At 37.6% G+C, this 72,089-nt stretch overlaps 1 protein-coding gene across 1 annotated transcript; it reads left to right on the plus strand.

Annotated features, from left to right (window-relative positions):
- The first annotated feature begins 4,462 nt into the window (after nucleotides 1-4,462).
- LOC139740394 (ATP-binding cassette sub-family C member 5-like) lies at nucleotides 4,463-44,203 on the plus strand. Its single transcript, XM_071650986.1, has 28 exons — nucleotides 4,463-4,790; nucleotides 6,936-7,005; nucleotides 7,700-7,883; nucleotides 9,497-9,655; nucleotides 11,090-11,237; nucleotides 16,197-16,430; nucleotides 17,234-17,410; nucleotides 18,045-18,192; nucleotides 18,932-19,080; nucleotides 19,876-19,983; nucleotides 21,498-21,711; nucleotides 22,336-22,463; nucleotides 22,790-23,059; nucleotides 23,645-23,848; nucleotides 24,325-24,524; nucleotides 25,729-25,817; nucleotides 27,444-27,637; nucleotides 28,982-29,116; nucleotides 30,537-30,666; nucleotides 31,404-31,686; nucleotides 33,825-34,011; nucleotides 35,676-35,765; nucleotides 36,735-36,924; nucleotides 38,077-38,236; nucleotides 39,379-39,457; nucleotides 40,209-40,322; nucleotides 40,849-41,013; nucleotides 41,820-44,203. Exons 2-28 carry the CDS (start codon nucleotides 6,945-6,947, stop codon nucleotides 41,916-41,918), a joined length of 4,299 nt encoding a protein of 1,432 aa, XP_071507087.1. The 5' UTR covers nucleotides 4,463-4,790; nucleotides 6,936-6,944; the 3' UTR covers nucleotides 41,919-44,203.
- The last annotated feature ends 27,886 nt before the right edge of the window (nucleotides 44,204-72,089 follow it).

A 72,089-nucleotide genomic window follows, 5' to 3' on the forward strand; every position in this document is an offset into this window, starting at 1 on the left:
CATATCCCCTCCCACACGAAGGTGATTTTGCGTTTTCAGACCTGAAATTCAGCGATCTCTTGCAAATTTTTGGTGCAATACTTTTTCATCGAAGTGATAAAATCACGGAATGTAGCTCTTATTCCGAATGTGCACCACCTGTGTGTATGTATAAAGTCTAGTGAGGTAGAGCTTAGAGGAAGGGGGATTCCTCCTCCCGCTCGCGGAGCTTTTGCGTTTTTAGAATTGAAATAAAGCGATCTGGGTATAGCCACAGTCTACTTCTATGCATGGCGGAGGGGGGGGGGGGGGAGGGGCGGGCGAGCAGGAAGAAGGCATGGGCGAGTGTTATCTCCACCCTTCCCTTCCGATGGAGCTTTTGCCTTTTTAAGGTTGAAATTGAGATATCTCGTCCACGCATATTTGATGGAATCAACATTTGGGAAATCACACACACACAAAAAAAAAATGATTGGGGGGGGGGGGGGGACTGAGGGAGGAAAGGGTCGATTAAAAGGGAAAATTCCCTTTATACATGAGGGAACCTTGAGTTTTCGGAATATAAGAGATAAGTCTTGTGCACTCAGAATTATTCATAATTTTTTGTAAATCTAAAAAGTGTACTAAGCTAGGGAAAGAGGCACAGAGGGGGAGGGTTTGGGAGGGGGTATCCCCCTCCGAAGCACGAGAGATTTTGCATATTTTGAATTGAAATTCAACGATCTGGTGCACACTTTGAGTGAAATATTAAAAAAAAATCTTATTTGATGAAAGGTTGCAAAGGAGACCCGCTTCATGTGCATGCATACAGTATACACGCATTTTTTTTTCCGCCTCCAAAATCCCCGGTCCAAATCTTAGGGGGGGGGGGGCGATCGCCCCCATCGCCCCCCCTGGCTACGCCAGTGTGTGTGTGTGTGTGTGTGTGTGTGTGTGTGTGCGTGTGTGTGTGTGTGTGTGTGTGTGTGTGTGTGTGTCAGTGTGTGCTTTATATCATTGAAGTCGATGACCGGATAAGCAGCGATCACGAGGTCAACCTAGACGGTCTGCTGCATCATTCTTCGGTCAAGCCCCCGACTGCCCTAAGCTGTGGTTTCTGACCAGTATTAAATCATGGAGGTAGAAACAACCTCCATGGTTAAATCATGCGTGGCGCAACCGCTAAGGTGGTTGTAATGCATGCACAAAATAATTTCTCTCTAAACACTTTACACACACTTACGTGCATGTAAGATACAAACAAATAAACCTGTACATTATTATGATCATTAATTACCGCATTATATTCCTGTTCACATAATATTCTCTCTGCATTCATGACATTATCTTTCAAAACCACAGGAACATGATCAGCAGGCAGGTGATGTTTGGGCAACTTCAACTTAACCTTCATCATTGATATCACTTGCATGCATGATCTTGCAGGGAAATTTGAATGCGTTAATGTATCTAGCCATTCCTTAGTTTTTACCTCAGGATTATTTCTATCAATATTTTGGATTTCAAATTGGGAATCCATACTTGTAGCATTATCATTCAATCTTTTTTCATTGATAACAAAGTAATTCGATGAGTGATTTGACTCTCTCTAATAATTGAAGTTCGATTTGCTAGTACTCTTCGTTGAAGATTTCAAAGATTTCATCATCTATATTAAGATTCGCTGTGCTATTTTTATCGTGCTTGATATTAAACAATTCCGAGTTTCCAGGTTCAGTATTCTGCGCGGAGCCGCATGTTACAGTTTGGTAAAGAGATAAGGAAGAAGAAGAAGAAGAAGAAGAAGAAGAAGATGATGATGAAGAAGAAGAAGAAGAAAAGAAGGAGAAGGAGAAGAAGACAAATAAGAAAAGAAGAGAAAAAAAGGAATTATTGAATGATACGGCCGATCCCATGAATGAATGAAAATCATTTTCAAGAACATGATGAACTTCTTCTCTTATTGATAAGGTCTGTAAAGGGTCTCAAGCAGAGGAAGAAGAGAAAAAAAGGTCTTTCGACCCTACTTCTTTCGTCATATTGATTCGTGATTGCGACGAAGCACGCGAATTCAAAGGTCAATTCGCGGGAATGAAACCAAACAAAAACAGACCATGCTTTTGTTTGATCAAATTGAATTACACAAGGACCCAGAGTACACAGGGGACAAGTGCGAACAAGCGAGGCGGTTAGGACGATTTCGATAAAGGAACAAGGTTAACAATATCATACTGTGATGTCATGATTACTCTTTCAGATGTACAAGCAGGCAGGTGGGACTTCTGTCGAGCTGTTATTCTTATGGTTAGCTTAAGGAGGCGGTGCAGAAATCGGCCTGTTTCCCTGCATGCTTTGTTAGGCATTTGAGTCATTTCATGCGGTTTCATTCTGTTTATATCCTTTCATTTTATTTTATGTTATCTTACTTTATTTATTCTATTCTTTTTCATTTCATTACATTTTGTTCTTCATCTAGTTTTATTTCAGTTCATTTTACTTTATCTTATTTACTTTATTTCATTTCATTTCTTTTCATTTCATTTCTTTGCTTTTCTATTCTTTTCATTCCATATCTTTCATTTCATTTCATTTTCAACAAAAGTTTCAAGTATATACAATTTAACGTTTGCATGTATATACATAATTATGAAATCAATGCAGCTATTTTTTTTTTGACAAGGAAAATACAGTCAAAGAAAGAGAGAAGGTCACTCAAAACTTCCGGTAGTCAGCTTCTCCATTTCAGAAGTAGCAGGATTTATAGGGGAAATCTGGTCCAAATATAAGTTAGTTTGATAAAAAAAAGTAAAATCTTACGAGTTCAACGGTAAATATTTGACTGAAATCGGATGAAAAATAAGGAAGTTATGACATTTCGAAGTTTTGCTAATTTCTGCGAAACAGTTCTTGTACAATGGATATGAATACGCAAATGAGTGAACTAGTCATGTCATACCCTCACAATCTTCCATTGATCATGTACAAAAAATGACGAAAATTCAATGTTTCTTTCATCGAAGCCTGAAACATGACATTATTCTAGGTTGAATAACTTCAGAATAGTGATCAGTTAGATATACGAGGATTTGAGCCTCGCGCATAATTGCGTTTGAATGAAAAACTCAAAATTTCAAAATTTGTGCAAACTCTTTGGTAAGTTGTGAGGGAATGACATGCTCACTTTGCCATTTGCATATTCATATTGACTGTTCAAGAACTGTTTCCCCCCCAAAAAAAAAACAAAAAAAAAACACACACAAAAAAAACGATACTTCAAAATGTCATACCTTTCTTATTTTTCATCCAATTTCTATCAAAATTGTACTGCTGGAACTCGTATTTTTTTTCTCTTTCTTATCAGACTAACTAATATTTGGACTAGATTTCCCTTTTAAAGAATGATTGGGTCTCTCCTATCAATGAGAAAGTGATTTTATTTTATTTTATTTTATTTTATTTATTTATTTTTTTTTTAACTTATTTTTATTATTATTATTATTTTTTTTTTTTTTTTGGGGGGGGGGGGGGTGTTTTTTTTTCTTCCTTCCCGCCGTACAATGGAACTGATGAAAGCAATCATCTTTCACAGATGCGGAACGATTGCTTGAATTGTATGCTACAATGTACACAGCTTCTTCCCTTTTACGACATAATTCATAGTTTTCCATAGACATACGACAACTCAAGAGATTGAAGAGAAAGTCAAACCCCTCCTAACCCCCTTCAAACAAGCACAAGCACACACACACACACACACACACACACACAAACTGATAATCTTTTACATCAGTTGGCACAGAGAGACCCAGAGTTCTTCACCAATACGAAGTATATCACTTAATGATCTATCAAATATTAATTCATACAACTTTGCTACTTATAGGTGCTTTTCTTCAACCTTCTGCATGGTTGCTGTGATTCATTTATCTTGATTGACTGAGTGATTGTTTAATTGATTGATTAATAGATTGATTGATTGAGTTGAATTTATTGACTATGAACGATATTTCTATATTTAGCTACAATTAAGGTCTGTTTGAAATGGACGTCATAAACGTTTTCAAACCTTTAAAAACAGGAACAAAAAACTTTCAAAATTTTTAAGGACCTTTTGGGCGTTATAGACATCGGAAAACCTTTTAAGAATATTCAAAAGTTCTGTGGACGTTCTGTGGATGTTCATGGGAAACGTTAAAAAATCGTCTCAAAACATTCAAACAATGCTTCAAGACTGTGAAAAAAATTGTGGACGTTTATAAATGGCGAAGACAATAGCCGACCTGATAAAAACGTTTTGTGAACGTTTATTCAGACGAAACGTACGTTTCGTGAACGTTCTGAAAACGTTAATTGCGCTTGCTGGGCTTGTAGGAGCCTTTTTGTTTGTGTGTGTCGAGTATACATACGCATCCACAGTGAACTTCCGAGCGCACGCCCGAAACGTCACTGGGTGATATTATCTTTAAAAGGAACCCTTCCACCAGTCATGCGATCTGCAGTGGACTGATCGGGCCACCACTGTGTTGCATCAGACTAACTGTTGATAGCAGAACATAACTGGGAATCCTTTTTGCTGACTCATTGGGGACATGAAATATGGTGTGATGTTTACAGTTTGAGGGAGGGTCTATGGATGCTAGGATATAAAATCGAGTTTCTGGAAAGGTGATTTCACTCATTTCTGTGGGTATTTACGTCGTGAGTACCACGTTTTTTTCAGGAGTTCGCACGAATTACACTTTTTGGACGGCCTAGTCTGTGATACTTCCTTGCCGATTTTTAGTCCCTTGCGGAGAGATTCTGAGCACTACGTTTACTCATTCAATCAGCAGGTAGGACTGAAGGCGCCTTGCTTTCTTGCTACATATAAGTAGTCTTAACACATGTGGGCAAGCATAGTAGTGAATTAACTAGATCTGTGTTGTTTATGAATGAAGTTACTATAGATATAGTGATGATATCATTTCAGTTTATTTCGTTAGCAGTTCCCTCGATTTCCAACAACTTTGATTCGGTGTATGTCAAACAAGGTATTGATCGTATTTCAGTTCGGGGTATTTTGCTCGGTAACGTTGTTGCACTGATTTTGAGTCATTATGGACGTTCAGATGTGTTTATGGGAATAACAATTTAGTTGAAAGTGAAATAATCAAAATGAAATTGAATAAGATGAAATAATATTCTTTTTTATATATAATTTCATAAGTTAAAGCCAATCTTCTTATATTTGCTGTTGAGAAACCATCACGATCACTGAATGAAGAATAGACTGTTGTAGATGTTTCCTTGTTATATTGTCCATCGATAGCAAGATGTATCATGTATACTTAATGAATCATGATGACTGTATGCAAATTCTTCGACAAATTTCACACAATCATCTTTCCAAACTGCTTAACATGATTTTCGACCTCAATGGATCACCATGCATTCTGCGCATCTGTTTCATTTTTTTCCCTTCTTCTGTTGAATACATAGGATTCTTGTAGACGATAATTCAAACATCAACGGTTTAGATACTGTGACATTTGTTTCTGGTTAAACATGCAAAGTACAAACAATAAAGTCATTTTTGTACTGGTCATAATGCCTGGATAAGACAGTTAAAGATAAAAGTATGCATTTCAATCAAATTTTTAGGTATGATTCTTGACAGTAAATCATTACAGAATTGCACATCGACTTAATGTGTTGCATTATTTAAAAAATTACACGTGTTATTGATGTATTTTTTTACAAATGTTTTTGTAATGTTACACTTATCTTTCAATTTCTTCTATTTTAACTGTGGCACACTCGCCTTGGGAAACATACATTCCTCGTAAGAATATTATTACCAGTACTGCAGATAAAAAACTCTTCATTTTGTTTGTAATGTTATACCGATGTTTTATTTCAGGAATAATGCAATTCTATAGAATAATGATTTGTATCCTTTTCATTTAGGACAATTCGTGTACGTAATTACCAACAATTCCCTCCCTCTTTTTAAGACAACCTACCTCAGTTTCGTACGATTAGTATAATATTATATAGTGATAGTGATTGTTCATGAGGGGACTGCAAATTTTATACATGTCAAGCGCTTCAGCAGTCCTCTCCATTTTCAACAACTTTTCTTTCGTTCAGTGAATTAAAATTGTATGATTGTACTTCCTTACACTATTATATTAAAATATTGTATTCTCTAATGAACAAGAAATGAGCCTCTTTAACATCGCATAAATATGTTTTGCTGTCATCATACTTTGCTGGATATGAAATGAAATGAAACAAGAAAATGAAGAGATTCCAGATAGAGAAAATATTTTTTAGTCATCATTTCTGACCAAAACAGTAAAGAATGAACAATGAATTGTTCTGATAACGTTCTTGATTACAAATGATAATAATTATGAAAGTTATTCCTTCCGTGGGTGGTAATTAGCAATACTGCTAATTTTCATCATGGCCCTTCCTCTTAAAATGGTTGGTTAAAGGGGATGGCTAGTAGCTGATCAGTGGGAATCAGTAGGAATGCTGGGGGATGGTTGTTCCAATCCTACTGGGATTCATTTAAGAGTATATTATATATCTATTTTTGTATGAAAATCATTTGCTTCAGAATGGTCTCATGCATATTCAAGTAATGTGCAGTTTAAATATGTTTCCGATCGCCCCGTCACTGTACAGGCATGCTAACCTGGAAACATTATAGTGCACATTACTTGAATATGAGACCATTCTGAAGCAAATAATTTTCACACAACAATAAATATGCAATGTACTCTTAAATAATCTCACAAAGATTGGAACAATCATCCCTCAGCATTCCCACTGATTCACACTGATCAGTTACTCGCCATCGCCTTTAACTTTGTGATTAACTAGTGCTAATCAAAGGCATTTCGTGAACCCATTGGCAGTATGTAGGTAATATTCACAAATTCACGTGTCTGTTTATCGCAGTTTGTCCCTTTCTTGTTGTTTTCATGCAGATTGAGCCAATGGCGAGGAAAAGAGCGTCGCACAGCCTTGAGGGAAGCAATGGAAAGACTCCTGTTAATGGTATGGAGATACGTCATTACAACCATGACCATGAAAGATAGAAATAGAAGTTGTATTGTATAGAACTATAGAACTTTAGAACTACACAAATCAGAGTTATTCTATACTATCAACACCACCCCCCTTAAAAAAAGAAAGCAAATGTTATAAGCATTCCCATTTTATGGATCATGTTACAGTTTGGTAGATTCAGACACGCATTGGAAATAAGAAAATATGTTGTTATTATTATAATGATTAAAGACATCATATAGGAAAGCCTTATTTAGTTTACATTACATTCGACCACGATATATTGTTGTTTATTTTGCCATTTATTTATATATAAATGTAAAAGATTTTTTATACGCAAACAGAAAAACACCATTTTCATTTTTTTAAAGTGAAGTCATCATTAAATAGAGAGAGTATAAATTTTAATGAACAGCACTTGTTACAAAACCTATTTTTGAAGCTATTGAAATTATCACGTAAATTCTGGCTATTTTTTTCGCAAGTTAAATCTGAAATATTTCAAATAAAAAAAATGAATATATCTGTTTTGCAGTTACTAACCCTTCATTTACATAAAGGCCTACATAATTTCTTTGATGATTTGTCAATGAATTCCCTCTTTCATGTACATGAATATGCATATGTTTACTCGTCATGTAGCTATCATGCACTTCTGTTTATCGTTATGTAATTTCTACAGGCGACTTGGATAAGGTCACAGCAGTGGCTTTAGCATCAATAGGGGAAACGACCACCAATGTGGGGTCCGCCGGGGATGAGGAGAGAGATACCCAGGTGTACAGCCCCAAGAAGTATGGAGAAGAGACTGGTTTTAAGTACAAGCAGAGCTTGAAACTCCTCATTCCTTTCAGATTAAAACCAACGTGAGTAACATACTTAACTCAACACGATCTTGGACAAAAATTAATTACATAAATAACCATAAACATCAACACAACACAACACACAAGATACGAAACTATATAATGTTTACATGCTGACTGCATAAGCATCGAAATCTTTTACCAAATTTTGAAAATGATATTCCTGTACAATATTCCATTTAAGACTACACTTTAAAGAAACCAACTATTCCAAGACAAAATGGTTGAGATAGGTACTTGAACTTCGTTTGAATTCTTTGTTTTCTGACATTATGATTTAGCAAAATTCATATGAAGACAACACTACAACGACTATGGTGCATCTCATATTCTCCAGTAGTGGACTATAGTGGTCTTGTAAGAAATCGTTCCTGACTAGAATGTTTACACTTAAGGAGTTTTACTGCTATTTTACTATTACCACGACTTCAAAATACGAACGTTGTAAAGATATAGGGTTAACCAATAATCTTTAACGAGAAGATCGGTTATACTTCACGGACATTAACCTGAATCAAATACAGCTGACACTGATCAATACTTAATATCTTAACTTAGACCTGCAGGGAATTTGATTCGTAAATATTTCGACTGATGACGCATATCAAAAATATCACGCAATTGTTCTTTTGTGAGTAACATTTAATGACGAAATTTTCGTATAAGAATATCAAATGACATAAGGATGATAATATATCTTTAAAACTTGTTCATTATGTCCCTCTTGTCATACTCTTGTCATTATTGCCGTCATCAGTAGGTAACAGAAACATTCTTTCTCGTATATTGCGGGAATTTCAAAGCGTAAGAAGAAACAATGAGTGACAAACCCAAGTTCTCCTTGTCACTAATTTCACTTTATTTATGTTTGGTGTGACTCGTTTACTGGTTATGTTTTGATTGGGTTTTTGAAAATAGTAATTTTTGTTATTTTGAATGATCTCCATTTCTTGGAAATTTACACTTCAATGTATTAGCAATATAGTCATTTGCCTGGACCTATATTTTGATTGTGATATCTTTTATATGAGCAAAAGAAGGCAAAACACAAACAACATAGATAAGTTCATTAGCTGATTGGTTACAGTAGTAACAGCACAATATAAATAACCCATATCAGGACATATTTCCATAATATGTAATAGAGATATAGCAAAGATTGGGGTGAGGGTTATGGTTAGTGTTAGGGTTAGGGTCATTGCAGGGTTAGGTTCAGGATTAAGATTGGGGTTATGGTAACGGGGAGGGTGTGGTTAATATTGTCCTATAGATAGAAAGCTAACAGCCTAATACAAAACCAGACATACAGTAATGGAGAGCCTTGATCGATGATCGAAGACGTATTTTGTGCTTTGAGCGACATGACATTATGGGTTTCTTACAAATTGATAAAACAATTATGATTAGTATAACGTATGCTTTGTATGTTGTCTCACCCTTTTGTTGGCTGGAAATGAAAATGGTAGTTGAATTGAATGGAATTGCACCGTTTGCAACAAACGAGACACAAAAGGTCATAGCAAAAGAAGTAAACAAGGAATAAGGATAATACTATTACCATACTATTAGAAGATAAATTGATAGCTGTTTTTATGTTAATCTCTCCCTCTCAGGAAAGGCAATTACTCACCTCTGGATCACTGTGGCTTCATCTCCTTCGTCTGGTTGTCATGGATGACGTCACTCTTCGTCAAGGCCTTCAAGAGGACGCTGCAATACACGGACCTGTGGACGATGTCGGATTACGACAGAGGAGACTACAACGCAGACAGGTCAATTTTTTTTTATTATCATTATAAAAAAAAAAATATGTCGTTCATGGTGACAGCAGTGGGGGTGTTAACCACGACTGGTTGTGATGGTGGTGTTGGTGTTGGTAGTGGTGGTGATGGTGGTGGTTGTAGTGGTGGTAGTGGTGGTGATGATTGCGATGATGGTGGTGGTTGTGGTGGTGATAGCGGTGCTGATGGTGGTAGTGATAGTGGTAATGGTGGTGGTGGTGGTAGCGATGGGGACCGTATAGTTGCAGTGGTGGTAGTGGCATTGGTTGGTGATAATGGTGATGCTGATGACGAATACAAGTCACTACCAATTCATTTGGTACCATTCCTGATGGGTCAACAATGGTTATAGTTGCGACTGGTTGTCATGATGTGTTGATGTTGATGGCCACGATGGTGGTGATGGCAATAGTGATTTACAGGTGGTGGCGATGTCTTTGACATTAAATGTCAGACAGCACCATAACGCATGCTGGTCTAAACAGAGTTTGACACGTAGTTTCAAGTAAAATGGGTGGTTGCAGTAGTTTAAGAATCATTACTGGGTATGGTAGTTGCATGTGGGAGTTTCATATTGATTGGTGATAAACACATTTAATTATGTAGGACGATGTCAGAGTGAGGAAAGAGATACTGAATGTCCGGAGCGCATTAGTATATCTCATATATTTTACGAATTCCACTTCCTTCCCATGCTCATAAAAAAGGGTATATAATAATCACAGCGCGCGCGCGCGCACACACACACAAACACACAACCCAACGATGAAATATGTGGTATACGTGCATGTTTAGTGCTAGGCAGAATTTGACTTATCTCGAGGAGATCGATGAGAATCATACAAACACCTCAATATGTTAGACTTCAAACACTTAACACCTTGATTAACAGCAGTCATTTAAAGTAGACCAAGTTCTCAAGATCCAATGTCAACTCTGAGAAGACTACGGTGGGCGGCATGACGATCTTTAGACCTTAACTTTGTCGACCTTCACTCTCATTCCTAGAGAACGGTTTCTTTAACATGAACGGGAATTTAGGGACAGACGGACATCAGGATTGCTCAAGTAACCCAACATTTCCATATCAATCAGTACAGAGAAAGAGAGAGAGAGATAGATAGATGGAATGTGTGTGTATGTTTTTTTTATTGATAGTGTTGCAACTATGTGTATGTTTATCTTTATGTGTTTGCATTATAATGAGTATTGCGCCATGCAAACGTCATGCCACAGCAACGAATGAAAAGCACCCCTTCGTAAAATATTCAGATATTTGCTGTACTCGATGTTCAGAAATCCTTACTATACTACTGGCAATATTTGCCTGGTACATAAATGATTTGGACAAAAATCATAAATAATTTTGTTGAGAGATGTGTTAACTCGTCTACTTTATTGTTTTGCACAAACATTATACGATAGACTCGACAAATTCTGGCAGGAAGAAATTGAGAAGAAGGGCGAGAAGGATGCGTCGCTGGGCCGAGTGGCTTTTCGGTTTGTGAGGACGAGGCAGGTGATCTCTGCAATCACCATTGTGCTGTCTATTCTCGCTGCTTTCATAACGTCGGTAAGCAAATAATTACTATACTTATAGGTTTGCAAAGGTAATAAATTACCCCGTGTGATTCTATAACTAATCAAGGAGTACTTACCAGTTTATTTTGAGATACTTATCTCGCTCCACGTGTCAGTTTAGTTATTCAACCATCCATCTCTTATCACAACCAAACTTGACATTTATTTTTTTCCCTCCCCAAGAAACAACCCCTCCCACCTATTCCTACTAGACAAACTGTGGTACGATCTGGTACAGATGACCTCTGGACTCATATTTCATGCGAACACGTTTACACCTGCTCTCTCACTGTTCAAACAAAACCCTCAACAATGTCTATCGCCTTTCAGCACACATAGTTACTGCACAAAGGCAACTTACATCATCATCAACAACGAGAGGTTTAACGAAGTTTTACTTATGGCCATCCAGTCAATGAATATTTTCGTCAAACTTTGTTATGTATTTATGGACGCTATTTCTGAACTAATTTTGCAAGGATTATTACAGTGATTAGATGGAGACGAACAAAATGGTCGTTGTAGACCGGTTGCTGCTATAGACAGGGTTTTTAACAAGGCTTTTCTCTCAGGAATATATATATATATATATATATATATATATATATATATATTTATTTGTTTTTTTAATTTTTTTTTTTTGGTGGTGGTTGTTTACAGCAGGTGACCGCTAAGGTGGGTTAGGTTGTATAAATTGATGTAATAACAGAATAAACTTCATCTGACAGTCATCCGTCTTTTTTCCGTCAATTCCTCTAGGTATGAAAACCATGAGGGCGTCTCTATTCCGCATGAAAAAAAAAATCTTCAGTGAATTTGATTTGTATTCTTTAGTGATAATATTGTTGTTGTTTTTTACTGTATGACTGTTTAAATGATAGGTAGTAGTTTTAGTTCGTGAAGGAATTCGTCACGTGTATTTAAACCGCTTTAAGCGTCATTCAAAGGACATAAATGGGATTTCCTGACCAAATAAAGTCAGTGTAAGAAGAAAGCATGACAGTGAAATTTTGATCAAAATGTGATAAGAATTAGGAATGGGAAACTGTAAATTTTTACTTATTTTGCAAAAAATTCTCAAACAGTTGGTATGAAAGATGCAGATGAGTAATCTGATGATGTAATTTACTCAATCTATTTTTATTTACACTGTAAAAACATCGGTGTTAGATTTAACACCATGGGTGTTAATAGAGGACCACACCCACAGGTGTAGAAAATACACTGTGATGGTGTTGAAAAGTGTTCACCTGACACTTCGTGGTGTTAATTTGACACTGTACCTGGTGATATTTTGACACTGTACTGGTGTTAATTCAAAAATGACACCACATGTTGTTGATTTGATATTTGTTAGTGTTGCTATCAATGGTTTAACACCCGTCTAGCTTCAATAAGAGACCACACCAGCTGGTTTTACTGTGGTGTAAATTTATTTTCACATTTTTTCGAAAATCTAGTATCTTAATGTAAAATTCTTGATCGTCTTGTTTAAATCAAAAATCAACAAGAAGTGCAGTTACTAAGAAACTCTTCAAAAAACAGTTTTATATTTGGAAATGACACCCGGAGGTGTTAATTTAACACCATAAATGAGCACCGAAAATGTAACACCAGCTCGGTATTCACTTTTTAACACCGGACTTTTTGCAGTGTACACGCACAATAATGGAAGGAAATTCAATTTTTCTGCTTAAAAAGTGAAAAACATAATGTTACTACTGACTGCATAATTTGGAATAATGATCGGCTATATATTTGGATTTGAGAGTGAGCCGTAGTTGTGTTTGAACAACAAAAAAGAAGGTATTTCAAGATTTAGTTTACAAAAGTATTATGGTAAACTGTGCGGCTTTTGTGAATTCATATTGCATATTGAAGAAGTGTTTTGTTGAAATAAGCAAAATTTATGACACATTATAAGCCCCGTGATATATCATCGAACTCTTGGGCCCTTTTTTTGCTCGGTGTCGAACTCATGGGCCATATGACTCGTCGGTTGTATGACTTTTATTCAATGTCGAACCCGTGTGCCGTATGGCTCGTGGGTGTCGGTCTCGTGGGATGAACCCTCAGTGTTCAGGCCGTTTATCAATAATAAATGTTCAATATGAGCACTTTCATGTGAGTCACTTATTAACGTCCAATGTTTTGTCCAATCCCCAGGACATGTCTGAGAAATGATGCTCGATGCACATATGAATGATCCACTTAGCTGTAAATCAGAGAGCACAGGTTATATGAGGTACTCCAAAATGTGGTGATACGTGTAGAAACCAAATGTTCGGATTACCGCGTCCAATCAATGTGCTACCTATAAATCCAACAGGTGATTATCCAGCAAGTTTATGAAGCATTGTCCTCGACGTCAGTTGCTTTATATCAAAGTCATGTGAAAATCACTTACGTCATCATCGATAATAGCTAAAGAAACTCAAGTTACATTTCGCTGTTTGTTCTGTGTGGGTTTTTTTTTCCTGGTCATTTATTTACTTGATGTATATTCAATGCGGCATGTGAAAACTTCACCCTATACATGAATCACGTGATTTCATTATGACATGCACAAAGCAAGGCCGAATTTGTTTTGCTTCTTGTTGTTGCTATTCACCTCTCTAGTTCAGTGATCGTTCCCAGTGTTACTGGGACACGGAAATTTTGGTTGTATTTGCACTGACGATAAATCCTCAAAAGTTTGTTTATGATTTTATGAATGGTATAAAATGTTTAAACTTAGCACTAGATATAAATTTTTACGACAACGTTAAACTTGGAACGTCTGTTTACACAATGGAAGTGTGAATAGAACCACACATATCAAGAATAACGAATATAGCAGTTGTGCATTTTACGGATGGTTAATCAACAAAGAAAAAGCAAACAACGGCCATCCCAGACCCCGCCAAGAAAGAATAAAAAGACAAAGCAAAAATTTATGGATAAAAATGAAACACGAAATCTCATGTTCTTCGCTTTTTGGAATAAAGAGATGGTTAATGAATGAGTAACGAAAGAGCAATATGGATGAATCAAACGAAATGTCTACATTAACACATTCTTGAAGAATGATAGATGAATGCATGAAAAATATTTTTCCATCGAAAAAGCATATTTATTGGCATAGATGCGCATAAAACAAACAAACAGACACGCCATACTCAAACAAACGTTGGAATTGAACATCTTTAGCCAAGGTAGTGAGTACCAAGTAAGATGACTAGCAGAACCAATTCCGCTTTCCCGAAATGATTGCACTCCCCCTCTTTATTTGTATCAATTTCGGCTGCGTCATTACATTTTGCCATATTTCCGCCAATTGAATATTGTGGCTCTTTCTCTGACGTTGCAGAATATGCGTCATCTCGTTGCATGTTGTTAGCCCTACTTTCTTTCTTTGTGTTTTGCCAAGCGCTTCAGATTTTAAATTTTTGTCTGAAGAAAAGATTTGATGATTTGGAGCACAGTCTAAAATTTACCAAAGTATTCGGGGTTTAGAAAGCAAACGATATTCAGGTTTACAAAGCGGACTAAAAACAGCGCAGCACGACAGCTGCAGTTGTCAAGGATTATGTTTTACCTGAATGTTTGTAACATTTTTTGCAGCCAGTTTTGTTAGGGCAATGCATGTAAGCAAGATAAACAATCCGTGTCGGTTAAAATGAAGAAACGGGTCATGGGAACAGGAAATAATAATCCTGATGGTAACAGGTTCAGGAAATGAGTTGGGTAAATGTTAGTCTAGACTTGAGCGATTTAAGTCGGTGCATCATGTGTGTGTGTGTGTGTGTGTGTGTGTGTGTGTGTGTGTGTGTCTGTGTTTGTGTGTTTGTGTGTCTGTGCGTGTGTGTCTGTGTGTTTGTGTGTGCGTGTGTCTGTGCGTGTGTGTCTGTGTGTTTATGTGTGTACTTACGTTTGTGTATCAATTTCTACTTCCGTGACAAAACAAAAAGTTTTACACATCAGGAAGGATATAATTCTTTTGTTACTTGTGTCCAAATTACACTACTTTGTTACAAGCAGTACCAGTTTATAATATTGCTTGTGTATTAATTTAATGGTAATGAAGAAATATCATTGAAAAAAAAATGTGTGTGTGTGTGTGTGTGTTACTTTGGGTTCAGCGTTTGTTTTACTTGTATACAAGCTACTGTGTTTCTCTATGTGAATATTTCAAAGCATCAGCATACTGTACACAGAACGAGGGTATACCGCTCAGAACTTTCAGCGGAAACCACTTGATGACGTAATGCTTTTGATGAACCCTACGCAGCAATCGAAACGATTCTCGTAGAGATAGGTCCAGGATCTCTTTAAGGGTCACTGGGTGTTTGTTTTGAAGAGGCAGTAGGTACAATTGTAATAGAAACAGTATTTCATCACTGTTGTAATGATCACCACTTTCGGTATCAGAACTGTCGTTATCCGACTATTATTGATTTACAATATAACTGAATGAACATACAGTTATATTCATCATTACCCCCGTCACAGTTGTCATTGTTATTTTTCCTGTCATTTTACATCACTAGAATTAACACTTAAATCATTATAGGTCCTAGATATTATAGGAGCTGCATGTCTCGAAATGTGGACACTGTGACATAGTGGATAAGACTCCTGACTTTCAATCGGAGGTCCCGAGTTCGGATACCGTCAAGTGCCTGTTACGTCATTCGACAAAAAATAGTTTTACCCACCATCATGTCTCTCTCGACTAAAGTAGGTACCTACATAAATGGCTACCTGGCAACGATTTGGGGTATAGTAGTGCAGTGGCAGCACTGAAGAGGCTACCCTGGGTAAAGAAGGTCATATCATTATAATTACTGTGAAATTTAATGTCTAATTTCTCAGTGAATAATTCTGCCATCAAAATACCTGTTCAGTGCAATTACTCCCTAGAGTAAAGAATTTCGGAATGCCTGATCTTTTTCATGCATTCTCTCTGCAGGCCGTACTGGTACAAGAGCTGTTGATCTACACCGAGACCGTCGAGGTCGACCTCTGGTTCGGACTCGTCCTGGTCGCCTGCATCTTTGTGCTCCAGATCATCAGGATATGTGGCGACGTCTTCTTCTGGGTCTTCAGCTGTCGCACGGCCTTACGGCTGCGTAGCGGTATGCTCACTCTGGCCTTCCGCAAACTGGCACACCTGCGGAGCTTAAAGAACCACAGCGTCGGGGAGGTACGTAAGACAGAAGGCCACGCCACATTTTAGGATGATACAGTAATTTTATAGGATGATACAGTTTCGGTTACGATGGAGCTTCAGGTGTCCAACGTTTTTAAGATAATGCGAAACCTCTTATGAATTATGAAGAGAGCATGCAATTCTAAGAAGAATTCAAAGCTTATTTGATGAAAATTGGCTTTGAAAAGGCTGGGATATCCAGGACAAAGGGATTTGATTTAAAGGTGCGACCCACCTTTCATTAGGATCGTTTTGTTTTACTTTGTATTTGTATAATTATGTATATATATATATATAGATGTATGGTCCGAAGAGCAAGTTCTCAAGTCCAATTCTTAAATTGGCCAACTTTCTTATACATAAGTCTCTGCGACGTGACTCCCAATTTTTTGGCAGATCATGCAATCCTAATTTCGAATTATTTCCTCTGTCACTGTTTAAGATTACAATTCCACCGCTCCTTCTTCTTCTAGTCAATCTCTATTCTTTACAATAATAAGTTCCTGGATTTTCCAGTCTCAGTGTTCCCCGGCAAAACTTCCCAGCCCGGTTCCCTTCATAGTCGTAATATCTTTGCGATGATGATTAGGTTCCTGATTACTTAACTTAAAAAAAGAAGAAAATGAGTGGTGTAGTTTTCCTTATCTCTTTATGTCCTCTTCTGAAATGTATGACATGAAAACTCGTGACAATGTCTGGCATCTGTTTCCATAAAATTTGGTGACGTTAGGTGTTTGGTTCCATGATTCTATAATAAAGAAAGGTAAAAATACAAATTGATCTCATGCATCGTATAGATCGTCAATATCAGTACCAACGACAGTCAACGACTGTTCGATGTCTGCATCGTCGGCAACTTTTTGGTGTCATCTCTCGTCATGATCGTTGCTACCCTGGTCGCAGTCCAGCTCATTGTCGGCCCCGGAGCTCTGATTGGCACCCTGGTCACTTTCTTTGTCTTCCTACCTTTTCAGGTATTAAATAATCATACTCAAGCAAGTTTGATTATTCAACCTTCCTGCATAAGACACAGTGCATTTGCTTATATTAGTGAAACAATTTTCAAGTAAAAATGGACGGATTTTGTTCCCTCAAAATTCCATGTAATAATTATTAAGGCATTCATGTTTTCATTGCCCGAATTTTAACAAATAAACCATAGATTTAACAGGAAATTGAATGAGTGAATTTTGTTTGTCGAGTACAACAAATAAGAAAATTTAAGATGTGAAATATGAGGAATCTCCATAGAAGCATTGCTTGCAGGGCGTAGATTCCCAGAAACTGATGTATGATAACTTCTTCCGTGAAATTTGCAGTTGAAAGGAATTACAAATTATGAAGAATGGCAATGCAAACGTCGAAGAATGTAAGAACGGGTAAAAAGACAAGACTGGACTACTTGATATCGTTTTGCTGAATATATCGATGTGTTTGTTTCTTCTTTGGTCACATTTTGCGTAATATAGAGTAACTTTTCTTGGCAGTGGACAATTTACATTCATCCTTCTATAAACCCACAGAGATCTTTCTTTTAAAGCGAGACTCTTTTTTTTTGCATGCTCCTTTATCTAAGATGTTTTATATTTCCTTCCCATCATTCCACAGGCTATCATAGGAAAGGTCATTTCCGGAATCAGGATACGTTGCATCAAAGTCATTGATAGGCGAGTGCAGAAGATGAACGAATTGCTGACGTACGTCAAGCTCATCAAGATGTATGCGTGGGAGATACCGTTCTCAAGAACAATTAACGGTATGGGTCTGGAAAATCGCAAACCAATAACATTGTTTCCTGTACATTTACTCCTGCGACAATTGCTCCCATGAAATATCAGCACAATAAGTCAAACATAAATTCTATATACCCACAAACATAACCCTATATACCCTAAGCCTAATCCTCACACCAAACTTAACCTAAACCCCAACCACAACCCTAACCCTAAGTCCTTGGAGAACATAAGACCGGAGCAATTGTCGCGATGATTTGTAAGAATTCTATCTGTTCTTATAGTGTTGTATTCTCGCAGTCATTATTTGAGTGTGCAGTGAATGCTATTGCATTTATTGCATTGCGACTATCATTGTACAATTTGAAGTGCTTCTGCTTGGTCCATAATACGTACTCTCTTTTTTGAAGGGGGGGGGGGGGATTTCTATGAATTCTTAAGTTTTGCCGTTATTATTCAACCCATGAAAGTCCTGAGCAGTTAAAATTACCTTCTTATCTTCGTGCCTTCATAAGCCTGGCAACTTTGAATTTTACTGCGTATCCTGTGTCAGAAAAAGATCTTCTGCAAATGGCAAGATTTTATCAAATCTGCTCAAAATTGGATAATGTTGCTGGTTCTTGTTTTTTTCTCATTTTTTTTTTCATGTCATTTTATTTCATTTCCGACATTTCCGAAAGTATGCAATATGGCATTTGCATATAAACAATTAATTCTTGAAGATTTTGTCCATTTCTTTCCATTCCTCCCTGATTCCTGAAGCCATCCGAAAACAGGAAAGACGCATGCTGGAAAAGGCGGGAATGCTGCAGAGCTTCAGTATGACGATAGTCCCGATTGTCCCGAGCCTGGCCTCCGTCATCTCTATCATCATCCACATATCGATGGGATACTCGCTTTCTGCTGCAGAGGTATGCCTGTGAAATACAACCATCAGTGCAGAGGCTCTTTTTCCCGACTTCAAACAGGGATATGAATATAACCGAGTAACTAAACCAGGGCTCAACGCTTACTTTTGTTTCTCTCTCTCTCTCTTTTCAGCCACTAAAATCTTTGAATTTTTCGTGACCCGAAAAATAAACTTAGTGGGCCAAAATGATAGTTAATGCAAAAATTCATTTTGGGTAGTAGCTGTCATATCTGGCCCCGGACCACAGGGACATCGCTGATGTTCAGCTCTGCATAAACGTAATGAACATCAGAATTACAGGACAACAAGAATCAAAATTGAATCAGAGAGAGAGAAAAAGTTGAGATTAGAACATGAGAATATCTGAAGAACTCCTTCACGAAATTTTTCAACATGCATAAGACGAGAATTGTCACATGATAATACGCGCCAAAATATTTGTTTTTTTTTCTTTTATTGCATTAACGTATTGTATTATCGGTTGCCAAAGGGTCAAGCTTACAGCTTATTATTGGCGACCGTTCTGTATGGTAATTCATAACACATGTATTGTGATTTTGTCTTAAATGTATTTGTAACCAAAATTGTTGAAATTGTTGAAACTAGCTATAATGAGTTTCATATTTGTATATCATTATGTTTGATTATGTTGAAAAAAAAATGTAAATGTTGCCATACGGAGAATGAATAAATCAAATCAAATCAAATCAAATCAAATCAAATCAAATCAAATCAAATCAAATCAAATCAAATCAAATCAAATCAAATCAAATCAAATCATACCGTCAACCTGCAGGCTTTCACGCTGGTGTCTCTACTCAACACGATTCGTGTCGTCATTGGGCCGTTGCCATGGGCGGTTCGCATGCTGGCCGAGGCTTCCGTGGCTCTAGGGCGACTTAAAGTAAGTTCGCGGGTTGCTGTTATTCCTTTTTTTTTCATTTGACGGAAATCATAATCTATCTATTCGGTCAATAAGTATCTATTTCACTGCTGATGTCATCACCTCTTAAAATTATCCCTCCATTCATCAATCGATTTCTGTAGGAATGTTTGCGTCAATTGTGATTGTGCGACATTATCTTCCTTTATTCCGGGTCAACTTATGTGTACTCAACCATCTACTCCTTTTCGAAATCGGAGTGAAGGTCAAATTATTCATTCACGAACATGATGGGGTCTAACCTATTCTAACTGGGGGGGGGGGGGGTCAATTTGACCCAGCCCCCTCGACATTTCGCACCGCGATGCCGCAATGCGCAAAGATTTTGCCGCGTCGTTCCCTGACTTTTTTTTTTGAAGTCTCCCGCATATTTTGAGACCAAATTTGCGATGTCCAGGTACACCGTTCTGAAGTTACGTAATGTTTTGCGTATGCATGTCAACCCCAAAATGGCTCAAATTCATGATATCGTGTGCAAATCCAATGCAAATTGTGTTTTTTGGTTAAATTGATATAAATTAGATTATTGCAACTTATAACCATCGAAATTAATCAATTTTGATGTAGATAAGCTTGAAAAAGTGCCTGCAACAAATTTTGGCAAAAAAGCAATAGAAAACAAAAGGTCAAAAAACAGTGAAATACATAAGAAATTAACAAAACAATAAGAAACAAAAGAAACTGATTTTGATTGTGCTATCTTTTTTACAAGAAAATTGTTCAATGTGTCTTGAGGAACTCTTACTCAAAAATTTAGCAATCATTCAGTCTTTTTAATGGAGTTATAGGTGAAAGTGTGATTTCATGCGTAAATTTGCATAATTAATTTACTAAAAATAGACAATCAAAATTTTTCTTTTGTATGACCATGTAATCTTGCAGTTGACATCCGGCTCTATGTTCAGGCAAAATTTTGCGGCGATCGCGCGATCGGCGGCCGAGATCTGAAGGGGGGTCAAATTGACCCCCCAGTAAAAACTTGGTCTCAAATAACCCAGTTAAAATAGGATTAACGCAAAAATGGCGACATTCAGAAAGTAACTGATGATGATTCAACTGCTGAGCCATCAATAGGGATACGAAAGCTGCGACTATTGTCTTGTCCTGCTTGTCATGGAGAAATAAAAACATGCAAATATTATTCACACAAGGTGCACCACAGTCATGTTCTTAAAGTGTTTCTTTGGAAGCCATGGTTGTTGACCACATACATCGCATTGTGAACTGCTAATTTTCTTACCGACGTATATGATTTGAATCTTTTGTTCAATTAGTGTGCCTTTTACCACACGCCTTTGATTAATCGTGAAAATCTCCTTGGAGAACCATGCCCCCCCCCTCATTTTCAAAATGTAAGCATCTTTGAGAATACCTATGAGGGTGGATCACACGGGGTGCAGACTTTTGTCGCGTTCAGTTCCACACTCGGAAACTATATTTATGGTTGTGAAATCACCGTTCATCCTTTACTGCAGGCGATCATGGTCATGGAGGAAGCAATGCCGAATGAGCGCCTGGACGACGACAGCAAGAACATGGTCGAGGTCTCGGGCGGGACTTTTGGCTGGGACGTAGTTTTGACGAAGGAAGCCGAAGAGGCGAAGTTAAAGGAGGACAAAGCCAACGCGAACACGAAACAACCCCCACAAGCGAATGGGAAAGCCCAGTCAAACGGGGCGCACAAAGATGGTGAGTGCATCAGTGTTGAATATCTGGAATCGTACGTAATATCTTTGAATAACGCCAATAAAGACACGTAACGACAACAACAACTAAACTGAAAACTTGGAAGTCGGAGAACCTGTTAATGAAAAAGGAAATAAACGTTGTTGCAACAAGCATTACAATCATGATCGGACCCACTAGAAATGGAGTTCATTGAGAATTATGAGAAAGCCAAATTGAAAGTGGCATTTATCCTCTTCTATTTTTTAACCGATGTGCCATTCGGTAGCCAGCTGTGGCTTTCACTCATTCACCCATGCATATTTTTAAATTCTCCTATCTACTTATAACATATGTATATAGAATGACAAATCTACGTTTTTAAATTTCTATTGCTGCATGACGAAACGAAATTGTATCACGGAAATTTGTGTTTGAAATGCTTTCATTTTTATACATCGTATATATCTTGATCACATAAGTATTTTTATAGGTCTGAAGTTGAGGTTGAAATTGATTTTTTTTTTGTCCATCTCATCGTAATCAATAACATATACGCACAATGTACATAAAAGAAATAGAACGGAATTTATTAATTAAGGTGGTATTATGAATACCATTTCAACGTTATTGTTGCTTCTGTTTCAGATGTAACCTTCAAGAACGGATCAGTCAAGGACGGGGCTTCGAATGGTGTAGTTGCGACGACGGCGTCCCATGATGACGACGTTGACGTGACACCTGCCCTGTTCGACATCGACTTTGCTTTACCGGAAGTAAGATAACGAGTAGCCTTGTAATGTATTTTGAATCATTTATATTTTCAATGGCAAGTGATCGAGGGACTGTACAAACACAGATTTATTAAGAAGAACTCAGCTGCCGTAAGAAGAAGGCACGTGTGAGCAGGCCTGCGCCTGCAATAGCTACTGCAATAGCAACTGGACGATGCGAGGGATATCTAGAAATTATACAAAATTAGAACTTTATAGCTCAACTGAAAACTTATTTTCAAAGGTATGATTTCCATGCATGAACATGGATGTAAATAGATGTCTTACGAAACATATACGTTCTTCCAATTAATCCGTCTCAACCGCAGGGGAAACTTTTGGGCGTGTGTGGCTTGGTCGGTAGTGGCAAGTCTTCGCTCATCTCCGCCATCTTGGGTCAGATGGAGATCATGGGGGGCTCATGCAAGGTACGAGGACGGATCGCTTACGTTGCGCAGGAGGCCTGGATCTTCAACGCCACGGTCCAGGAGAACATTCTCTTTGGGCTCCCGCTGGATAAGGAGCGGTATGAAAGCGTGCTGGACGCATGCAGCCTGCGACAGGACATGGAGATACTAACCAATGGAGATCAGACAGAAGTACGTATGACCGCGCGTGACGCGTCTTTTTGTTCAATTCACTGTTTTGCAAGGCACGAAGATACCAAACGTGATTCTAGTAGTATCATTGTTAGTATTGCATGGTATTATTGTCCAGAACTTTTCTTCAAGTTGGTACTGACTAGAATTTTTGAAATGTATTGAAATCAGAGGCTTCAACATGGAAATTTCCCTCTGGACCTGCGTGTCACAAGAATCGTTCGACTAGCCTAGGCCTAATGAGTCAGTCCTTGAAGTCAGACGCTTTTGACTGTTAACTGTTACTGATAATTGTTACTGATTTTAATTATTCAGCACTGGGTTGGGAGGGGGGGTTAGGAAAGACTTATGGTTGTGGTTTGAAACTTTGTGGAATCTTATGCAGACTGTAAAGGACATTGCATATAAAAAGAAACAATATTACGCACAGATTATTAAGTGCGCAACTGGGGGGGGGGGGGGATACCGCAGTCAATGGCGGGAGTTCTGCCAGGTCTGATAGGTCTACAATGAATTCTTCAAGTTCTCGAGTCTCATCATGGGCATGCATGCTGGAATGACCCGATTTCAAACATATTCCACCAGATTGGGGAGAGAGGGATTAACCTGAGCGGCGGCCAGAAACAGCGGGTCAGCTTGGCCAGAGCGGTTTACGCAGACAGCGATGTCTACCTCTTGGACGATCCCCTCAGCGCCGTCGACGCTCACGTCGGGGATCACATTTTCAACAAGTGTATCCGAGGAGTCCTGAAGAACAAGACTGTCCTTTTCGTGACGCACCAACTGCAGGTATGTGTTACCAACGGAGGAAGAGGGCACATCACAGCTCATTGCCATTTGATTACTCAGTATCGACGATTTTTTATTTATTTATTTATTTATCTATTTTTTTTTTTTTCATTGAGCAGATTCCTTCGAGATCAGAGTGAAATCACGAGTAACATAGATTATATGCGAACTCATTAAGTTGGCTTTCATTGAACGACGACACATCCCTCCAAAGAGAGTAAAGTCTGTTAGTCGTCTAACTTTTGCTAATAGATGCCCTACTTAATATTCTTTTTTGTGGTCATGTTAATTAAGAATGTTCACTAATACACCATGGGCCTGTTGCATAAAACTTTTTAATTGAGAAAAACTCAGGTTGATATTTTATAGAATTGTTCCTGTGTTAAAGTCAATGGCAGCATCAGCATCATATAACCCGAGTTTTCAGTTCTTACCAGAATCCTACCTCATTTTTTTCCATCAATTTTTTTTCTCAGTTTCTTGAAGATTGCGACTCTGTAGCAGTGATGGTTGGTGGTCGCATCGCCGAATTTGGGACGCATAGCGAGTTGATGGACAGCAAAGGCGAGTACGCCCGCCTTATCGCCACTCACTACACGAGCGGAGAAGGGGAAGATGGGAACGAGAGAGAGGAGGACCTCGCCGTGGATCCGTCCCTACCACCGGAAATTAGAAGGTACTTTGCACAAAAAAAAAATTGCAGCAAATTAGAATTCCTTTAAGCTCTCTGAGCGTATCAGGCCGATTACCTCCCGAGGGCAATTACCCCGGGCCGGCTACATATACCGGCTAGTGATAACGTTAGAGTAAAGGTTAGGGTTAGGGTTTAGGGTTAGGTTCAGGGTTAGGGTTAGGTTCAGGGTTAGGGTTAGGGTTAGGGTTAGGGTTAGAGTTTGGGTTAGGTTTAGGATTAGGTTCAAGAGTAGGATTAGGGTTAGGATTAGAATTAGGTTCAGTATGAGGATTAGGGTTAGGGTTAGGGGAAGGGTTTGGGGTACATGCCCGGGGGGTATTTGCCCCAGACCCTCTCAGAGGCGTTATCAAGTCATTTGTAAGCAGTCATTCCGACGAAGTTGCTGATCAAAATCTTTCAAGCAAGGATGTAGACTTGTCAGCTACGGCGTAATGAAGTATGTAACCATGGCAACAAATTAGGTATCAATGCATTATATCAGGTTGATACAATCTTTACAATCATTCTGTTCCCAGATATTAATGTCATCCACCTTAAAGTGTACAGCTCAATTTAAACAAGGTTTAGATAATTATGATGGTGTATATATATACATATATATATATATATATATATATATATATATATATACATTGTATACATATATATATATATATATATATATATATATATATATACGAGTCGATCAGAGAAAGCATTGAACTAAAGAAATGAGTATAGTATTGGCATAGATGAGGATTGGGCCTTTAACTTTTTGTGAGATACCAAAAAACCACTTATGAAATAATAGAATAATACAGAGTGTACCAGTTCAAGAGGAATTCAAAATATTATTAGATGATAATCAGCTTTGAAGGGACCGAGATATAAAATATAGACAAGGTAAACCAAACCGATCCTAGTAGAAGATGGGTCCCACGCTATATTAGAATTACTTTGTTTTGGATTTCAGCCGTTTCAAAACCAAAGTTTACTTTCATTGAATAAACGTTGAATTCCTCTTGGAACCGCATGCTATTTTATATTTCATAAGAAGTCTTTATTATCTAAAAAGTGATAGTAGCATGGGTTAGGTCTCAGCCAAACCGATATGATCCCTTTGATCTTTAGTAAGAAACAAATCATTGGCGTCAGTTTCATTATCTAAAATGATATTCCCATCAATATCTCTCTTCCGTATTATCAGGCAAATGAGTCGACAGTTGTCAAGGCAACGTAGCGTCGCGAGCTCGGAAGACGCCGTTAGCATTTTGTCTGCGGACCAGGAAATTGAAGGTAAACGGAAGATAAACATCAACTGAATATTACGAAAAAGACATAGATGTCTACGCCTACTGGTGATTCGAATGCTAATGCTGCGTTATACACCATGTTCCCGGCAGCTACGTTTCAGGCCACCGTGGGCAAAACGGGATGGACGTGAAACAACGCGGTGAGACGGAATAGGAAAACGTGGCAGGCCGTGATTGCCGTGGATGTTGCGTCAGATTTTTAAACTGTCTAACAATTTGCCTCGGCAGTCCCAGTACTAATTAGGAATCTTGTGTGCCGTGATAAAACGGGGTGAAAGCAGCAAAACGCGACGGCGCGTAATAGATAGCAACAAAACTTGGAGGTGGTCCGTAGCGGGACGCGACGGAAAATATTGATGGCCTAGCCTGACCAGACAGCGTCTGATAGCTATATGTTCACCGGGGGAATGAAACGAACAAGACAAGAATTCAAAGTGGAGAAAACAGAAGAATATCTCATGTGCCCACGGCGTGCCGCGGCGCACTGCGTTTTGGGCAAACGTGGCTGCCGCGGCCGCCGGGAACATGGTTGTAAATGCAGCATAAGCGAGATAGTATGTCATGTGAGCTTCATAATTATGATATCACAGTTGAGAAGGATTAATACAATGTTTACGTTTTACTGTAAAAAGTTTGAGGCCCCAACAATCTACAAACGGGTGCCCGTCAAGAGCTCGACACCCTCGAATGCTGATATGGCTCAGGAGTCACTCTGTCCACGATTCAGATATCTGCGAGCTAGAGCTAGACTCTCAAGTGAACAAGGCCCATGACCTCAACCATGTCAACAACAACTAAAAGAAGCTCGCGACCTGTACGGTCCACAAGCTCGACACTTATAGGCAAACAAGGCCCTTGAGTTCAGCACTATGCAAACAGGCCCACGATCTCGGCATTACATCACGTGGCTTAATGTACAAAGTGACTAGCTTGTGGGCCTTTTTTTTTTCTTTCTTTTTTTTGCCTAGGGCTTGCTTGTTGACCTTATTTTCCTAGTTTCGAGCTTTTTGGCTTTATTTGCCCAATGCCTTGTTGGTGGGTCTGTTTTGCCTAGTTTGGATCTCGTGAGGCCTATGACCCATGAACCCCCTTTTTCAGTGTCGTGCCCGTGGGCCGTATGATTCGTGGGTGTCAGGCTTGTGGGATGATCTCCTATAGACGTGGGGATGTTCTTCCGCCTGGATCCCCTAGCAAACTGGAGGAGGCTCTGATAACGCGTCGTTCCCTACGACTTACGACTGATTTCCGGGGCCCGCTTATGGTGGCCCTGGATTCTGTAGGGATATGGGTGCTCTCTGACGCTATTTTCGCCTTATTTTTCTACTTACAACAAGAAATCTAGGGTTGGATCAAACTTTTGGCGGGAGAGTTATAGATTTCATGAAAATTACCTGAAAGCGCGAGGATGATATTGGAGTCTGACTCCTTCCCATTAACAGCTGACGATATAAAGTTATTGCATTAACTATGTATGACCAGATAAGACAAACAAAAAATGCATCTGCGAGTACCGTCAATGCGCCGATCATCATTATGGTTTGTGAGAACTCAGAAGTGGCAATACGTTTGTATGTTGAATTTTCTTTAAATGTCGAAATCGTCTGCGCAGAGGGAAGGCTGACAGGATCTGAAGAGCGAACAGGAGGCGCCCTCTCTTGGCGGACTTATCACGGCTACATCCAAGCGATGGGAGGTTACTTCTTCGCACTGCTCATCTTCCTGGCGTACGTGTCCGTGGTTGGTCTCCTCACGTTCAACAACTGGTGGCTCAGCTACTGGATCGAGACCAGCGGCAACAGATCGGTAAGATTTCGTTGCCATGGAGACGAGATTTTGCGATCTTTAAGTGTAAATGTGTGTGAGAGTGAGAGTGTGGTGTGTGGGTGTGTGTGTATTAATTTTGTGTGTGTGTGTGTACATTTCTTTTGGTCATCCATGTGTCCGCAGTTTGCGGAAAACTTGTCAAGGAGTCACAACCTTACATACTAGTGGTATAATACATTATTCGGCTGCCGATGATCGTAAACGATACAGCGAAGTTTTCGAGGCCGCGGAGCTTTTCCAGGGATGTGTTTCATAAAGCTCTTCGTAAAGTTATAAACGACTTACGAGCGACTCGTGATCAGTTCTTGTGGTTTATTATGGAAATTCTGATAAGTATAGCACATCAGAACTGATCACGAGTCGCTCGTAAGTTGTTCGTAACTTTACAAACAGCTTTATGAAACAGGGCCGTGGTCTGTTTGTACCCCGTGGGTGTGTGTTTTTGTGGATGTTTACTTTATGCCTGGACTTGAGTTGGAACCAGTGAGATATTTCTTGCTGGTCAGAAATAGAGAATATAGGGACGTTTATAAAATCAGCATGATACTGGTCATTTGCAAGATTAGGGAGCTTTAGATTTTGACGCGCGGACGTTTGAGCCGACGCTTGCACTGGACGTTCTCCTCTCCCTGCGTCGTGTGGAAAAGTAGCTTTAGATTACGCTGGGACGCAACCACGGACGCAACGTATAAAAATAAAATCGCGCCCCCATATGATCAGTGCATGAAGAAGCTCTCTACGTCGCAAACTGTGCGGACGTGAAAATAGCCCAGTACGCGTAGTGAAAAACTCAGGCGACGCAAGCTAAAAATAGATTGACTTTACGCGCGCTACTGCGCACGCTCAGAACATTTTTTTTTTCCTTTGAACGTCCGCGCGTCTAAAATCTAAAGCTCCCTATTAGTAAAAGAATCATGCGGAAACCCATTAAGCATGGTATGGATAGACCCCTCTAGGTATGGGCAGACGTAACAAAGTTCGTTATCTTTATCGCGATGCACGAAAAGGACACTTTTGCTATTAAACATTACGAGATATTACATGCGATTGTGTCTTAATACTAAGTTTTATATTCACATGTCCCATTCAAGTTGTTCCTGTGATTACAGTGTGAGTTATGGATTATTATATCATGAACATGTAAGTCTTCTATCATTAATGATAATGATAAAAATGACAATGAGGATGATGATAACGATGATAATGATTATGATAATAATAATAATAATAATAATAATAATAATTGTCATTGTTCTTATAATAATAATAATTTGATGATAAATACCTCTAATAGACGCTGTGAATTATGCTATTTCCTCATAGCCCAATGAAACAACGGACGGTGAACCGCCATCTTTGGTCAATGACCCCAACCTGAGTTTCTACATGCTAGTGTACGGAGGAACCATCCTTATTATTCTGGTGGTTGCACTGCTCAAGAGCTTCATATACATGAAGGTATGCGATGGCACCAATTTTAATGATCGGGTATCCGTCACTTCCGGTAAAACTGTAGTGAAAACAAACAATTCGCCTGTTTGTATCAAACAATGTCATATGCGGAACTGGGATGTGTGAATGCTGTGCATAGTTATGAATCTACGCGGCGTCGGCGTTTAAAGTCCTTGATCTACCATTCTCTTACGTAATGTATCACTGGCATTAATAGTTTCTTGTGACTGTCAGAAACGTTAGGATGGACCATATATGACAGTTTCATGAAATGTCAGAGCCAATTATTGGAAAATACTAGATAATTTCGTCTCAAAATAAGCCGATTGTGCACTGGGTTACTTTCTTTTCCCTCCAGTCGCCGCTAAATACCCGTATGTGCGACCATAGGAATAGCATAAAAGAGGAATAAGAATTAAAAAAAAAAACGGCTGATGGAAGGTTATGGGATAATGGTATAATAATATATATATAATATATAATATATATATAATATACTATATATAATATTTAGAGGTGGAGAAAAAATGCAACGTCAAAGAGGTCACGTGTGAAATAAGAAAAAAGTACATATTCTTTCCGGTTCTTATTTTCGCTATGATATTTGATCCCCGCTACTTAAATTGCTAATGAGAACAGCCGCTATATCGAGGGCTTCATTTTCGTAACTTACAGTAAAGAGCTACGTATGTCAGCTGAAGCAAAAATTAACATTGTAAGGGAAGAAAATTAATAAATCATGTTACACAGCTATCCTCGAAAGGGAATCTCCGCAAAACAGTTAATGGGGGAGAGTACATAAATAGATAGGTGTCTGAATTGTTACATTGCCAGTCATGTATAGTTCCCAATTGATTATCAGAAAAAAGACCGAAAATGCTATCGTTGATACCTCTTTCTCCCAATGCTGACAATCACACCGTCTTCTCCCTCTGATCTGTCCCTTCCCATTGTCTCCTTTTGTTTGTCCTGTCTACGACTCTGTTTACCGTGGGCGTCTTGTGCCTTTGTGTGTCGGTTTCCGTTCCTTACTTTTTTTCTATTGTCAGTTTGATTTGATATTTAGTAACACACATTATTTTCTACAAGCTTTTACGTGGCCTCTCTTTTCTAATAACACAATCATTTTGAACACTTAGTTTCAAATTACATGGAATGTATGCAGTGTATTTATTGTAATGTATTGTACGTTTTGTTTCCCTTGAATTTGCATAGATAACGAACATGTGTTATTGGAAACAAGATTTGAATTGAATTGAATTGAATTGAATCTTCTAAACTCCAACAAATGACGGCTAAACAATATCGAATTAGATTCGTGTCGAAATAATTAAACGTAGAGCCTATACACTCGACATGCAGTTTCCTCCTACTAATTGTCAGAAAATTGAAAACGGATTGATTTTTTCCCCTTGCACAAGAAAAGCTGACTATCAGATCGTCGTCCACACTCCACAAGAAGTTGTTCAAGACGGTCCTGCGAAGTCCGATGAGCTTCTTCGATACCACTCCTATCGGTCGAATCTTGAATCGATTCTCCAAGGACATGGACGAACGTGAGTATCGTATAGTCTGTCTGTAGCTGCTGCAATGGACAATTTCAACTGTTTTTAATCGTTTCAGAATTCATATGACTGGGATGAAAAAACAGAAATGTAACAAATCACGATGAACAAAGATGATGACATGGTAGCTTCCTCATAAGAATGCAATGCAATGAGGGGGCTCAGAGAAGGAAAAGAAAGAACAAATTATTCATAAATTTAAGAGGAGAACTTGTTAAACAAGAGATATTGTAATGTATTGCTGCATTTCTATAAAAAAATATGTAAAAAATGTCATCCTTGTTCAGTGAAATTTGCTTTGGGTTTTTCAGAGTTTGGTTTCTCTGCTAAAGTACCACTAGACAATAAATTCCCCAAATCTATACGATTATGGAGCCGTCGATTAATAATGTAATTATGTTCTGCGTGATGAGTAATTGTGGAAATCGTCTAGACTTCCACCTTATATCAGTGCTTGTATTTAAGGAAGCCAAACGTCATGAAGTCCTGTCCGGTAGTCTCCTTATCCAGTCATTACAACACCGAAACTTTAAAAGATTAATAACTTTTGCATCGATTGTCCGATTTTCTTCAAACTTTCACTGATGTGTTCTACTGGTGTTGCTGATTTCACTCAATCCACATTGCTCCTTTGGGAGTTGGTTTCCTTTAATGATTTCTCTTTTCACTTGGTCGATCTTCGTTGTCGTTTATCGCATTTACTACTGGACTTTCCTATTTTCTCTTAGTCGACGTCATGCTCCCTATCAACATGGAAATGGCCCTGACCAATGTGATGATGGTTATTGCCTCCATATTCACAATCTGCGTGGTCTTCCCGTGGTTCGTCATCGCCGTCGTCCCGATCTTCGTCGTCTTTATCCTAGTCATGATCTTCTATCGCCGCGGCGTCAACGACATGAAGCAGTTGGAGAACGTCAGTCGGTCGCCATGGTTCTCGCACATCGGTTCGACCGCCATGGGACTCGCCACCATCCACGCCTACGACAAGACAAAAGAAATCATCAGCAAGTGAGCAAGGCCCCCTTATCACGAGATCAACCTAACTATGTTTTAATCCTTCAGATTCCCTTGTATATGATGCAATTTTCTGCAATAAGATAATGATTTTTAATCTTAATAGTGATGATGATGATCTCTGACATTTAGTGAGCAATGATGATGACTAGTCTTGTGAAATATACTGTAATTTCAGATAAAACAGGCGACAGGTTAAAAGGCTTGAATGAATCAGTACATCCATGTAAGACTGCTGACCTTTTCAATTTCAGTTTCAAAGTTCATTTCATTTTTCGACAAAACATATATATTTCAATTCCTTTGATAATTTAGAATAAGGAAAAACGAACATTGTAGAATGAAAAGACTATACAATAATTTAGGAACCTTATAGTGATTATACATTGTAGCAAAAAAAAAAGAATGGTCGAAGTAAAGTACATTATAACATTGCGTAAATTGAGAAAAATGGAGGGACCCACTAAAAAGACAGAGCTTGTAGAATGTGGGGCCCTCTGGAAGAGAAAATCAATGGAAAAATAAATTGAAGCATCGTAAATAAAAAAAAGAAAGAAGAGTAAGTATGTGAGGCATGCGAGGTATTTAATTCAGGCTAATGATCTGATTTAAAGGCGAATTTGAAAAACACATGGTGAGTGCAGACCTCCGCAATGCAGCTCATTTCCACCCATCCACGCTTGCAATTTGATGATATAGAACTGTACACTTCTGTACGTCATCGGTCCTGAGAAAAGGGATGTCAAGGAATCTTATAGCTGCGGTGGATACCTTATTTCATGATTCTAATTTTTTGTGAGATAATAAGAAACCTCTTATGAAATATGAAAACGCATGTAATGCAAAGAGGGATTAATTTGATGAAAATGGTTTTGAAATGGCTGAGATATCCAAAATAGAGCAATCCTAGTCAAAGTAGGATCTACCGTTTATTAGGATCACTTTGTTGTCCCCGCCGAACGAGTTCGAGCAGGGGACTATGAAACGGGCTCCGTACGTGTGTGTGTCCGTGTGTCCGTCCGTCCGTCCGTCCGTCCGTCCGTCCGTGTGTCCGTGTGTGCGTCCGTGTGTGATCAAAATCTTCAATTTGCTACTTCTCTGTCATTTATGAGCCAATTTTGATTCTGTTTGCTTATATGATAGCACTACATGGGAGCTTTGAAAATTCTACACAGAATTTCAGTCGTGACCTTTGACCTTTGACCTTTGACCTATATTGTACATTTTGCTACAAAATGCTACTCCTTCGCCATTTCTAACCCGATTTTGATTCCGTTTGCTTTATGTGATGGCACTAGGTGAGGGCTTCAAAACTTCTACACAGAATTTTGACCTTTGACTTCTTTGACCTTTGACCTTGATTTTTGACCTGTATTGTACATTTTGCTACAAAATGCTACTCCTTCGCCATTTCTAACCCGATTTCGATTCCGTTTGCTTTATGTGATGGCACTAGGTGAGGGCTTCAAAACTTCTACACAGAATTTTGACCTTTGACTTCTTTGACCTTTGACCTTGATTTTTGACCTGTATTGTACATTTTGCTACAAAATGCCACTCCTTCGCCATTTCTAACCCGATTTCGATTCCGTTTGCTTTATGTGGTGGCACTAGGTGAGGGCTTCAAAACTTCTACACAGAATTTTGACCTTTGACTTCTTTGACCTTTGACCTTGATTTTTGACCTGTATTGTACATTTTGCTACAAAATGCTACTCCTTCGCCATTTCTAACCCGATTTCGATTCCGTTTGCTTTATGTGATGGCACTAGGTGAGGGCTTCAACACTTCTACACAGAATTTAGACCTTTGACTTCTTTGACCTTTGGCCTTGATTTTTTACCTATATTGCACATTTTGTTACAAAATGCTACTTCCGGCGATGACATATATTACGCACCGCGTAATTTCTACTTTTCCTTGTTTTACTTTGTTGTTGGATGTCTCAGCCATTCCAAAGCCAATATTCATCGAGTAAACTTTGCATTCCTCTGAAATTCGGAATGCTCTGTATTATTTCATGAGTGGTTTCTTGGTGTTTTGCAGAAAGTTAAAAGCCCAATTCTTATCTTCATCAATACTTAACTATCCCTTTAACGAGCGCTAAATCGTGTCGCCCTTTTCACTTGCAGATACGTCGATCTTTTGAACGTGAACGCGTATCCATTGATGCTCTTCCGTATGGCCACGCGATGGGCCGGGGCGAGGCTTGAACTACTCGTCGTCCTCACGAATCTGATCGTCAACCTGATGGTTGTCCTCGCACATGGAAGTATATCCCCATCTATTGCCGGGTTAGCAATATCTTACGCCTTGCAGGTTAGTGCCGCTGAACTCTACTAGTTAAGTGTGCTGCTAGTACACTTGAAAGGTGTTTCATAAAGCTGTTCTTAAAGTTACGAACAACTTACGAACGACTGATGATCACTTCTGATGTGCTATACTTATCAGAATTTCAATAATTCAGCACAAGAACTGATCACCAGTTGTTCTTAAGTCAGTTTAAAGAACAGCTTTACGAAGCACCCACTGGTTATGCTTCTTTCTTCGGAAAGGATGATGTGATACAATGCGATCTCGACGTAAACAATTTGATAGTACACTTTGTAGTACTCTACCAACATGTCAGGAGGCGCCAATGAGATATTAATGTTCCTGGATTTCCTTCAAAAGGACGAATTGACGGAAATATATCTCCTTATAATAATCGTGTAAAGGTCTTTGAAACTTTGAAGACTTTTTTTTTTTGTTCTAAAGAGAAAGGTTTATCAATCATTGCAGACGTTACATTATGACTTTGGTTTTTTTTTTTCATTTTCACCTTTCGATGTATTGTAATTGGTGCTAATGCCGTGTCCATTGATTGAGTCCCTCTTTTGTGGTGTCGGCGTACACAGCAAAAGCATCTTTCATTTTTTGTTGTTGTAAGTTTCTGTGTGAAAAAAAAATATCCGTTACTTGAAGCAGTCATTTTGTCAATTGAGCTGAATTGCATTGATCGCACACACACATGCACATATTATATATATATATATATATATATATATATGATATGCTAATGTAAGAAACTTTAAGATAACGATCGCAGAATCGCGACTGCGTGCAGATTGTGAATTCCCAAATGTACTACTGGGTATATCACGCTAGATAGTAAGTCTTTGCAGCATTCAGCTGCTCGTAGATTTCTAGTCAAACTACCTCCTTTTCGTGCTCTGTACAATCATATTGCAAGGAACTTTTCATGAGGGATATAATACTTATATAATATTGACTGGCCTCGAGGGAGATACCAGAAAATATTGCCCAAACTGAAAGAATATTGCCCGAGTCGAAGACGAGGGCAATATTCTTTCAGTGAGGGTAATATTTATCTGGTATCTTCCTTATGACCAGTCAATATCATCATTATTACCTATCCCCTAGGTAAATTAGGAAAATATGTGAATACGGCTATACACTATGATATAGATGAAGCCACATTTGACTACCTGTAGATCATCACCAACATGTCGAATAATTGAAAAAATGTTCATCAATGTATATCATTCAACTCCAACTTCCCAGATACAAATGTGGTTGTAACAGGCGAACTTCAAACATCTGAACGTTTTTTACACTTTATTTTTGCTTCTGTTTCAATTAGGAGAGTTGTAATAACTGATGGTCACTGTGCACAAATGGACTAGTCATTGTTTGACGCGTATAGTGCTGCAGAAAGTGGACGACCTTGTATGAGTTGATTTATTGGCGTTCTTCTGCGGTGCGTGTAACCGACACACAGCGACGTCCTTGAATGTTTTCTCTTTGTGGTCGACCGGAATGTTTACATGTAAAGTGAATGGCGAAACCCGGAAGAAGCAAAATACCAACGAATATTGACTGCTGACCTCCACGACCCTGCAAAATACCAACTGCAATTGCCTCGCAAAACTACCTCGTATAGGTAATAATTACTAATATTATGGTTTCAATTCTATCTTCAGCTCAATGGTCTGTTCCAGCTGACGATGAGCATGTTAGCAGACGCCGAAGCACGTTTCTTTTCCGCCGAACGAATGCTACAGTACATCAAGGTAAGACTACAGTACGTGTTCATCTGCACTTCGTTAATTCTGGCTCTCTCTGTTCCGATGATCGTATTTGACAGGATTCGACATTTTTGCAAAGGCAGCTCGCTATAATTTGAGGACACGCACACACAGCGCGCGAGCGGTGAGCTCGCTCCGACCCAGCTGTGTGCGAATATAACACCAATCCGCCACTATCTGTGTGCGAATCCATTGCGAGCTGCCTTAGCAAAAGGCTACATTATAATAGGTGGGCCGGTGCTACCAGAAATTGATGTCGGGCCACCAAATTTGCAAATAAAAAGGTTATCTTTGGGTGGTCTGATGAGACAGCTAAAATTCGAAATGAAATTGTTATCATTTCGGGCCCCTAAATTTCTCTATCAGACCACCAAAATTTCAAATTCAAAAACTTTAGTGGGCTTAAGGGTCTCCAGAGAAAAAAAAATGTCAGTTTAGAGCCCTGTTTCAAAGAAAGAAAAACTAAACAAAAGTGAAATTTAACCTTTTCTTTTTTTCTTCGTTTGGTGTGTTACATAAGTATGATATATCATGTGTGTGTGAAGAATATTAACACATTCAGAGCATTCCTCGGAATGATATTAGTATGGAGTGCTTTTATTGGTGGATGAAAGAAATGCATGTTCTGTATTTTGGTTGTTGTATGGCAAAAAAGTAGCTATCCCTAATGCAATCTCAGATATATATGCAGAAATACACAATTATTACAGAGCAAGTTCTCTCTTTCACTGTTACTCTCTATCCATCTCTATCTCTTTATGTACATGATATATATGATTATATACATGTAAACACACACTCCTTTGTATCGAAAACTTTACTTTTTTTTAAATCTGTGAAGGTTTGATTTGTACTCTGCAGTAAGTCAAAGTAAGCGATTCATTGTAAAACGATATGATATGAAAACGAACGAGTACTGATGTCCTTTGTTACGTGGTATCTCCCTGATTTAAGAATCTGAAGCCTGAAGCACCGGCCAGCATTCCAGACAAGGAGCCCCCCGCAGACTGGCCACAGGCGGGAAAGATCTCTATCGAAGACTATCGAATGAGGTATCGCGATAATTTGCCGCTGGTGTTGAAAGATGTGAACTGTAACATCAAAGCTGGAGAGAGAATCGGTATCGTTGGGCGGACAGGGTCAGGTAGGGCATTCAATTGTTTTACTATCGCTCTTTCTTCCTCTCTTTTCTCTCTTCTCCATTTGTCTGTGACCCGTCTTTCTCTATGTCTGTTATTCAATTTCAATTTAATTCTATAGTATTCCTTTACATTGATTGAAGCTGATAAATCCACCGCTGTGTCGTAAGTTTGTATTTTTTTCTTGTAAATCCAAGTTGGACATTATGTCTTAACATATTTTGTTATACTTTATGTATGTTCCCTCGAGAAATACGAAAATGAAAATTGAATGGAAATTAAATCTGAGATTTATTTCCATTTGTTCACATAAACCCTAACAAAATACTTAGTATACATTATGCAATTATTATTTTATCATTTCTAGAAAATACATAATAAAAGTGTCCTGAAGTATAATAGACTAATTTCATTACATAAACAAAAAAAAAAACTATCAGGGTACACTTGGAATATTGACAAAAAATAAATATTTGAAGTGGCCCATTGAAAAGCAGAGGTTGTAAGACGTTGGTCACTTATGTAGCCTACTAAATATTATCTCAAATTAATTCATATATCTATATCTATATCTATTGTACCTATATCTGTATACACACACACACACACACACACACACACACATATATATATATATATATATATATATATATATATATATAAACCACAAACAATAGCTAATTTTGAATAAAAAACAACAGCACAACAACAATGACAAATTCCAAATTAAGACACTGGCAGCAACACTGGTACAACTACAGTGATATTACATCTCTCTCCGCTTTATGGTCTTAATTTGGTTTGATTTGGTTTGTTTGTTTGTTTGTTTGTTTGTTTTTGTTTTTTGCATTTTCAACTTTTTAATACCTGGAAAAAGTAATATCGGTAATCATTTGTCGACATAACTGACAACAGAAGATGCAACGCAAACAGAATTTGCAAATGTATTATCAACTATGGCTGATATATTAAAATGATAGATACAGTGTACATTGGTCATCGATTTCATAATTCTTTTTTAGTGTATTATAATTATGTTGGGTAAATTGCAGCCTCGGCCGCAATAAATTCCGCTTATCTATAAACGGCATTACCGGCATTATGTGCAACATGATGTGAAGTTCCATAAATTGTCTCTAATCTCCCTTTAATTGCAGGTAAATCCACTCTCAGTGTCGCCCTCTTCCGTCTAGTGGAAGCAGACGAAGGCCAGATTTCCATTGACGACGTCGATATATCGCAAATCGGATTGTTTGATCTGCGATCGAAGATGTCGATCATCCCGCAAGACCCTGTCATGTTTATTGGAACGGTCAGGTATGTTTCCGTGGACAGCGATAAGAGATATCGATAATTTCATACAATCATATCGCAGGACCGTGCTGTCACGCCAATGGAAACGTTTATCTGATATTCCCATTCAGTATTTTGGAGAGTATGAATTGTTTCAAGAACTAATTTCCGTTAAAAAACAGAGTACCTTCATATCTAGTTTAGATATACTTCATGTGACTTTATGTCTTCCCGGTAGAGATCACATTTTAATAGTGTCAGCGTATTCTTAAAGTCACTATTTACCATTTGAATATTAAAAAAAACCAACTTTGGTACTTCAAAGTAATTCTGAGATATGAATTACAGAAAGAAACAACTAATGTAAAAAATTAATTTTAATCAGTGTAATCAATGTTAAGTATTGCTATATATACAAAATGTGAACAATAGTTTTATCAAAATCGTTTCTATAAATAAGCAGTTATGGTTTCTTGAGAAAATTTGTGATATCTCCTTAACCCATTCCCTTCTGGAACCTGGCGGCCTGTGTATTAAATTAGGTATCTATGGGGATTTCAGAATTCGGCATATAAAGGGTATATTTGTCACTGTGGCTTTATTAGAAAAATTTTATGGTAGGATGTTTTATGATACAACTGAACTATGCATCATATGTGACAACTCGAGCTTTATTTAATCACAACTCCCAATGGTAAACAGTGGCTGTGAAGTAATGGATGTCTGTAGGGTGTATCTATACTGTTGACTACATAATCGTTAATTTCAAGTTTCTCAGTGCCTTCATTTTCATACCTCCCATTTTGCCTTTTGAAGAAGAAGCGAATTATACAGAAATAACTGTTGATAAGAAAATAAAAACAAAAACGACATAGAATAATCCTAGTATAAATAAATAATATTTGCACAACGAGAAATTACGTAGCAATATGTGATAGTAATGGCCGTGAAGTTTCTAGTTCATTCCACAATGAAGTGAACGAACAACGTGCAAAATTGAATCAATATTGTTTGCAAAGCTTCATAGATGCTTTCTTCATTTTGACAAGGTAGATATTAAACGCATTGTGCAATAATCATCTTGATGATGTATTTGGTTCTATGATGATGTAATGTAATGTAATGTCATTGGAAGTTAACATAATTTTCGCTTTCCTTTTCTGCAGATATAATCTCGATCCCTTCAATGAGCACAATGACGACAGGCTTTGGACTGCGCTGGAGAAAGCGTACATGAAGCAAAAGGTGACACTGATTTTTATGGCATAAAGTAAATGGATGTAGATCATCCGGGCATTCAACATACCGAGTTTGCTTAATTTGAAACAATTTTGTAATTTAAGCAAAATCAAATCAAGTTTGTTATTAAGCAAGTTTGCCGTGCCAATGGAAACTGGAATTGCGGAGGGTGATTTGAAACTTAATTACAATTAAGTTTCAATCACGTTTCGCCAGATTTGAGCAAGGAAACTAGCGTGTGAACGTGATTGACCTCAAATCATGTTTTGGGGGCGGAGCTTACGTGACCCGTCAACCACTTCCGGAGAAAAACCGCGCTACTACACAGGCTACAAGAGTGATTGACGGGAACTCGGAAAGAAGCCACACCTCCCCTCCTCACTCTGATATTCAAAACCGCAGAATCCACAAAGCGTCTTCCTGCGTGTGAACGGTACCGTTGATTTAAAACTTAACTGCGAACAAGTTTGTAGTCAGATTTATAATTAAGCAGCTCGGTACGTGTGAAAAGACCCCATGTCGATAGTCATGAGCTTCAGTATTTTTTTTTTTTTTTTGCAGACGTGAAATTTTCAAAATAGCTGTAAAATTCATGTTCGCTTCTGTCTATTTTCACCACAGACAGAAAACTTGCTTTTAAGAACTTCCTTGTGTCTGTTGAATGAAAGCATACAGTGTATGTCACAGCAACAGTGTTATGCGAAGTTGATGTACTCATCGTTAATGTTATTCCTCATTTTCTTTCTGCTGAAAAAAGATCAGTTCGCTGGACCAAGGGCTTGACTCAGCAGTGACTGAGGGAGGAGATAATTTTTCGGTGGGAGAGAGGCAACTCTTGTGTATGGCGAGAGCTCTTCTTAGGAACAGCAAGGTAAAGACCCCGTTCACATCCCGAAAATCAGATAAAAATATTTTGTCTTTCATTGCGTCTCCACATTAGAAGACGTGCAGGTAGTCTATTAAAAAATGCTGCCTCGGATTTCTAGAGAAATGAAATTCTGGCAGAAAGAGGAAGAACTCTGCATGTCTGCTGCCCTCTTCCACAGATTTATGTATTCATCATTGAACATTATTTCTTTAATGTGAAATATCATTTTCAGCGCTTGGTCAAATCAAAGTGAGATTACAACTTTTAATGTTTTTAATATTTGCTATTTTTAATGCTTACAAGCATTCTCTTTTGAAAGACGTTTTCATGCAATTTTAGTCTTTTACAATGTTCACGTCACACGCTGTTGAGTTGCTGGAATCGAATGGTTTATATTAAGGCACAGAAGAGTAAAATCTACTTGGAAAAAAAAAAGATGCTTTTCCCATTTTCCCAATTTCATATTTTGCATGTGTAACGTCTTTTCTACTGATTTTCACCCCTCATTCCAATCCTCCCACCTGTTCAGATTCTCTTCCTCGATGAGGCGACAGCAGCTATCGATACTGAAACCGATAGTTTGATCCAGGAAACAATCCGATCCGCCTTCGTTGATTGCACCACGCTAACGATCGCTCATCGACTGAACACAGTCCTAGATTCAGACAGAATTCTTGTAATGGACGATGGAAAGGTGAGAAATCGAGATTGACACAACTTCCAATAAAGCCTTTTAAAATAAACTAAGATTAAAACGATGAGAGATAAATACTGTCGTTCAAATGAATCATCAAACCCATATAGATACAATAGTATTGAAATATAGTATAGTTGTCTTGACAATGACTACCACAGGAAATGCACAGTCATTTTGTTCTATTATTATTATCATAAGTATGTATAACCACATTTATTATCAATGAAAAGTTATCTTTTCAAGAAAAAAAAAACCCAAGTCATTCGTAAAGCCTCCACCCTGCCCTTGCACTTTCCCCCATTTTTTTTTTTCGTGTTTAAAATCCCAGAGAACATTGTTTATGAGGAAACGGTTGTCAGCTCATTAAGCGTAATATGCAGCATATGATTCTTGTGACAACCCCTTCAACAGCATACACCAGAAACAATGTATGTTGTGAAAGAGAACGTGCAAAATCCTCTTCAATTCGTGTCTATTAACGATTCCTTCAGCGTTTGTAAATCTATTTCATTTTTTAGAAAACCAAATTTTACTGAAAATTTCGTGTTTCTGTTAAATCAATGATGTTCTGAACAAAAGTCCTGAGTATTAGCCTCTTAATCACAGCAATCCGGGTAGATAACACGCACGGTGACTGATCTGGAACCAATGATTAGTTATTCATGGTACTATTAAATTGTCAAAAACAAATGGTTTTATCGCTTTTGTTAAATGAAATTGCAAGAAATTGGTTTAGCACATACCAACTACTTTGTATTAAAAGATGATGTAGAAAGTAAAATTGGGTAATTTTTCTTCGACAGGTGGCGGAATTTGACTCACCGGCGGCTCTACGGGCCAATCCGTCATCAATCTTCAGCGGTATGCTCGCGGCTGCCGATGCCCAGAAGAGCGGGAAATGAGACCCGCGTCACGTGGTCTCCATCAGAGTCACATAAAAGATGGGCTCCCACGGCGTACCACTCATGGCGCCCAAATCTTGCAAGGGTGCCAGTGGTATTTTGTATTCCGTCTTATACCTCACAACAACTCATCCCGGTAGTGGAAATTGAGGCACACGCTCAGGAACACACAAGCATAAGACGATGAATTTTGGGTTAAATGTTGTTGATTATCACATTCTCTTGGGACTCGCTGAAGCGAAGTGGCACATGAAGTGTTTAGAACGACTATATAGCACTTAGTGTAAAAGTGCCCAAGATGCAAAATGACGTTGAATTACACGACAGTGATCATAATTCTATACAGTATACAGACAACTAATCGCTTTGCTTGTCATGATACGTTTGCCCTGTCAAGACCAATATCTTAAATGATGCTGAACCCGTACACAGACATGTGATTGTTATCGATTGGACAAACACAGTTATAGCCTAGATTGTGAAGTGATGAAACAGATCCAGATCAAAGAATTTGATAAGTTACCAGGCCTTTATTTTGCCCACACAACACATGCTTATGACCAGTCATTAGCACTTTCACGTCGCGATTGTGAACGGGCGAGATTGAACGTTTTATGTACATGCGAAAGTTTTAAAACACAAATTCTTTCGACAAGGATCTGGATCATCATTTCATAAAACAAATAATACGTTTTATTTTGTTCGGACATATTACCTATACTCTGTACCTTCGAATATAGTCCAAACGCCCTCGGATGTGTTAGACTGTTCAAAAGTATACCTTGTGTGGGTTATTTTTACTAATGCCCTCTCTACATAATGACTGTCTATTATTCTTATAATACACCGAAGCTGTCATCTCGATGAGATTATATGATGTTACGGTTTTATGAATTCTTTCGTAGAGGGCCTAATATAATACGCGTATAACCTATGTAAAGTCAGGGCGGTGACCTCACCTCCCTGGTAAAGCACACGCCACCCTCTGTCATACCAGGGAGGTGACCTCCCTGGTCATACTTAGTACTGTTGGTGATATCAATTTCTGTCTGTCGGTTGACTGCGTCGACAATGTATGACTATCAAGTGAATCGGCACATGGTTACGACTGTCCGCTCCCCCAAATTGAACGCTCGCATTTCCTTGTCGTAAAAAAAAAACAAACCCACTTATCGTCATTCAGAGTGCCAGAGTGTTTAGTATGAATCACTTTACACTTAGTTTATATCAAACTTCTTTTTCTGATTCTTGCATTAGAAATGATAAGAACAAAATGCTCAAAATATTATTGATTTTCCCTGATTTCCATACGTTCCTTAGCCCATGAGTAAACGCACATACACACACACAAATACACACACACACACACACACACACACACACACACACGAAGGAGAACAGAAAATTACAGAAAATCCTTACAATCCTGTTAAAACAAGTCTTTTATAAAGGCCCTATACTCTTATGTAACATAAGGAAACACTTCACGGTTGTGAGTATGAAATTAAGTGATTAAAAAAAAAAACACCTGCATGGAATTAAATTCAATGGAAATCTTTCTTTTGCATTTCTTATCATGTATATATATATATATCTCTCTAAAAGGTTTATAACAGGTTTATAACAGTGAAATCCATTTCCATTTCTCTTTGCTGAAGAGATTAGAAAAAAAAAAACTTTTACCGTGTATATTTACGGGCTTTAGGAGTACGCCAGAATAAAACAGCAATGGAGATATGGGTAGTGGTTTTATGTTTTCCAAGAGATCTTAAATGCATTACGCGTTAGTAACTTCTCCGAGAAAGTATTTGGGATGTGACTATAGAAGATATAAGACCTGATCATGTAAATACAAAACATACAAAACCGAAAAAACAACAACACCGTAATATAACCTACTCAGCGAAACTTTAAATACATGTATTAGTTGTTTCTTTTGTCTTCCTCTCAAAACGAGAAGCGTTCAACATTGTGACCTAGTTCGTACAAACGTATAGTGCGTCCTCATCTTCGCGTGAAAAAAAAGATATATGTGTTGCAAGAGGAAAGACTATTCATGACAATTTAACCCACAGTGAGAGTCTTTGTGATCAATGATCTCTCATTATACTGTGAATATCGTCACATCGTTGATAATTATGTCTGAAGAAACTGTGTGTTTGAATGATTAAAAGTGCCTATTCCCATCATTGTAACGTAAAAGTTCTGTGAGTTGAGCATTTGTTGTATACTTTGCTCATTGACCTATACGCCATATACATGAAATGACATGTTTTTTTTTGTAAAAAAAGGAAGAATATGAATAAATTGAATATAATTTCAAATTTTAACTATGTGAATCAAAGCGTTTTGATTTCTGTTGTTTCGAGTCAGTGTTATGTGCATGAGTGAAACATTAGAATGTTTGCCACTGAAATTACACAGATTTTTATCTTAACACAGGACAACACCACAAAATGTCATCGTAGTCATCAAAGTAAAGTATGCTACGCAGGTAACTCAAAATACTCCATCCCTTTACAATTTCCCCTATTAAACTATCATGTAGCTCGGTTAATTTTCATCTATCGCAATGAGTAGAATTACCTGTCCCCCAAGGTAGTCATGTTTTCTTGGGCAGAAAAAGACATTTTCATATTGCATTCTACAATGAACCACTTCTGTTCCCCCCCCCCCTCCCACTGACCACTGGAGGCTCTTGATCCCCGTTCTGACGAGTTTCGATGAAATTTTCTGGGGCAGAAAAAGACATTTTCATATTGCATTCTACAATGAACCACTTATGCCCCCCCCCCCCCCCCCCTCCACTGACCACTGGAGGCTCTTGATCCCCCGATCCCCCGTTCTGACGAGTTTCGATGAAATCTGAGCCGACGAGTTCCCCGGACGAGCTCCAGACACCCGCGCCAGTAGGTTTACAAAAGGTGATACGTACCAATCAGGGGCGGCGCAGGCGGGCCCCCACACCTTTTTCAACCCGGAAGTACGTAAGTGGCACTAAAATGGGAGGGGAGAGAATGAGCTGAGGACCTTTTTTTTTTTTTTTTTTTGCTTGTCAGCTGAAGAAACCCGGAAGTGGACGGGGACGGGGATAGATGAGCTGAGGATCTTTTTTTTTTTTTTTTTTTTTGCTTGTTAGCTCATGAAACCCGGAAGTGGGCCCCCAAACTTTTGAAGACACTGCGCCGGCCCTGCCAATAGGCCTACCAGACAAGCCTTAGAACCTGTTTAACCTGTCTAATGACAGTTAGATCATCGTGCACTTAAACAGACTTTGATAGCACGCCGGCTGGAAACGCCTGATAGCCGCACAACACAATTCTGCACACATCGGACTGACTCGACACTTATCCGACTGACTCGACTTGCGACTTGTTTTTTTTTAATATCTTGTTAATATCTGTTTTTTTTTAAGAAGAAGAAAAAAAAAGAAGACGCAAAAATCTGGAACCTCATGCAGCAGCCCCCCCCCCCCCCATCCACTTGATTCCGCGGCCCCTGTAGAATATAGGCCTACTACATAATGATATACCTCTTTGTGTTCTATAGTAAGTGTATAAGGATTATAATACAAACACGATTTGTTTTTACTGGAATTTGCTGAAAGGCACTTACAACAGGAAGTCCACACTGCAGTTTGTAACTTGGTAATCAAGACAAATGGAATATACAACAAAGAAAAAAAAATGACTAGCATCACGTGAAATTTATGCTTACAAGAATTTGACATTACAAACTCCGTATTCATGCGTATGTTCATCTCAAGTTGAAATACGTATACTACTGTAAAACGCGACACACTTGTGGCATAAAATTTTCGCGAATTAGCGTCGACGTGACGGCCTCTTTCGCGGCATGAAATTTTCGCAAATTTTCGCCATTGGCATTCAGTGCATACTGAAGACAAGAACTTTTGCGCACATTTTAATTTCGTGAATCTTGGCTCCCTCGAAATTCGCGAAATTAAAATGCACGCTAATATTCCTGGTCTTATACAATGTACATACAGGACTGCACACTTGAGAGTGTACGCTTATCAGTAGAATTTATCCGTCGCAGCGAGATGGAACAAAAAGAATAATAAAGTAAAAAGAGTAATAAAGTAATAAGAGTATAAATACGAGTTAGCTTCGTTTTGTGGGATATCATAGGGCTATCATGGTTATTGCGATCCTATATTACCAATTTGAGATATCATAGCTATTGTTTGCTATTGTCAGTGATTGCTTGCATTCAAACAGATCCATGCACGCCCACCTAAAAACGGAAAAGGGAACAACTCGGTTGGGTATTCAATAATACGTACTTAAAATTTTGTGAGTGGACTGCAAAATGATAGAGAGAGAATGGGAACAACGGTAATCTAGAACATAAATATTGAATTTATTACCATTTTAGGAGCAGGTCGTTAAACGTAGGCCTACCATCCGTGTTATATTAAAACGAAATAAGATATCGAGTCGTAAAAAAACAGAAAGTCCAAATTTTCTGTGCAACAATAAGCACCATCTTTTGTGTAAGAGTCCTGAGGGTTTGACACATAATCATTATGATGGAACTCTCACGTAAATCCTTGAGTTCACGCAGTGTCATAGGTCTATATATTTGACAGTTTTATCATCCTTTCCGACCCGAAAAATATTTTGTTCTGCTTGCTCTAGAAAGGAGCCTGTATTACAACAACACGCAGAAATGACAGAAAGTGTGAGATACTTTTCTTCATTATTAAAAAAAAACAAAAAAACAACAAAACGATACCACAATATTAAAAATATACAATTTGCAGATTTCTCCCCCAGTTTACGACACAATAGAAAGAATAAACGCAATTAGGAAACGAAGTCGTAAAAGATGTTCCATGTCTGGCCGATGGTGGCAAACTTTGATATCATTTTGACAGTTCAATCGCAACAAAACCGTTAAATCATGACGAGCCGAACAAAGTTTATGCCGTCCTTTTCAAAGCCAAGAAATAACTTTGCATAATTTTACCTTTTCGTTATTGACTGAACCTAATGATAAACAGTCCCCATACGAAACATTTGATGTCTTAACCCGTTCCACACTGCATTCTGAAATGCCCATAGACTTAATACTGCAGACCACCAGGCTCCCGTACGGAATGGGTTAATTCATTGACATTTAGCTATTCCACCAGTCATAGAGAAGTTTGTACAATAATAATAATAATAATATGTACATCATCTGTAATGCGCCTTCGATCTAGTAGCCTATTCTGAGGCGCAGAGGGACGTAATTATAAAAAGAATAGCATACATCGTAGTCATAATGTACATAAGAAGGTTGAAAAAGGAGAAAGAGATAGATAGAGATATACACCCAATGAGCAATTCGTTGAAAATTTAATCAAAACAAGATGCGAGCATATGTGATTTCAGAAGCTTTTTAAATGTTTCAATGGTCTCTGCTGATCGGATCCTCAGTGGAAGAGCTTTCCAGAGAGATGGGGCTGCAGAAACAAAGGCCTTTTCTATAATCGATTAGCCTTTACCTTGGTTTTTTTTTTTGGGGGGGGGATTCAAAGCATCAACTTATAACAAAATAGACAAAAAACAAAGAATGATTTCCTTTCTACCAATGCCATTTACGATTTGCTTCTGATCAGATGCTTTCAGATATCTTATTCAGGCCACAAACATTCACACACATGCGTACAACACAATGACACAATCATGACAGGAGTCACATAATGTATATAGCGCTCTTACGCGCGCGTGCGCGCGCACACACACACACACACACACACACACACACAAGACAGATTCTGATTAAGCTCTTCCATTTCTTCCTTTATCTCTCAAGAGCTTTAATAAATTGATGCAACCTCCGCCAAGGACTGTTTTTTGTGCTTGTTTTTTTATGCTTCTGCTGCTAATACTTTGCATTCCCTCGTCATACAGTTGTTCTCTTTCTAAGTTTAATTGCCGTGACAATGGTCACGCACCTTGCCCGCCAAAAGCCACTGTCTGATGGCCAGTTTGGTCGTTAAGATACCGTCGTAAAATTGAAATCTTGCAGCCTAATTGCGATTTCTCTTTTTTTCTTTTTATTTAACTGTAAACGTCGCTGACGTCAAGACTTTCCAAACAATATTCTAATAAATATAAGACGAGTGGCATTTCTTTGATACCAAGACCAATGCTATATAAGAACTCTGAAAGGAAGTGTTTCAAAGTGAAAGGAATGCACGTTTACATAACCTACCACCGTGTCTTGCATGCTGCACTGGAATCTGATTTTTTTTTTAAAAGTGCCTTCTTTGAGTGAGATAAGGACAAATTGATGAGATGGGCATTTCCGCTGCTTGTATATGTGAGTAAAATCTGGTAGTGTTTTCTGGTACTTTATGTCTGTTGCCACGCTTGTTTGTTTGATTTTTATTACAATGCAAGTTCAATATATCGGTCTCCCAACGAGCGTTGATCGATCGTTTCTAATAGTTGGTTTCTTTTTATTTGGTTTTCTTGCCCCCATCCCACAGCTTTAAAGTGAAATAAAAACATAAAAAGAATTATCAGGAATGTGAAGTTGTCGAATACAAAGAAATAAAGGGTATACATTCGAAATAGATATGTTATCATTTGACGTTTGTATATTATATTGGAAATGAGAATAAAAACATGAATGAATGAATGAATGAATGAATGAATGAATGAATGAATGAATGAATTAATGAAACAGAAGAAATCTAAATAGAATTATGCATCGCTTTAGTACTGCGTATAAATTCCTAAAAGCTTACATAAAAAGGAGTTCTAAAAGCAAATTCACCCTTGCAGTGGGAAATGTCAAAAGGAATATCAATTGCATTTTACTACAAATGAGAGCCGTGAATATCACCCGATCGTACAGTTAGATTTATTTTATTGATTTTAAGTTTGAAATTATCGCTGAGGCTGGTGTCAGTGCCATCCCACGAGACCGACACCCAAGAATCAGTTTCCAAGAGTCATACAACCACGAGTTCAACTCCAGGCAGATAAGGCCCAATGAGTTCGACGCTATAGGTAAAAACTACCCGCGAGTTCGACGTTACAACATGGGGCTTAATGTGTCGGTCTTGTGTAGGTCTTGTTTGCTCAGTGTCGAACTCATGGGTTGATTGACTCGTTGCCTGTATGACTCATGGGCTATATTCGAGTTTCAAGTTTCAAGTTTCTTTATTTCACCAAAGCAAAGAAGATATAAAAACAAACAAGACACATACAACAACATTGAATACAATAACAAAAATATCAGTTAAACAGTGTAAAAGGAATTGCTATGCATGGTAGGCAGCAGCCAGAAAGGAAATGTCCCTTATTTTCAGCTGACCTAAAAACATTCGTTAAATTTCTGTTACCAATGTGTTCTAAGCAAGTAAAACATAAGAACAGGACAAGACTAAGACATGACAATCGACACAAAATGACAATAACAAAATACTTGAAGTCTCATAACATAAAGGGTGAAAACTGATGCTCTTAACTTAAATGAATTTGGTTGTAATTAAAGATAATTTTTTATGACAAGATTTGAATTCAAAGAGTTAGCATTGCGTATTTCAAATGGGAGAGAATTCCACAGAATAGGACCACTGTAAAGAATAGATCGTTGGTAAAAAGATGTACGAGATAAAGGTAGGTGAAAATCACTCGCGGTTCGCGTATTGTAATTATGAATTTGATTATTGTATGTGAAAAAGTCCAAAAGAGTTTTTGGTAATATAAAATTCTTACATAAATACATACACAGTTATGCAAATCCCCACTTGATATTCATACATATCATTCAATTGTAATATTTTCAGGGATAAAAAAAAAAGTGGTGGGGTATGGGCAAGATAAGAGGCATGGGCAATGATTCGTATTGCACGTTTTTGAAGAAGTAATAGTCTTTGAATCAGACATTCATGAGCATTACCCAAAACAGTTATTCCATAATAAGAATAAGGTCAAATTATAGCATTATAAATTGATTTCAAAACAGACTTCGGGAGAAAACTAAGTTTGTACATTACACCAATATTTTTGATAATGTATTACAAATATAATTAATATGATTAGACCAATTCAACTTATTGTCTACAAAAACTCCAAGAAATTTCAGTGAAGAAGATTGCATGATTTGAGAATCACACATGTTAACAGACACGGTGTCAATGTTACATTTTTCTTTGTAAATATCATAAAATTAGTTTTTGATATATTAATTAATAATTTATTCATTCGTAGCCAACTTGTAACATATTGTAATTCCTTATTAAAAACCTCTTGTAAAGAATCCATATTATCATGAGATAAAAATATGCCTGTGTCATCGGCTGCTCGGCAAATAAAATGCCTTGTAAAATATTAGAAACATTTGGCAAATCATTTATATATAAAAGAAATAAAATAGGTCCAAGGATCGCTCCCTGGGGCACTCTACATCTTATGTTTTTATATTCAGAAACATTCTTATCAATTGATACAAACTGCTTACGATCAATCAGATAACTTTTAAAAAGATTCAAAATAACTCCACGAATACCATACTGACCTAATTTAGCTAAAAGAATATCATGATCAAGCCTGTCAAATGCTTTGCTCAGGTCTAAAAATAAGCCAAGTAAAATTTTCCCGTTGTCTATTGCACAGATCACCTTACGAATAAAATCAAACAATGCAGAAGATGTGGAGTGCCCCGGTCTAAATCCATACGGATTTTTCATGATGATATTGCACTTTGTCAGAAATTCAGTAAGCCTAGTGGAAATACATTTTTCAAGAACTTTGGAGAAAACGGATAAAACTGATATTGGGTGATAATTTGTCATTAAATCAGGGGAACCACTTTTAAAAACTGGTACAACTCTTGCAATCTTCAGTTTATCTGGAAAAATACCAGATTCCATGCACTGATTAAATATTGCACATAAAGGTGTACATACCAAATGAATAGCTCTTTTCACAATTCCCATATCAATATTATCGTATTCGGCACTGACATCATTCTTAAAACTGGTTACAACATCAATTATTTCTTGACAAGTAATTGGTTTAAAAAATGCAGCTGACTCAACTTTTGTAACATATTGAAGATAATCATACTCATTTGAATCATCAAAAGATGAATTAATATCGCAACCGATATGAACAAAATATGCATTCAAGGAATTACAAATCTCTTTCTCATTTATACTTGTTTCATTGTTACACTTAATAGATTTAATAATTGTTTTCTTGTTGCATTTTTCCCTGGAAAGGCATTATTTATCACATCCCATGTCCTTTTACTATTCCAAGTACTATCAGCTAACTTTTTCTCATGATATTTCTTTTTAGCTAATTTTATGATATTAGTCACTTTATTTCGATATGTCTTTAATATAAAGATATATATATAAATATCATTAGTACACCATACATTATAGTTTTTCCTTCGTTTCCAACAAGTTGAAATCAACGGAAATGATTTATTATATTTATCAGTGATTAAATAAAAAATGATTAAAACTAGTATTACCATGATCTTTATCATATTCCCATGACGTCGATTCCAGTGGCCGTACAAAATATATAATATCATTTTCATTTGTATCTCTCTTCATTTGTCTTTGTTGACTTTGAAACGATGAAATTACGCTTTTACAAATACGATATATCGGGATATGATCTGATATATGAGTTAAAATAATTCCAGAGTGGATCTGACAAGAATCATTAGTAAAAAAAAAATATTGTCAAGTAATGAAGCGGAAGAGTAAGTTACACGTGTGGGATAATGAACCAAGGGTAACATAGAATTCAATGACAGGAAATCAAAAAAAAAAATCATTTACATATTGCACACACCTTATTTTAAGCAAATCAATATTAAAATCGCCCATTAAAATAAAAACATTTCTTATCCTTTTTAATAATATCTAAGATATTTAAAGACTCACAAAATTCATTAACTGACTTATTCGGTGGTCTATACACAACACAAATCAAAGTAGAAGTATTGCAATTTGTTATTTCTATAAATACACTCTAAAAAAATCAGTGTTAATAGCAAAATCGCATCGGCGATTAAAAGAGATATCTTTATGTACATAAAACCCAACACCTCCCCCGCGTTTAGTTTTGCGACTATTACCAACAAACTCATAATTGTTAATATTGCACAGTGATAAAGGTGAATTATCCTTTAGCCACGTCTCACTAATGCCAACAATTTTGATTTGCATTAACAAAGAAGAGAGAAAAAGAGATAAAGCATCAAAATTGCGCCATAAACTTCTCACATTAATATGGATACAGGACAGGCATTTACTAAAATCTTCATTGAAATATGTATTTTCTATAAAATCATTGAGCTCCTCCGGTGTAAAAATTTGTTTGAAGTATATCATTGTTAATTTCACATTCAAGTGGTGATACAAATTCATTCAGAGTATTTAGATCAATATCATTGAGACATCCTAGAAATCTATGCTTACACGACATTACATACACACTATTCCACACAAAACACACATATGACACTGGAACATAATGACCAAGAATTTACAAAATGCAGGTACCAAAATTAATATAAAATGAAGTAAACCTGTCAATCAATACAAAATGATAAACATAAACGGAGAACTGGATTGAGATAAAATCATATACTCTGTGCACGCCATTCTGACAAAGGCAAGCTCGATGTCATTCAGTGTGAAACGCCATCCAAGCCCATCATTTGATAAGGGAAGTACTATTGAAAGGGGACTTTGATTATACAAACAATATATATATATATATATATATATATATATATATATATATATATATATATATATCCCTGCCCGAATTTAGTGCCGAAGAAGCACAATATTTTTGATTATTTGATGGGAATGAAAATAAAATTGAAATTGAACTTGAACTTGAAGCACGTCGGTATCTGTCCGTTACGAGTGTTGAGCAGTTTGTCGGAGGAGATGATGTACTGAGCTTTGCTCCATCAAATCGTTCAAATTCCAACCAAGCAATCGCTCAGCAGCACCGGCATGGTCACATACTGCCATCTACATCTCTGAACCCAAGCTTTTGAATACTCTCCCTCCCTGGATCAAGAATGCAGACTCTCTATTATATTTTATGCATTTATACCTGAAGACCTAAAACGACATTCCGGATGACTTTCATAATTTCACATCAAGTCGTAAATAAATAGACAGCCCCATGTGTAAATTTGTGAAATTTAGTGTGATAATTCAGGAGAGAAAAGAATTTACTCTGAAAAATGTTGAACAATGGAGCCTCACATATTTCATTATATGTAGCAGTGAAGTTAAATTGCTTGGAAGTGTATAATCTATGCATGCCTTCTTCTTTTGGTCTGCTTCCTGGAGTCCAAACATGTATTCTCATAATGAGGCTGCCACGCCATCATCCTTGTTCATTGCAATTTGTTCTGAATTTTGAAAACGTTTTCATTCCTCATACAGTGCACTCCCGTTATAACGATATGCTCGGGACCGGCAGTTTTCTTTCGTTATAACGAAATTTTCCTTATAACCGAACAAATGCAATATATAACGAAAACAAGGAAGCCACGCATATATGATATTCTGTTTGTTGAATACTCGTCATACACTGGAAAGCTACGTGAACAATAAAACAAATAGTTAATCAATTTCAGATTATTGTATTACAATAACGCAAGGTCCCCTTGGAAACCGTGCGTGACACACCAAGCGAACACACAGATGCAGAGACGCTGTAAATGCTTTGTTCCGCTACGTATTTTCGAAAGCGATCCGCATTTCGTTATAATGGAGCACATTCCTTTTGTTTTGCTTTGTCAGTGGTGCTCGGAAAAGACTTCGTTATAACGAACATTTCGCTATTACCGTGTTCATTATCTATAAGCGAATTTTGTACCATAGACTTTAATGGCGATAATTTTTTGGGACCAGAAGTTTTACTTCGTCATAACGAAATTTCGTTATAACCGTGTTCGTTGTCACGGGAGTGCACTGTACCAATCACTATAAATTCTGCAACTATGTACTCAAGTTTAACTAATCTTTAGTTGTTTACATGTCAGAGGGATCATAGTTTTAGTTGAGACATAATTTCAGATTTCTAAAATATTTTGGTGAGATGATTAGAAACCTCTTATGAAAATTAATATGAAAGAGCATGTAAGACCATGACGAATTCAATGTTTATTTTATGAAAATTGGTTTTGATATGGCTGAGATATCCAAAACAGAGCGATTCTAACAAGTGTGGGTCCCATACTTTATTACGATCGCTTTGTTTTACTTTGTTTTTGGATGTTTCAGTCATTCCAAACCTGATTTTCATCAAATAAACTTTGAATTCCTCGTAAAATGGTATGCTCTGTACTATTTCATAAGTGTTTTCTTGATAGCTCGCAAAAAGTTATAAGCCCAATCCTCATCTCCACCATTACTGTATCATCCCTTTAAAGTCTGAAAATCATCCAAAAGTCTCCTTTAACTATTCCCAGCCACGCATTCCTTACAGAGTAGGCGTACCTAATGCTTGACTCGGGATAATGGAAATCAGTATATCACAACATAATACTGGCCCACAGTAAATGTTCAGGCATTATTAACCAAAATCGCCGTTCAAAGGTGGATATACTGACGCTTTACCAAAATCCATCATCATCGTCATCATCATCGTTTTCATCAGAACCAGAGGTAGAAATATTGAGGTTGGCTTTTGCCCTTTTATAAAGGCACGTTAACTTGAGGGCTATAAATATTTGTTTCACTATAAAACTACAATATCTAACTAGGTTTATATCTTTGCCCCTGTTTATTACCATCAAAGGACGTGTGGTGTCCTTTTTATCTTCTTTTGCAACTATATGAGTTTAAGTCCATGCCAAACCCCACAAGAGTGTTGCAAGATGAAGAAAGACAATATGACGTTAAAAATCTTGATATCTATAAAAATGCTTTATTGCTTTTCCCGTTGTACTGAAATAAAGAATAGTAAACCAATCAGGAGGCAGGCCGGCAGAGCTGTAAAGAGAGACAGAACTGTACACATGGTAAATAGACACAAACGACAGTTTATGTCCTTTAATTAAACTTCGACAATTTTCTCAGACATTTGCTGTAATATACCATTTGGGAGAAGTTTCCTGAATAATAATGTGAAAAAGAAAGTGCTATACACGCCATACACAAAAAGAGAAAAAAATGGAAGGAAAATAGTCGATTTGTTAACTTTACCCTGTACACTTGACTGCATTAAGGGTATCTGAAATGTCAAAAAAGTCTTATGATATTACTTTAAAGGCATACAGTCTAGTAATATAAAAAAAAACACCCAGAAAACGCTCGGTATGCCCTCTTATCTACATAATAAGGTATGCTTCCATTGATTGGCATTTACCTCTCATGCTGAATTGGCCTAAACGTCTCTGTCACAATCTCAGTACTTTAACTGTCATCGTAGCCATGAATGGCATTTTTGATATATTCTTGTACGATACGATTTCATTCTCTCGCTTTTGAGAATATTTTCCTCCTTCTTCTTAAGAGGTCTCTTAGAACTTACACATTGGTGTCACTGCATGCTTTAAACGTGACTTTTACTCATTTTTGATACAATGAAAGGTTCGCATAAAATTTACGAGAATAGATCCAGAAGTTTCAAAGATAATGCGTATATAACACACTAGACGGAGAGATCGACGTCGCAATCGCGCCCGTGCCCTCGTTTTCGCTGAAGGTATACCTTCAATAGCGGCTAGTCTTGTGTCCTCCCCATAACCTCAATGGGTGCTGTTCGTGATTCCGAAGGTTCGCTATTCCGAAGGTTCGTTATTCCGAAGGGTCGTTAATCCGAAACACACAAATTCACTATACCTAGAGGTTTGTTAATCCGCAAATGAAAAAGGGTTCGTTAATTCGAACCTTTGTGGCGTTATTCCGAAGGTTCGTTATTCCGGAGATTCGTTAATCCGAAAATGAAATTCGGAATAACGAACCTTTAGAATAACGAATCTTCGGACTAAAGATCCTTCAGAATAACGAACCTTCGGAATAACGAGCTGTAACCAATTTCAATTGCCAATCTTGTCGTACAACAAAGCATTTCCTCTTGGTTGTTTTTACTTTTATCACGCGGACATGGTACACAGATAAGTTTTCCTTCAACACACTACCAGTTCGACCACGTTCTCAGCTCCTGTTGATTTTTATCACATATCCATAAAATATCAACGCAACAGCTTTTAACCCAACATATAGGTGACCCTGCATCACACCACCAACAAAAGTAGTCTCACGTTAAATCAGCGGAGCAGGTCAACTATAGAATCTTTCATTTTGTCAGATATTTTCTATTAAAGGGGTCGTATAGTTTTGGTTGAGACCTAATTTTAGGTTTCTAACATTTTTTTTGGTGAGATAATGAGAAACCTCTTATGTAATATGAAAGAGCATGTAATTCCATGAGGAATTCAACATTTATTTGTTGAAAATTGGTTTTGAAATGGCTGAGATATCCAAAACAGAGTGATTCTAATAAGTGTGGGACGCACACTTTATTACGATCGCTTTGTTTTACTTTGTTTTTGGATGTTTCAGTCATTCCAAACCCGATTTTCACCAAATAAACTTTGAATTCCTCTTAAAATGGTATGCTCTGTACTATTTCATAAGTGTTTTCCTGGTATCTCGCAAAAAGTTAAAAGCCCAATTCTCATCTCCACCAATACTGTACTATCCCTTTAAAAGAGTATTTGAATTATTCTACTTCCATATTCTTAATTTTCTGATCATGAACGAGTAAGAAGTTTTGACGTTTTTACGATGTTTTAGAAGACATTTATCAGTTGATAGTAGAATAGTCTGATTAAGTCTGTCTTAGAGGCTCCTTTTCATGTCTTTGAAAAAAAAAAAGCCCATAACATGCTCTTCATTTCTAGGCCTACTCTATAACATTTTGGAAGGATGTTGCTACCGTCTTGAAAGTTAGGATAAGTCATAAATGTGCTAAGTTTCAAAGTTTCAAATAATGTTATTATCTCTTCATTGCGATTTCTATGTGGTTTTACACCTTTTTTGTCCCATTCATTGTACAGAGACAGCCTAGTGATATCATAGAAAGCACTTGGAATTGAATAAACCCTGACCTTTAGAACCTTGTTTTTCAGTAACCACTTTTCCAAAGTATGATTTTGTACTTTTTTCCATTTTCTTAAGAGTTTTTCATTGCACCAATATTTATTATTTCATAAAGAAAATCAATGAATAATATTATATTGACAAAAGACATTTATCGCTGAAAATTAATTGCTTTCAATTTTATTATTTTTTTTCAATTTGGCGGCACAGTTTTTAATACTTATACGCTCATTCTTGGTGGTTTACTATGTTAAGATATTCGTCTCATTTTTAATGATCATACAATTGAAGAAAAAAAATAATTTGAAAATTGTCATGGCCACAAAATAATCTACTAAGAGCTTTGATTGTGTCTGATCGTCAATTTTTTTAACCCTTTACACAAATTATATAAAAAAAATCCTCACTGTGATGATATAATTCCCATCTTCTCACTTAATAATGCATGACCGGGTAAAGGTCGTTTTTTGAGCCTGACAGTGATCATGTCGCATTTTATTCTTATCCCTTCATGAACTGGACTTTTCTTGAAAATACTGGTAGCTAGTGGTCAAAGTTAAACCCTTCATGATTGACAAAATGCATGGTAGAGATAAAAACAGCTGAACTGGTTATCAACCTGTTGTAGCAACATAAGCCGCTTCATACTTGACTGTATAGTTTCAAACCCCATTTATCATAATCTGTATCTTATCATCTTCACTGTGACAGTCATCCGGTACTTCGGAAAAAAACCTCATATATATAATATACATACTACTAATAATTCATTTTCATTCATTCATTTCATTTATTTCATTCCTTCTTTCTTTTTTCGTCAAACATAACACGAAATGAATCAGAAGATATAACATAGGCATGTATTCGACTTTACATGGTAGATAATGTTTAACAAATATGAAATTATACATGCATATCGGCAAAATACAAAGTTATGTTTGGAGGGAAAACAAAGAAAGAAAGAACTGAGAGGTTCACTGAAAAGCATGCTTGTAAATTGTGAACCACTCAAAGGATTCTTATGAATACATTGAACTTTTTTAATTACAAAGACAGGAGAGAACAAGACAGGACAGAACAAGACAGTAGAAACACAACGACTTTACATGACTTTACAGTAGGGTATACCATGACAGTAATAAAACACAAAAGAACAATGGAAAGAAAGGAGAGAAAGAAAAAGGAAGTTAAAGGAAAAGCCAACACGCTGAACATCGGGATCAGAAGATGGAATTGAGGTGCTGTACATCTGGATCAGAAGAGGGAATTGAGGTGTTTCAGCTCGATCAGCCGAACAAGGTTTATACAAATAAGATAATGTAAAAAATACACAATGATGAAATCAATGATTGACGATGAACCCTTAGGCTGTAAAGACCAGCTAGGTAATGAATCATATATAGCTTAATATGAGTTCAACAAAATTTTTTTTAACTTCCGCTTAAACGAATTCAAGGATAAAGAATTTTTTATATCACAACTTAAAGAATTCCAAAATCTAGGGCCACTGTATATAAATGTATTTTGAGCCAATAACGTTCTCAGAAGGGGTAAATGAAACTCATTTGATCGCCTGGTGGGATAATTATGAAAAGATTGATTTCGTGGAAACATTGAATCAAAAATGCTAGGAAGTGCATTTGTGTTATAATTAAACATAAACTGACCCAGCTGAAAGAAAAACAAATCTTTGATTTTTAAAATCTTATATCTGATAAATAATGGATCTGCATGGGAACATGGAGAAACGCCACAAATAATACGAAGTGCCTTTTTTTTTGTAATAACAATAATCTATCTAATAAAGTTTGATGGGCACTGCCCCATGCTAAAATTCCATAATTTAAATAAGGTAATATCAATGAAAAATACAACGTCAGCAAAGAAGACAACGGGATATGAGATTTAAGTCTATTAATAATACCAATATTACGCGAAATTATTTTACTAATATTAATAATATGAGGCTTCCACGAAAGTTTATCGTCTACTGTAATACCGAGAAACTTTGTATGTGATACACGCTCTAAATGAACGTCATCAAAGATGATATCTGTGCGTAAAACTTCTATAGACTTACTGAATAACATGTAGTTAGTTTTCTGAAGATTCAGTGATAATTTATTGGCTCTTATCCATTGAGTCACTTTTTTTAATTCAGAATTAACAGTATGGACAAGAGTGATTGGATTTTGGTGGGAGAAGAAAATATTTGAATCATCGGCAAAAAGTATGAAAGAAAGTATATCGGATGATCTACAAAAATCATTTATGTAAATGATGAAAAGTAAAGGTCCTAATATACTTCCCTGAGGGACGCCACATTTAATAACTTCAAGACTAGAGCTGTGCTCGTTCAAAGATACATATTGTTTTCGGTTTTGCAGGTAACTCCTGAACCACTCCAAGGCCTTCCCTCGAATACCATAATGAGACAATTTATGAAGTAAAATTTCGTGATTAATTGTGTCGAAGGCCTTGGAGAAGTCCAGGAAGATACCAACAAGATGAGAATGGTCATCTATAGTATGTGCGGCGTTATCAATAAACTTCAAAAGAGCATGAATGGTGCTGTGTTTCTGACGAAACCCAAATTGAGAATTCGTAAAAACATTATAATAATTGAGAAATTTAATCGTTCTTGTAAATATCAATTTTTCCAAAACCTTAGATAGGGATGAAAGTAGAGAAATAGGTCTATAATTACTTATATCAAAGCTGTCTCCTTTTTTGAATAAAGGACACACCTTAGCAATTTTCATACAATCAGGAAAAACACCATGTAATATGGATTTATTGAAAATATGAGAAAGTGGGTCAGCAATAGAAAATATAATTCCCTTTATAATAAAATTACTTATATCATCATAACCGGCACTTCGTTTATCATTCACTGCAGTAACAATGTCTATTATTTCATATTTCGTAGTTGGAGCTAAGAAAATAGAACTGGGATTGGATTGACCTAAAAATTTTGCAAAATGCGTATCGGACTGCGGTACTTCTTTTGCCAGATTCTCTCCAATCATTGAAAAATAAGAATTAAAAATATTTGCTATATTACCAGGATCTTCTACAATTTCATTATCAAATCTTATTTTTGTAATATTCAATTTCTTTTTTGATATATTCATGGCCTGCTTTAATATCTTCCATGTATTCTTCACATCATGTTTATATTTTTCTATCTGAATGGTATAATATTTCCGCTTTTCAGATCGTATGACCTTAATCAAAATGTTCTTATATGATGTATATTTATTTTTTGACTCCTCAGTTTTTTTCATTTTGAATTTATAATACAACCTATTTTTTCTGTTAATTGAACGGAGGAGAGATTTCGAAATCCATGGAAGTTTAGGTGTTGTTTTATAATTTACTGACTTATCTTTTAGTTTAGGAATATAATCATCTAAATGCTTATTGATTATCTCCATAAAATTATCAAATGATACATTAACATCATCAGTATCACAAACACTTGACCAATCAACCCTGTCTAAACAAGCGTCAAGACTAGCTAAATTTTCTGGTGTGGCTCTACGTTTAAATAAAGGAAAATAAGACTTATTAACCGAATGTTTAAGGTCACAGCATGTTATAATTGGAAAGTGATCGGTCATATCGGATAAAATTATAGAAGAATTCAAAACTTGTAAAGAATTAGTGAAAATATTATCAAGGAGGGTGGCAGAATGATTTGTAACACGTGTAGGTTTGGAAATTAATGGCAAAAAAGAGGATGACAAAAATAATTCAAGAAATTCTTGTGACGTATTATCATCACTCTTAATCAAATCAATATTAAAATCACCCATTATATAAATACATTTATTAACAAAACGAGGGCTTTTTAATAAATTCGTCATACTATCTAAAAAATCTTTAGAACTGGAGTTTGGGGGTCTATAAACAACGCCAACTATAATATTTTTACTTTGAGGGATGGAAATTTCAACAAACAAAGACTCTATTATATCATTCATTATATTCAAATCATCACAAGTATCAAACTCAAGGTCATTGGATAAATAAATCGCAACCCCGCCGCCGGTCCTATTCACTCTATTGTTTACAATCAAATCATAACCATTCAATGCATACGGTAAATTAATATCAGATGATAACCATGTTTCAGTTAAACCTATTACAGATATTTGTTGTTTATTTTGATTATCTAACAATACCTGTAATTCATCAAAATGCTTATTCATACTCCTAATATTCAAATGTACTATAGAAAATATACTTTCTGAAAAATCTTTCACAAAATCTTTAAATTGATCAACCGTAACATATTTGGAGGAGATTAAAGTGGAATCATGTTCAAAGTCAAAATCATTAGAAAAAAAATTAACATTATTGGCAACGAGGTTTTCATAAAGTGCAGAAGAACGTGAATTGAACTGACTTGTTGATTCTGTAGGCGAGCGTCTAAACAAATCAAAGAGTTCATCGTCATCAAGGGAGTCAAACGCTGCGTTAAGTCGATTAGCCATAACGCAGAACATAAAGTATATGAAGGCATGTCAACTGGCAAGGTTGCAAAAGAATAATATGTGTGAACGTAAATGAATCACAAACAATTTCGAGTTCGGGGATAGTACAGCGTGTAGGCAAAAACATATTAACATAGAGTTCAAGCGACACAATCAAAGAACACAGAAGAACAAGATAAACAACACAAGTAGAAAGCGTACACACTAAATGACAAGGTCTGCAAACGGAATTCAGCAGAATCAGTACAGGGCATATGAACAGAGGAAAAAAAAACAGTAGAACAGTAGAAGCTCCGTACGTTTTGTCTTGGCAAAAAGTATGTGAGGAAATATAAGATAATCAAGAATGACGGAAGTGAACGATGAAAATATAGCAGCACTAAAAAGAGCAACTTAAAGAAAATGCAGACATTAATCATGCTGCAATCAATAAGAAGCGTAAGATTAATCATACTTTTTTAACGATATGAATGAGATATACATTATTACACAGTATCAGATTATAAAAGGGATGTTATATTATTCTTGTGAAAACTGACAAAGTTTGATGCAATATTGAAGGGAAAAATCCTATGCAAAACAAATATTATGGATCTTTATACTGAGATTGGGGGCATCAAACTACCGCAAAGGTTTATCTATCAAAACAAAACAGAACAAAATAAAATTCAGAGTGAGGTTGAGTGACACCATGGCGAGACTTGACAACGTGATAAAAACCAGGTTTTAGTGAGCTTCGGGTAGCCTGAGACCCCTCAACTCAATGGCACGAAATCATGGTGAAACCAAAAAAAAAAAAAAAATTAAAAAAATTTAAAGGAACATTGCATGTGACCACGGTGACTTGAGATCCTCGCCAACATTTCTATCATGAAGGACTTTATACTGGGATGCTGGGTAAGTCAAACCCTTGTCTATACAGACTTCGGCATGCATTATTATGCGTTAAATGTATAATGGGGAAAATGCAGTCTGGTTGGATAACGTTTTAAATGCGGTCAACTATTCACATTCTTATAAAAAATCACGACTACAAGATAATGATAATGGTACGCTATTGCCATTGCACGTACAAGTGCAGTGTGTCATTGCTCTTACGTAATCAAAACAAATTCTCTCAGTTGCCTAAATAAATTGGGTTAAACCGAAATCTTTTTACATAAAGAAATCAGCCAAGCAGGGTTGGAACCCTGAACAAACAATGTATTATACAATGAATGGAAAAATAACAGAAGAAGGCATGAACATGGTTCCCGCGTAGAAATCAGGCAAGCAGGATTGATACCCTGAGCAAACAATGTACAATGAATGGAAAAATAACAGAAGAAGGCATGAACATGGTTCCCGCGTAGAGCCAAAGTTATTTCCATCTGTTTCCACCACAGAAACTATGTCAGGCTACCCCCCCCCCCCATCCTCATCCTATAGAACATTGTATTACAATAGTATACTAGCTCACAGCTAGCAAAAGCAACAACAGCAATAGGGCAATTGCTTCATAATGATTGTAATACCAGTTTCGCTCAGTTTTTCAAACATAACACACAAGAATATTCGAAATGTCTATAAATGACATAATATCTAAAAAATAAAGTTGGTCTATTTAAGCAAAAGGATTACAAAATCATCCTATAATCATTATGGACAGAGCAATGATGCGAATTAACTTTGCACCGTGACAGACAAAATCCAAATCAGGGTTTGGACAATTTAGTATGAAACTATAGGTGCAAGGTGTATAAAATGAGTACAATATTCGCATCTGTGAGAAAACAACAAGAAAAAGAACAACAAAATTTTCGTGTGCTTCAAACTCAGAAAGTTATTGCATTCAGGGCTGAGATTATGCATACTAGAATAAGCCGTATCATTGCGGCATAATATGAGGATTATTGTTCGATCTCATCGAAAATAAAAATGAAGTGGTACCTTTGGTCATTAAGCCCATTGAAATTATCTAAAGAAATCACGCTGTAGGATAAGCGCATCACATAAATGAGTCTGTTTGGCAATACGGATATTTGAATAGAACAACTTGTGTCAACAAGCTTTTGACTGGAATAAATATGATTTTGCAACAACTTTTTATCATGCTTTAAGAAGTCGAATCAGACCAAATTACAATTATACAACAACACTGGTCTTCCTAATCAAAGTAAGGGAGCTTGTTTCATAATACCAAAACAGCTGAATTGGAGAGTCCCTAGAGCCTCGATAAAACTGAGTCAACACTCAATGATTCTGTTTGAGCCAAATAAACACAAATCGTCTTATAAATTGTCAAGAGTATTACCACTTATCAAGGTGCCTAACTTGTATATAGTTAACATTAGAGTATTTCATTGAATCTCACTTATAAAGTAGAAATCAAAACAAAATTAAAATCCAGAGATTGAGTGACTAGCGAGACTTGCCAACATAATAATGATAATAACAATAATACTACTAACAATAATAATAACAATAATAATAATAATAACAATAATGCTAAGCAAATCATTTGAAAATGTAACAGTTACATTGTACTTAATTTGTTTATATGAAATTGTTATATTATATGCTTTGGCCGGAAATGAAATAAAAATGAAATGAAAGGAAATAATAATAATAATAATAATAATAATAATAATAATAATAATAATAATACAATCGGTAACTTTATGACGTTTTTGTAATTTCCTGTCACAGATACAGGCAAGGGGATTTGTTTTGTCTTGAAATGGTGTGCATTTCTATTGATATTCATAACTAAGAGAATTATTCCATGCTTTTCGCAGGTCTGCTAGCTTGGAACGCTGTTCTAGGAATGTGCACCTCTACGTGTTCCTGTCCGTTCTCAGTCCATCCTGGTAAACCTCGAGTGATGGGTGTGGCAGACCAAGAGCTTTCGAATGAGGACGAAATTGTTACATGCCATACCCCAGGTTAAGAATTTACATTTAATTTAAATCATTCTATTCACTTTATTTTATTTTCCCCCAAATATACATACATGTATATATACAATATATGTATATATTGTGACGAACTCGCCTTCTCGTCGTGAATTAAGAGAGTGTATTTGCCTGTTTGTACAAATGTCTCCGCGAGCCGTGTCAGGATGGCCGAGTAGGCGGGGTTCGTTTTGTTGCAGTTTACAACGATCCCATTTAAATTACTAAAACTACTAGTCTGTGTCTACCATGTAATATGTTGGGTCAGAAGCAGCTCACCAACACAAGCGGCATACATACAAGTTCATCATCACTTAACGTATCTCACTCCCAAGCGTCTCTTGTTGAGGATGTTAAATTGGTACGCCTATTTTTGTTACCAACGTTTGCTACCAAGTTTTACTACCAAGGTTTGCTACCAAGTTCTGCTACCATGTTTTGCTACCATGTTTTGCTACCAAGTTCTGCTACCATGTTTTGCTACCAACTCGGTCACGCTAACGTGGAACACATTTCACAACTATGTGGTGGCACAGGTAATGTGATGACTGGACCTTGGATTGGGCACGGGCATATGCGACAAGTCACATTACCACTATTCCCGAAATCCAATAGCGACGACTGGAACTTGGATTGGGTACGGACTATGCGACAAGTCACATTACCATTATACCCGAAATCCAACGGCGACGACTGGAACTTGGATTGGGTACGGACTATGCGACAAGTCACATTACCACTACCCGAAATCCAATGCTGCTTGCTGGTAGAACTTTACTGCTTGTGCCACCACCAAAATACTACTTGCTTTATAAGTCAACAAACTCAAAGAAGGAGACTAAAGAGTCAATGTTTTATGAACGTATAAACAGTTTACTTGGTGCTTCCAAGCAGCAATGAAACAAAAGCAAATGAACTCATGCAAACACTTACTGTACTGTTAGTGCTACGGGCTACTTGCTGGCGACGCAGTCGGACAGCGGCCAATTTATATGCTTCCTTTCCTTAAGAAGAAGGATAGAGGATGCAATCCCGCACGGCCTTGTAGTGCAGAGCGAATCCTCCGGATATCAATCAAATAACCTATTATCATGTCATGGTTAGTAAATTCGACATAATTATTGATTCTAAACATATTTGGGGTTCATTGTTCCATCTAACGGTATGTACCGACGGCTAAAACAAACATGTAAATACTACGATGGTGCCAACTCATAAATTTCCAACAATATAACTAATCATTTAACATCAATGTTTAAATCATGATAATGAATTATCCCATAACAACGACTATTGAGAGTACCGTATACGGCACTACTGTTGAAATAAATAGGACGCCCTCTTTTACTGTTAAACGTACAATCGATTTTAACAAGTTGTAATTGGAAACAATTAATTACAATCGATTTTAACAAGTTGTAGTTGGAAGCAATTAATAACAATCGATTCAACCAAATTTTGTTACAATATATATATATATACATATATATATATATGTATATATACATTGTTTGTAAGTATTGGAACAAATTCACGCGGCTGACTGCAGGTTCATTAGTATTTATTTATTCATTATTATTATTCATATTATTTGTTATATCGAGCACTCTTCATAGTAGGATAGAATTACCAAGTGTATATGAATTCAGGAATTGTATCATAGCAAACATTCTACTGTGCGAAAGAAAAAAGTGTTGTGAGGTCAACTTATACGCAGACTTTCACATTTTGAACCTTTAAAAAGATCCTGGATCATTAACTCGAAATTGATTGCTTTCTACACTGGAAATTGGTAGCTGGACTAGGAAGGTATAGTCCAATAGGTTCACGTCTGGACTAGCATTTCTTTTAAGTCCGTTCTGCTGGACTAGCAAAGTTAGCTACACTCTATCTTGCCTGCCAGTATGTGACAGATTGATTTAAGTTTTCCGTGTTTTCAATCTGTATAAACACGTGTTGCGAACTGCTGGTCAAATTTCATCTCCAAGTCGTGAAGAAGAGAACATAAATAATAATAAATTCATAAGAAGAAAAGACTAAAAATGGAGAGATTGTTGTATAAGCTCAATAAGAGAAACTTCAAAGCATCAGCCTGCCAATAAGATCAAAATCACCGCATTATAAATAATTACCTTTCCTCTCATATTTTTTTATATCGCAGTGAGTATTTGTGTATGAAATTGTTATTATGCCAATGCAAATGTGTTTGCTTCTCCGTAAGCCTTTATGTATATATCTGAATTCGAATGCGACGAATTTCTTAAATTACTTCAGAGCCTCTTTTCTCAGTACACACGTTTTCCGAGTGTGTGCTTTTCTTTTTAAAAATCTCAATTTCAAACTGAAAAGTCTCCCCTTGGCGAAAGAAGAAGAAGAAGAAGAAGAAGATAGTACGTTGTAATAATTTCTGGCGACTGTTTGGGTGCGTTTATCAACTATTTTTTCTCGGCAGAAACAGGTTTTTTAAACGGCTTTCAAGGAATTTTTTTCGACATGATAAACGCAAAGCTGTTTTGAAAGCCTTTTCGGAAAGCCTTTTCGAAAGCCGCAAATAAAATGTGCTTTCCGAAACAGGTTTCCTTCCTAGAAGCTTTTTGAAGCGAGATAAACACAAAGCTGTTTTGAAACTACTCTGTACTGCAGTTACCAACCATGCACGCCTTATATGACCTCTTCTCGTCGGGTCGAATTGCGCAATGAAGCTGTGCAGTGACAGGCCAGACATCGTGTTCGCGAAGAGTTGATAAACGCAATTATATTCCACATACTAAGAATGTTGCAATAGGATCGGTCCAGAGCTGATCACGTGATGAAGCGTAGTTTTGCCCATCACATTACCTGAGAAGAAAAGTTCGTTACACTCTATGTTGATAGTCCCTTTTGTTTCGCTGATCTCCACACAGTCCACACAGTCCTAACGCAAGATGAGTACGCGCGAAATAAAAGTGCGTTGCACTGTGGACTATCATGTGACCTAGGTCACTTGATAGTACACAGTGCAACGCACTTTCACTTCGGTGCCGCACGGTGCGCGCAGCAAATTCATTGTTTTGTCATCTACGCGCACTCGTAGCCTAAGCCCTAAGGATACCTAAAGACAGCTAAAACGGTTTCAGATGTGGAATAAAATGGGAATTTCTAGGACCCTATAGATGTGGAATATAAAGCAAATAATCAGCTTTTAGTTTCAGGCAATGAGACAAACTATCACTTCCTCGGCGATCTGAATGTGTACGCTATCTTTCCTCAGCTGCGCTTCGGAAGATAGCTACATCCAGATCGCCTCGGAAGTGATAGTTTGTCCCATCACCTTCACCAACGTTGATTATTAATTTTGCTTATTATTTTGGAAGCCGTTTCTAAAGGGCGTTGGAAACAGCTTTTGAAAGCCGTTTAAACAGGGTAAAGATGATAAACGCAGCCAAGGTTGGTTTGTGATGCAGGGACACATGTACATACTAACCTTTTGCAAAGGCTGCTCGCAATGGATTCGCAAATGGCGGGCGGTGGACTCTCGAGTACACGGCGATAAGGCCGTGTCACTCCTTTCTGGGCAAGCCTACTCGGGTTTGTTGCGAGGAGGGATTTTCCAGCACGCAGGTGAATTTCCCCGGGCTGACGAAAATGTTTGCGAGTTTCGCACTTGTTTCTCATCTACTAGACGCGTGCTACTTATCTTCTAATTGCGTATAATCCGTGCGACCGGCCTGAGAGCTTTGAAACTGATCCGTTTTCTGTTACGAGCGACTTACATGTACTGAGAAGTACCTGCGTTGGAGTTACCTTCGAGGTGCTGCCGGTAAGGGCCTCCTACTGGTGTTCTGCGTATACCTCTGCGAGCCAACCCCCATGACTCACTCTGAACAAGTTTTAAGCATGCTCAAGGCCTTTTCATTTCGTATCTGGGGAAGTTTTGCGGATTGACTCGCGGAGAAACAAATTTGCCGCCCGAGCTCTCCGCAGTTAGTCCTCACCTGGCAGTACCTAGCGCGTATCTCGCCTGTAGTTGCCTGGACATTACTGGAGGTGCGCACTCAAGTCCCCTTTAACTGCAGCCATGTTTTGAGCACGACCAAAACTTTTTTTCCGGTTGAGTCACGTGGATGACATTCTGTGGGACTTCTACCATTCCTTCAGAGGAATTCCTTCGCTGAGTTGTCAGCACCCACGCGACTGGAACACATGTTACACACTATACTCGCAAGTAGAATTTAAGTTAAACTCGTCCAGCAAGTAAGAAACGTGCTCTGACTCGCCCAAATCCTTGTCTGCCCTCAGAAATTGTCCGGTATGCTCGGTATGCTGGAAATCCACACACACGAAAAGCCCGCGTAGCATGCCCGGAAAGGTGTGCCAGGCCGTGTCACACCTTTCCGGGCAAGCCTTGCGTGCTACTTGCAAAGAACATTTTTTTACTAAACGGAGGTCCCCAGAATGAACCGCACATGACAGTATCTAGTACGTGTCTCACCCGTAGTCACCCGGAGGTGTGCACGCAAATATTTTACCCACAACCATGGTTAAGCCCTGTCACCTTTAATAAGGCCGTGTCACACCTTTCCGGGCAAGCCTTGCGTGCAACTTGCAAAGAACAATTTTTACTACCCGGAGGTCCCAGGAATTAACCGTACATGATAGTACCTAGTACGTTTCTCACCCGTAGTCACCCGGAGGTGTGCACGCAAATCTTTTTACCCACAACCATGTTTAGGCCCTGTCACACCTTTCCGGACAAGCTATGTACGCTTGCGTGTAGGGATTTTCCAGCATACCGGGAATGTCTGACGGCGAACAAGAATTTGGGTGAGTCAGTGCTTGTGTCTTACTTGCTGGACGCGTTGTACTTAAATTCTACTTCCGGGTATACTGTGTGACCTTCGTACCAGTCGCGTGGGGTCTGACTACTCAGTGACGTACCAGTCTCGTGGGTGCTGACAACTCAGTGAAGGAATTCCTCTGAAGGAATGGCAGAAGTCCCACGGAATGTCATTATCTTGGCTGCATACGGGGACTGCGAAGTACCTGCGTGGGAGTTGCCTGCGAAGTGCTGCCGTTAAGGGCCTCCTAATGGCGTTCTGCGTGGACCTCTCCGGGCATCCCCGCGACAAGTTTTGGTCATGCTAAAAACTTGTTAAATCAGACTTACGTCAGCACCTGGGGCAACTACAGGCGAGATAGGTACTGTCAGGTGAGGACCAACTGCAGAGAGCTCCGGATAGCAAATTATTTGTTTCCCCGCAATTCAATCCGCAAAACTTCCCCAGATACGGTATGACAAGGCCTTGAGCATGCTCAAAACTTGTTCCGAGTGAGTCGTGGATGTTCGCTCGCAGAGGTACACGCAGAACACCAGTAGGAGACCCTTACCGACAGCACCTCGCAGGCAACTCCAACGCAGGTACTTCTCAGTACCCATAAGTCGCTCGTAACAGAAAACGGATCGGTTTCAAAGCTCTCACACGAAATGCACGTATAAGTAGAAGCAAAGTAGCACGCGTACAGTAGGTAAGAAACAAGTGCCAAAATTGCAAACATTTTTGTTCGCCCGCGGAAAATCTTCTACCTGCTGAAAAATCCCTCCTCGCCACAAGCCCGCGTAGCTTGCCCGGAAAGGTGTGACACGGCCTTACAGAAGGTTGCGGGTAAAAAGATTTGCGTGCGCACCTCCGGGAGACTACAAGTGAGATACGTGTTAGATACTGTCATGTACAGGCCATCTGCGGGGACCACCGGGTAGTAAAAATTGTTCTTCAAAAGTCGCACGCGAGGCTTGCCCGGAAAGGTGCTTGATATGACACGGCCTATAGATGCTCGCCGGTCGCGCGCTATGTGTGGGAGTCCATTGCTCTCTGTGTGCGTGTGCTGAAATTATAGCGAGCTGCCTTTGCAGAATATAAAATGTAAAATGAAAACACTATATAAGTACTTTTGGATATTTGTGTTTCCTTATGTCCAAACTAGAGTATCATCCGGTGATGATTCATCAAGGTTACTGGACTCGCATGCTTGAGATGACCTACTACGATGACCCTTCAACTTTCACCTCTTTTTTACTGCCGGAAAATCTGAGTGCAGAAATACTTGCGTACGACGCTTCCTACGACACGCTGTACTTTTCAACTTGCCTTGAGTCTGATCACTTTTCATTCTACCCCCGAAAATTATGGCGAATGACATTGTGGGACAGAAACATGACTCTCGTGACGGTAGAATCCGAGGGTAGGTGTTGATACAAGTTACAAACTCATTTTAAATATTTGCAAAGTTTAATCTATGGTAAGGGTCATGGACAGTAATTGTCTGTTATGGACAAATGTAGTTAGTGATCATTTTCATTACCTATTTGGTGAAAACGCTGTCATACAATTTAAAACCTATTCTATGGAGAGGGTACCAAATCTACCAAACCATCAATATTCTTATCACATGAGAAAATGCTAAATACGAGATTACACGCAATTATCTGTGTCGATATTATAAACACAGAAGTAGTTGACATGGATATCGATGAAGTTGGAGGATACCTGTACTGGGCCATTGCCCGGACCCTTAGAAGAACAAGGATCAGGGGCGAATTTTCCGCGAGAATTGAAACTGTAACTGCTTCTGCTGGACACTTGAGACTTAAAATTCATCCTCGCGAAAGGTAAAGAACTCACTTATTCAGATGATGTCTTCATAATTTATATACGAAGGGATCGTTACCTGCTTTAAGACCTGGGAGCGGGGAAATCCATGGGTCGCCCGATTCGTGCTTTGGCACATATTTAAAACAAAATCAATACATGAATTGCAATGCCGTCAGCGAATAATGACATGTGATTCAAAATTGAGCTCATCGGCACCGTCGACTTTGGCCGAGATATTTCGGTTGTTTGTGTTATAACACGGAGACTGGAGAGAAAAAAAAATGCACGAAGTTCCTTAAAAGAGAATTATCGAATATATCCGAGGTCGGCCAGCCTTCTCACTGCATGGGGTTCCACAGCTGCTGGATGTGTCAAATTAGTTTATTCTTTATATTCGACTGATGTAGTCGGACATGTACGTATAGGCCTAATCATGCTGTATACCGTGTAATGAACATGATGCAATTCTTAAATGGCATATAGTCTTTATTGTAATAACATCTTCTTTTTCCTAAGACGTATTCCACCAAGATTCATGACAATTACAGGTGCTTGACTTTAATGTTCATAAAACTAATGACGGTGTCTTACACTATAGGAGAATTTACTACGTTACACAAGGAATCTTCGTCGCGGACATGGATATGAATCACAGAAAACGGCTACTAGATAGTACGATCCCTTTCCCAGCCAATGCAGAGAGCTTTGAATTAGACATTCTCGGTAAGTGAATAGTTATTACACATATACCATGATACTTGGAGGAAGTTTTATTTGTTTGTTTGTTTGTTTCTTACGTTTCTAACCTCACCTACTCCAGAGAGAGAGAGAGAGAGAGCCTGAGAGACAGAGAGACGGAGGGAGAGGGAGAAAGACAGCCAGAGAAAAAGAGAGAGGGTGTTATTGTTATTCAAGGTTTATCAAAATTGTGACTCGCAATACAGTGTAGCTAAATTGCTCGCAATTGCACGTGAAATATATTAATG

Source organism: Diadema antillarum, unplaced genomic scaffold, assembly GCF_040938485.1.
Source record: "Diadema antillarum isolate AM-2024a unplaced genomic scaffold, OU_Dant_1.0 seq00000853_RagTag, whole genome shotgun sequence".
NCBI lineage: Eukaryota > Metazoa > Echinodermata > Echinoidea > Diadematoida > Diadematidae > Diadema > Diadema antillarum.

Coding starts and splice junctions, on each gene's coding strand:
- LOC139740394 (XM_071650986.1), top strand. CDS start 6,945: ATGGCGAGGAAAAGAGCGTCGCACAGCCTTGAGGGAAGCAATGGAAAG. Junction 7,006..7,699: donor TGGAAAGACTCCTGTTAATG/GTATGGAGATAC, acceptor TAATTTCTACAG/GCGACTTGGATAAGGTCACA. Junction 35,766..36,734: donor GAATGCTACAGTACATCAAG/GTAAGACTACAG, acceptor CCCTGATTTAAG/AATCTGAAGCCTGAAGCACC.